At 38.4% G+C, this 67,854-nt stretch overlaps 3 protein-coding genes across 7 annotated transcripts; 2 read left to right on the top strand and 1 right to left on the bottom strand.

Annotated features, from left to right (window-relative positions):
• Positions 1–7,475: 7,475 nt before the first annotated feature.
• On the top strand, positions 7,476–12,443 carry LOC135475595 (phosphatidylinositol N-acetylglucosaminyltransferase subunit P-like). Its single transcript, XM_064755520.1, has 5 exons — positions 7,476–8,062; positions 8,320–8,454; positions 9,201–9,273; positions 9,553–9,751; positions 10,440–12,443. The coding sequence occupies exons 2-5, from the start codon at positions 8,373–8,375 to the stop codon at positions 10,560–10,562; spliced, it is 477 nt and encodes a 158-aa protein (XP_064611590.1). The 5' UTR covers positions 7,476–8,062; positions 8,320–8,372; the 3' UTR covers positions 10,563–12,443.
• A 5,434-nt stretch (positions 12,444–17,877) lies between these two features.
• On the top strand, positions 17,878–27,976 carry LOC135474891 (protein DDI1 homolog 2-like). 2 transcript variants are annotated; one of them, XM_064754556.1, is made up of 8 exons: positions 17,878–18,225; positions 20,193–20,408; positions 20,817–20,943; positions 21,449–21,576; positions 22,299–22,427; positions 23,252–23,355; positions 24,148–24,340; positions 24,485–27,976. In XM_064754556.1, exons 1-8 carry the CDS (start codon positions 17,952–17,954, stop codon positions 24,700–24,702), a joined length of 1,389 nt encoding a protein of 462 aa, XP_064610626.1. In that variant the 5' UTR covers positions 17,878–17,951; the 3' UTR covers positions 24,703–27,976. The 2 variants fall into 2 exon arrangements, with proteins under 2 accessions (XP_064610626.1, XP_064610625.1); XM_064754555.1 differs by having other exon boundaries at positions 20,190–20,408.
• A 4,314-nt stretch (positions 27,977–32,290) lies between these two features.
• Positions 32,291–61,642, bottom strand: LOC135474850 (centrosomal protein of 104 kDa-like). Of its 4 annotated transcripts, none has more exons than XM_064754471.1 (29): positions 61,568–61,642; positions 57,980–58,126; positions 57,556–57,647; positions 57,248–57,329; positions 56,731–56,869; positions 56,331–56,396; positions 55,500–55,561; positions 55,036–55,145; positions 54,659–54,714; positions 54,223–54,369; positions 53,433–53,578; positions 52,468–52,548; positions 51,704–51,783; positions 50,906–50,997; positions 50,328–50,495; positions 47,993–48,054; positions 47,609–47,681; positions 47,112–47,177; positions 46,191–46,312; positions 45,574–45,805; positions 44,348–44,443; positions 41,424–41,471; positions 40,766–40,825; positions 40,052–40,155; positions 39,404–39,421; positions 37,915–38,023; positions 36,738–36,876; positions 35,730–35,873; positions 32,291–35,188 (listed from the first exon to the last, which is right to left on the bottom strand). In XM_064754471.1, the coding sequence occupies exons 2-29, from the start codon at positions 58,090–58,092 to the stop codon at positions 35,094–35,096; spliced, it is 2,802 nt and encodes a 933-aa protein (XP_064610541.1). In that variant the 5' UTR covers positions 58,093–58,126; positions 61,568–61,642; the 3' UTR covers positions 32,291–35,093. The 4 variants fall into 4 exon arrangements, with proteins under 4 accessions (XP_064610541.1, XP_064610540.1, XP_064610543.1 ...); XM_064754470.1 differs by having other exon boundaries at positions 32,292–35,188; positions 45,574–45,808; XM_064754472.1 differs by lacking the exon at positions 40,766–40,825 and having other exon boundaries at positions 32,293–35,188; positions 45,574–45,808.
• Positions 61,643–67,854: the final 6,212 nt, after the last annotated feature.

Here is a 67,854-nt window from a genome sequence, read left to right as displayed (position 1 = left end):
AATCAGGATAACTGTATTGATTCCAACATCAATCAAACATTGAAGTACATGCCAGCATGTGTGAGAGTGAGGCTGAGGTGGGCTGTGCCACAAAACTGACAAGTGGTAAAACGACAAACCCTGTGTGGTCTTGCTGCTAGAGAAGAAACTACACGATCAGGTTGACAGCACTCGATCTGCATGTGCATGGGCTCATGGGACATCAGTCTAAGCTGCAGGCAAGTGATACTGGATATGTAATCAATACGAATATACTTGGGGGTAACAGGCAAATAGAAGCATTCCCAACTATCCCAAGGTCTATATAGATTGACAGCCAAGTGTTCCTTATCACAGAATCATGTATCTGCACATGTACATACACCTCTATGGTGTAAAATGAGTCTTTCAGGTGGTTAATGTACAGGTGGTTAAAAGAAGAGTAAAAGAAAACTTACAATATATCTGGTGTAAACGTACAGGTATGTACACTATATGTACAACATTAGGCAAAGCTGATCATTTATTAATCACATTCAACACACTTATAATAATAATAACAATAATCCTTGTCAGGTTTCCATGACAACACAATCATCACCTGAATTAGGCTTGAAAGACTACCATTCTGTGTAGCAGGAGGAGATGACAGTAGCCAGCCGTAACCATGGGCAACTGCATATTGAAACACATACAAGCACATATGTATAGACATACACATTAAAATAAATTCACAAAATAATCTGTAAACTCCTTTGATATGACAGAGAACGATAATGAAAATCAGGCTGAGTGTGGATAGCCATTGTTGTTATTTTATACCCTCTTGGTCGTTTTGTTTCTTCTTTTTTTTTTTTGGCTTCTCTTCTTGTTTCTTTTCTTTCTTTTTTTTTGCTTCATGAAGAAGAATAAACACATTTACATGCAAAGAAAACAAAAAAGGGCTCCATACAAAAAGTGAAGAGTACCTGTTTCTTTGAGGTTTATACCTGTCATGCATGTGCATGTTAGTATACACCCTATCACTTTGCTGATAGAAAGTGCTGGTACAGAAAATCACTGCCATAGAAGTAGAAAACAATATTGATTTGATACTTCTCAAAACACTTGAGTTGTCATCTGTTAAAACACACATAGATGTAACTCTGAAGTACACCCTATCAATGTATTGATTCTGCATTATAAATGGTAATGAGAACCATTTATGCACTGGCAATACTTAACTATTTGCTTAAACGCTCAATTGCTATGACAACCAACAGTATTACATTTCATATTATGACGATGACAAAAACGTAAGATGAATAAACCACGAGTAGCTGAAGCCAACCAATATGGTGTGCATATCTGTATGTCATGTAAGGGAAAGTTTGTGTGTCACTTGCCAAAGGTTGCTGGTATAGTTTAGGCACTGCCCTAATTCCTCTACCTTTATATGACAGAGCAACTTTCAGTTCAAATTTCGCACATCTTTAATTTTGGAGACAAAACTACATTGGTTGGATTGTCCATTTTCAGGGCTTCACAACAAGTATCATTTTATCAGTCTACACAGAATAATGCCTTCAGAATATGGTTGAATAAACAACTTGCAAACACATGAAAAGGTTGAAGACATACAGTAGATGTCCTCCAACCATAAAACTGGTTATAACTGGTTATATATTATTCGGCCCATTACCAGCCCCTTAATACCCCTCCTCCCCCTCCCATCCCACACACACACACTCTCTCTCAAATCCCATGTTAGGTTTGAACAATGTTCACGTGTGCAAGAGTGTTACATGGGCCTTGCTGTCTGAAAAGGTTTACTACAATAATACACATAAGTATCAACAGAAAAAAAATGTATATATATATTTTTTAGGTTTTAACATATCACATTTAGGTTTTGAACAAGTGAAGTTAAAGAGAGATGAGTTATTACCTAGATGGTTGACACAGTGAAAGCATACATGCATAAAAAGTACAGGTCCCAATATGGAGCCTTACAGGACACCGGCTTTAATATTCATAGCATCACACAGTTCTCCTCCAACAACAACCCTCTGTTGTCTGTTATATAAGTAGGACTGGAAGAAAGTAAGAGCAGTTGAGTGAAATTTGTATACTTTAAGTTTTTTAAGTTAAGGCATATGTTTATGCTTCAAAGTTAATCTTTGACAGCTGAGCTTGACACAGACTGGGAAATGATCACTTATGGCTAGGACAGGGACTTGAACAGATACAACTTTCTCAGTTGAGGTAACATTTGTATGATCAATGACAGTTGACGTGGATGAAGTGATTTGGCTGGGAGACATAGCTGATCAGATTTAAAGAATCTGTCATACTTGTTCACCTATTAGGAGTGATGTTACTCAAGTCCACACAAAAATCACCCAAGAGAAGTAGCTCTTTTGGTTTATGAGGTACATTTTCTAAGTTTGTTTCAAATTCTTGCTCCTTTATTGTTCCTGTCATCATGTTCCCAGTTCTATCCATCGATGCCTATTTCAGCATTCAACATATCTTGTTTAAGAAAAGTTTCAGTGAATTCTATTATTTTATTTCTCTTTTTGATTTAGATAGCAAAACTTTAATTTGATCGAGTTTGAGCATAATGTGGCAAACACTTAGGGGAGCTAGATGAATTCTTTAAGTTGGTAGATTTAAGGATAGGCCAGGAATTGGAGAACAAACAGGAGACACGTTGTTGGGCTAATGGGGAACATTGTGCTGACATAGGCTTTGTGGGATGAGAAATTGCCGATCAGAGGTAAAGCTGTCCTCAATAAATGATAAAAGGTTAATATAATCGAAAAAAATTACATTCATATATCTTGATAAGTATAAATATGACAGACAGGTAGGGGGTAATACACCAGTAAGACTTGAGGAAAGCACTACTGCATTATTAAAGCCTTGGGCAGAACATGAGAATAACATATCAACATTTGAAGACACACTGATACAGTTTTTATGATTATAACAATTGTCCCTCTCCACAGGACTTAAACAGTTTGATTTGGACGTTTCACATTTACTTGTCTTACTGTTGTCCTGCATTTCATCAGTCATCACAAGATACAACATTTACAATAGAGTTAGTTACCGCTGTTTTAGATTCCTTAGCACATATACATATAAGTAAAAGCGAGTCACAGTCCTTGCAACAGTTTGATGTGCACAGTGGGGAGAAAAAAATTGTTGTCCACACTCGTGATAAGCACTTGGCCAGCAACTTATTGTAGGCAATGCTTTCATTCATCAGCGAGTCCATTACATTTCTCACATTGGATTTGATGCTTGTGCCAGTATGAGGCTTCAAGATGTCCAGTCTCACTGCACCTTTAGTATCTTCCCTGGGAGTAGATGTTTGCTTTCTATCGGATTTCATGTGAAAGATTACAAGCACATAACAGGATCCTATATCCATTACTTGTTTGGGCTCGCTTTCACATGTACATGTAGTTATTAACACTTATACATTCCTATAAATTAAATCTTATTTCTCTGATAACGATAGTTTTTTTTTATGAGCTTTATTTCACACATGAAGTGCTCTTACTTTCATTATGTGTAATAACTTTTACAACAACTTCCTGGGGTTCAGTATATTGGTGGAAGAGTTTAAAACATCATCATATGGTAAAGCTGTCTACATACACATATTTCATGTTTTTTTAAACATTTTTTAACCAAAGAAACTTTCCAAAAATTTTGTACCTTTTAAATTTTGGCTTATGTGAATTTATTAACAAAAATTGAAACATGATGTGATTCAACAAAGATGCAGCCTTGGCAACCAGAGTGTTAAATTCTAATCTCTAGAATCAGGGGTTGATTTCTGCAGATCATCAGAATATCTAATACATGTAATATATACAATACCATGGGTGAACAATTAAAACATGAAATGATTAAAATACATGTAATATTGCATAGTGTATGAGATTTTATTCTGTAACTATTCAATTATTCAACTGGCATTTAATGAAAGGATTTCGTTTTGTTTTGATTATTATTACATATTTCATATAATCAGATAATACATGTATTTCTGCTAAAACTTTCATAATATATTCTTTACTCCAAACAGAAAGCATAGCTGCCTGTCTTCCACATAGGCTGTGTTTTTTTAATGAAAGGGGATATTACTGCCGACTTGGTGTATCACTAAGTTTTAGCATTGTGACAGTCAAAAATAGTACAAGGAAAGAACAGTAAGCTTAAGATTAAGCTTGAGCCTCCCCTAACTTCGAAGGGACTAATTCTTCAATACCTACCTCTGCTTACATGTAGCTACATGTATATATATATGATTCCACTATCCCATCAATCTATCCCTGCAAATACAGCCCCATCCCATACACGTGTTAAAAATGGGACATCTTTCAGTCACTGTCCATTAACACAAGATTAGTTGTGAAAGACTTAACCACACGACTTTCCTAAGCGAGTACAAAATAACTAACAACACTTTTATACCTCAACATGTACCTACCCTATACAACCTACATGTAGTACATTTACCTTAGCAACATATATGTACATTAATGACGTAAGTGGGAAGGTCTGTCAGCAACCTGCGGATGGTCGTGGGTTTCCCCAGGGCTCTGCCCGGTTTCCTCCCACCATAATGTTGGCCGTTGTCCTATAAGTGAAATATTCTTGAGTACGGCGTAAAACACCAATCAAACAAATAAATAAATGTACATTAATGAACAGCCCAAGGATGATCAGGAAGGCCTTCACTTCTACCACCAAGGGTTATATCCCCTGTTGTTAACATGAGTGATGGTATGCATTAAAACAGAACTTCTCCTGAAACCCTTGATTACATTTGCATAAACATGAAGGAAATTCACGACAGGGGTGGGATCCAAGTTTTTCACCTTACTGGCCATCATCTAAAGTTATCCATTTGGCACAGAGCTCTTATATTTAGGCAATGGGTTAGACAACAACTCACAAATTTATATATTTCTGGGAAAAGCCATTACTGTTGCTAGTGACAGGTATGAGAATTCAGTGGTCAGGTAATGTTTCAAGTCCAAGAGCCAGAAAGAGTTTGGCTGCACAACTCACCACAAATTAGATACCTACCCGAAGATGTTTATGAGTGAAATGCCATTTGAGTTTCCTGTTTACATGTATTTCTATGTACCTCTATCAAACGAAAGATTCTGAGAGCATGACAATAGTTTGCCAGTTGTCTGTTGTGATGTACTTTATCAGGCATGCCAGGTCAGGATCTGTTTATGGCACTACAGTAAATCACTGCATGAACTTGAAAATACAATATGTACAGATTAATACTCAAGACTATAAACTTACTCTCACATCAGTACAGAAAAAGACATTGCAGTCATGCAATTTACAAACAGCTAATTGATTTTTGTTTTTTTTTTTGTTAATGTGAAATTCAATAATTTAGATTGTACCAGTAGATAAATAACTGCATGTACATGTACATAAAATAGCTATCATAAAGATACTTGAATATAGATCAATATACTAAAATTCCTGAAAATTTAGGGTTTTGCAATCCCTGAGAAATTGTGCTTTCTCTTTAACATCATGGAAACTTTATATTCATGACTGAACAATGAATAAAACATAACTCTTGGCTGTTTAACAAATTCTGTACCTCAGCGATCATATGGTACAATAGTCTTACAAGTATGTATGGTAAGTTTCTGACTAAATCCTGATCACCTAGCAGTACATAAGTTTTATTCATTTTAGGTTGAAGTATTCAAGCTGTCTGATATGGGAGTTCTGAGATTACACATCATGATCGTTGCTGTCGCTGTAAGATACTTAACATTGTCTAACCAGTGCATTTTAACATGAGTTTATGAAAAGTGATACTTTTATTTCCTGTCAAAATTATTTTAGAGGATTTGTATATCACGCTTTGTACATGTATATCAGGAAATTAAGTTTATCTTATGTGGATAATTTTCATTATTATGTTCAATCTGCCCCTCCCGTGTCATAAAGTGACAATGGAGCAAAAAGGGACATAGCCGCTGATATCCTACTGTCGGAAACTTTAAACTTTAGTCAAGTCTCGTCTTTCCAAGACAACACACAATGAGGACCAGAGATGGGACCTCTTCAAGTTTATCGATTCCGAATGCCTAGTGACTAGTACTTTTCAGTACTCTACTGTATTTAACTGTGCTGTGATTTCAGTTTTATACTTGATTAAGTTAAAAATTCAAAATGTTAATAAAAAACAATGTGAATACGTGGCAATACATATAACTATGAAATAGTAGATATAATCACAGCCCTACAGATCTAAATTTGAACAGAATTTGCGGTAGTTTTAGGCCACCTCCGTCAAATAATTATTATGCTAAAATTTAGGATTTTGGAAGATATTTTCGTATTGTGTCTACATTTATTAGTATTCAGTCTTTTCATTAAATGTTAAGTATCGCGAATACATTAAATCTTATTGAGAGAGTTAAGGTTGGGTTTGGTAAATCAGTTGTCGCGCAACAAGTATAGACACGGTCTGTATTTTTGCACCTTTCGCAGACGCGCGAAAAACAACGATTTTTAACTGTAACCTTCTCAAACTGGCTCTTACCTTGTTTTCAATGCCGTCAACTGCCCTTAGGCTCACGGCAAATGGAGAACTGACTTCAAACGCCTTATTCTGACGATCAAAAGCAGGAGGACAGTGAACATTTTTAGCTAGGAATTTTCTCCAAAGGCACTGCTCTCTGCCAACGGCAGCCATGATGTAAACTAACTGTACATTTCCGCTTGACACCCAGATGCCCGTTCATATTTCTTCCAGGTAGGATAAAATACATGAAAATTTGTTAGAAACTGAATCATGGCTGATGTATCCCGGATCAAATTATAAAGGTATACATTAATTTATTCATAGATCTGTTTATACCTCCATGGTCGATGATAAATAAATAGATAAATTTTAAATATGAAATCTCCTGGGGTCATTCCAGATAAAAAAAACATTATAATGTGACCACCAAACGATATTGGCATACATTACACATGAACAAGTGTACATGAAGACTTAAAAATGATATTCATTCTTTTCTTAACTTTCAACACGAGATAATCTTACTTTAAAACACTTTAATTAATATTCTGCTGTAAAACTATGACAGAGATGTGCATGCAATCAATTAACAACCAGTGCATCACTCAACCACTAAACGTGACGTACATGTAAATGTAAGCCTATCAAAATTATTCTTAATCAACACAAAACTGATCTTTCAGCAGGCCTAGCTATGTACATATGGCCTGTATACATCAATGCATGTTAAGTGATTCACAACGTAGCCCATCTGCATATCATTTCTTTTTCTCATTTTGTTTTATTCACCATATAGATATAACAAGAGTATACAGTATATACTTGATATATCATTCAAAACATTATTTATATGATCAAATATAGTTATTAGCCTCATGAATTCACCAGGAAGAAAAGGCCTGACTGATACAAATGATCAAATATTTCAATGATGGTCATAGGCCGGTCCTTTTTATTCAATAACACAGCGATCAGAATTTCATGAATTCGGTATTACTGGTAGTGCTGCATATCGGAGACCTATTCAGATAGGAATAATAACCAAAAGTTAGACAAAAGCCAGTGTAAAACATAAAATTGTTTGAAACCGTCTACTATCACAACGAGTTGTATGGTGGGGAAATACCCCCATCAATTAATTTACATAGCCTATAGTCCCGCAAGTTTGCCGTTGCTCTTCATTAACGCCCGAACAACAAAAATACAAGAACCTAGGGTAATATTTACATAGGCTCTTTTCAGGATCTTGGTGTGACATGACAGCCGAGTTTCATTATCTCTCAGTCTCAGCATAAAGCCTATGCCATGTGTTGACGACTCTCTTTAGGATTACGGTTGAAGGCGTTTTCCTTACGAGGTGCAAAGGGTTTGTGAATATTAGTTTTAACAGAAACGTGTGCCAGGTTTCGAGCTCGTGTACCAGACTTCACCGTTCATTGACAACAACAACAACAGCAGTAGCGGTAGACAGTATACGATGATGAACCTGCATGGATCCTATACATAGGGTTTATCGTAAGAAAAATTTTGATTCTCTAAATGCACTGAAATGTGAAGTGGTAAAGTGTGAGAGGTAGAAGAAATGAGTAAATGGAGTGAAAACAACTAAGGCTCAATACTGGGTTGTGACATCGATATGATCATGGTTGAATCAGTTCTGAAAAGCATATGGGATTTTACTTGAAATTATTGCTGTATGAGAAGTATATCATGAACTATTTCATCATATATCTGTAGAAAATCGGGCCAGACTTAATTCCTTTTTCTTGCAGGTGTCTGAATACAGTTTAGAATTTCTCTGATACTAATTTGAGGGTCAAAAACAATGCCGGAACATTCTCCATCCCCTACTCCAGAGCGAGCAATATATGGATTTGTCCTCTATCTAGGGGCTTACCTAGGGCTGGGTAAGCCTTTTTTTTCTGTGATTCTTCTGGATATCTTTTCTACACAGCTTTGTATATCTTTGATTTGGATAGTAAATGTATCTTATACACTTGAGTTATATAGGAAACACAGTTATTATGGGAAGCTCCCAGATGGAGCGATCTTGAGTCCATGCATTCCTTTGGAGATTCAGACCTTTCATTGAAAGCTCAAACTAACAGCTTATCTACTGAAAGACAACTAACCCTTGACCAGTGAGGCTGCAGGTTTGAATCCTGTGTCTGCTGATTTGGCTGTGGCTTTATTTGCTGATTGAGTGACATGTAGGTAACATCAGTCTTAGGGGTATGGGTGCCTGGCAAATTTTCAATGGGTTGTACACACAAAATGGGATTTCATAACTGGCAGTGGACAGGGACTTTGTGAGCTCTTGCTCTCTTTCACTGCAGCAGTCAACAACACTCAAACCCAATAGCAATGTCAAACATTCATTCAAAACACCTTTCTCTTGCTTCTAGTATGTAACACATGCAAGTGTTCCTTATTAACTTGCCATAAATGAAAATTCATAAATGCTGTATTGCCATAAATTATGGTGTTTTAGAAAATAATCAAATATTAACCATGTGTACTGGTTTATGCGATGAATCAACCATTTTGATAATTATTTATGAGACCAGGAAATACTAACAGCCTTTGATTGAGACTGGGTCAATTAAGCCTTACCTTTTCAGACCCAGGTTTATGATTTTGTGTCATATTTCAGTGGTATATCTTGTCTGGGCCTATTTACCTGATAGCTGGCTTCACGCTGTTGGGCTGACATACTGGCCTCAAAAGTGAGTACACTACATGTACTTTAGCTCTGATTTCAAATGGTTTTAGTGCAATCTTCTCTTGCTTGTTTAGGAATACAGGTGTCCTGAATTAAACTGTAGGTTAAGAATAGTCAGATAGTCATGAGATGTAAACTGTTTATGTTTATGGACATTTCTTCCCCACGACCAGTCCAGTTTTCTTCGATTCCACTGAGAGTGTGGTATACTTTTGTCTGCCTACTTGCTTGTTCATAGACTGATGTACATTGTCTGTGTTGTATGTTTTTTATTACCTGTCAGGTACTGGGGCTGTGGCTGTGCAATCTACTGTTGTGTGCTGATTCTGCTGGTCTACATCCCTCTACCTGGGGGTAACCTTCTATCAACTCCAGATCTGACCTCTTCCAACTCCTTCACAGGTGAGCGAGCAATGCTGTCAGACCTTAAGTACTGTCTGTGGTTTTGTATCAAAGAGTACATTACTCCTGTACTGTGCAAAGTCAGTACGATGGAAAGCATGTTTGTATGGTGCATGTCCATCTTTGGCAGGTCTAAATGCCACATGTCAGTGAGGAGAATACCTGTGTCTGTCTCTATACTGTGTGTCTGTCTTTGTGCTATGTGTCTGTCGGTGTGCTGCATGTCTGTCTGTGTGCTGCCTGTTTGTCTTGTGTGTAGCGTATATATATCTGTGTGTAGCGTGTTGGAGAAAACCAGGCTGAGCCCAAGGGAAAGCCACAACCATCCACAAGTCTTTCCCAAATACGACTGGTGAGGAAGTCAGTATGAGCTGTACTTGAACTCATAGCAATCACATTGATGAGAGTCTCCTGGGCAGCACGTCAGTATGCAGCATGTCTGCCTGTGTACACTCCTTTACACATGTATTTAAATCTTTAGCTCAAGCTTTGCCTGCTTTCAAGTATTTATCCTATGGAAAAACAAAAATTTAAGTTTTAATTCATTAGCAACAAAAATTAATCTTTGAAACACAAAAATTTTCTTGCTCTTAATATGATTATAAATTATGATTTATGTGTACGTGTATTTGTTGACTTAAATGTTAACATCAAAGTGCAGCTTTGTGAGGCTGCCTCTGAACTTCATAGTACTGCAGATTAATTCTATAGCAAATATCAGTCACATGTTTTGCTCACTGGTGTGTCCCATTTTTACTTGATTGACAGATAAATATGCAAAGTATCAAAGTGATCAAGCAGTTCCTACACAGCAGTGTTCCACCACTGCGGGATATGTGCCTGTCTGATGTCAGCGAACAGCTGTATGGGAGCACCATAAATCCCAGCTGAACAATGTGTTCACCTGAGGGCACTAACATTGTGACAGGGAGCTGAAAAGCTGTATGGTACCGTCAACGATCACAGATGAATACTGTGTTCACCTGAGGGCACCAACAGTGTTACAGGGGAGCTGAACAGCTGTATGGGAGCACCATAGATCCCAGCTGAACGCTGTGTTCACCTGAGGGCACCAACAGTGTGACAGGGAGCTGAACAGCTATGTGGGAGCACCACAGGAGCACAGTTGAACACTGTATTCACCTGAGGGCACCAACAGTGTGACAGGGAGCTGAACAGCTGTATGGGAGCACCATAGATCCTAGCTGAACGTTGTGTTCACCTGAAGGCACCAACAGTGTGACAGGGAGCTGAAAAGCTGTATGGGACCATCACAGATCACAGCTGAACACTGTGTTCACCTGAGGGCACCAACAGTGTGACAGGGAGCTGAACAGCTGTATGGGAGTACCGTAGATCCCAGCTGAACGCTGTGTTCACCTGAGGGCACCAACAGTGTGACAGGGAGATGAGCAGCTGTATGGGAGCACCACAGGTCCCAGCTAAACGCTGTGTTCAGCCAAGGGCACCAACAGTGTGACAGGGAGATGAACAACTGTATGAGAGTACCATAGATCCCAGCTGAACAATGTGTTCACCTGAGCACACCAACAGTGTGACAGTGAGCTGAACAGCCATATGGGAGCACCATAGATGCCAACTGAATGATGTGTTCACCTGAGGGCACTAACAGTGTGACAGGTAGCTGAACAGCTGTATGGAAGCACCACAGGTCCCAGCTGAAAGCTATGTTCACCCGAGGGCGCTAACAGTGTGACAGGGAGCTGAACAGCTGTGTGGGAGCACCATTGATGCCAGCTGAATGCTGTGTTCACCTGAGGGCACTAACAGTGTGACAGGGAGCTGAACAGCTGTGTGGGAGCACCATTGATGCCAGCTGAATGCTATGTTCACCTGAGGGCACTAACAGTGTGACAGGGAGCCATATGGGAGCACCATAGATGCCAGCTGAATGATGTGTTCACCTGAGGGCACTGACAGTGTGACAGGTAGCTGAACAGCTGTACGGGAGCACTAGAAATCACAGCTGAACACTGTGTTGAGATGAAGGCACCAACAGTGTGACAGGGAACTGAAAAGCTGTATGGGAGCACCACAGGTCCCAGCTGAAAGCTGTGTTCACCCGAGGGCACTAACAGTGTGACAGGGAGCTGAACAGCTGTGTGGGAGCACCATTGATGCCAGCTGAATGCTGTGTTCACCTGAGGGCACTAACAGTGTGACAGGGAGCTGAACAGCTTTAAGGGAGCACCACAGATCACAGCTGAATACTGTGTTCAGATGACGGCACAAACAGTGTGACAGGGAGTTGGACAGCTTTATTATTTTCAAAAGTTGCAAAAGTGTTTCAAGTACAGTTGACAGTTGCCTAATTTGTCCGTGTTGTAAATGTTTACTGATTTGGATGGGAATGTAAATGTGCTCACAAAGTGTCATCTAAATTTTCATACGTTGCTATGACGTATATCTTTACTTACATTCAAAGGCCTCTGACAGTGAACAAAACCTTCAGATTTTTTTACCTTCTTCACACTCAGAGGCTTGATTATCACGTTATTAGTCAAAGGTATAATGTTATCCAGTTAAAATCCAGTGCTTATTACATTGTATCTGCTCCTATAGGTACTAGTATGTCACAGACTATCAGTGGTTAACTTCATACAGCACACTCCACTAATGACCATGGCAGGCAGGTTTCTCCCTTAACAACAGCATTATAGTCAGGGGAGGTGTAATTCTGAAACTGATGAAATGACCATTTGACAAGTTTTGTGTGGTATAATTTGTCCAACGTAAATGAGGTTTTATAAGCGTGACGTTCTGTTCTACAAGAATGATTTCTGTTTTATATTAATTGTATATATTATGATAAATAAATATAAATACTTCCATGTAACTATTAATCTCCATTTGACTAGAATACCCTCCACATAACCTTGAATACCCTCCACATAACCTTGAATACCCTCCACATAACCAAGAATACCCTCCACATAACCTTGAATACCCTCCACATAACCTTGAATACCCTCTATGTAACCAAGAATACCCTCCACGTAACCTTGAATAGCTGCCACATAACCATGAATACCCTCTATGTAACCAAGAATACCCTCCACGTAACCTTGAATAGCTGCCACATAACCATGAATACCCTCTATGTAACCAAGAATACCCTCCACGTAACCTTGAATAGCTGCCACATAACCATGAATACCCTCTATGTAACCAAGAATACCCTCCACGTAACCTTGAATAGCCGCCACATAACCATGAATAGCCACCACATAACCATGAATACCTTTGGTGGTTAGAGTGTCAAACTCCTACACATGTATTGGTCCGGTGGTTAATGCGTCAGAAACTGCTTCACATTAGCCAGGTGGATAGATTGTCTGAATTAGCTTCAAATTGGCCAGTTGGCTAGATTGTCTGCTTCACATTAGTAAAGTGGCTAATGTGTCTGAAACTGCTTCACATTGGCCAGGTGGCTAGATTGTCTGCTTCACATTAGTCAAGTGTCTAGAGTGTCTGAAACTGCTTCACATTGGCCAGCTGGCTAGATTGTCTGAAACTGCTTCACGCTGGCTTGTGTGAAACTGCTTCATAATGGGGAAGTGGCTAGAGTGTCAGAAACTACTTCACATTGGCCAGCTGGCTAAAGTGTCCGAAACTGTTCCACACTGGTCAAATGGATGGATTGTCTGAAACTGCTTCACACTGGCCAAGTGGCTAGAGTGTCTAAAACTGTTCCACAGTGGCCAAGTGGTTAGAGTGTCTGAAAACTGTTCCACAATGACCAAGTGGTAAGAGTGTCTGAAAATGTTCCACAATGGCCAAGCGGTTAGAGTGTCTGAAAGTGTTCCACATTGATCAAGTGGTTAGAGTGTCTGAAATTGCTCCACATTAGCCAAGCAGTTAGTGTCTGAAACTGTTCCACAATGGCCAAGTGGTTAGAGTGTCTGAAACTGTTCCACATTGGCCAAGTGGTTAGAGTGCCTGAAACTGCTCCACATGGCCAAGTGGTTAGAGTGTCTGAAACTGTTCCATATCGACCAAGTGGTAAGAGTGTCTGAAACTGCTCCACATTAACCAAGCAGGTAGAGTGTCTGAAACTGCTCCAAATGGCCAAGTGGTTAGATTGTCTCAACAGCTCCACATGACCAAGTGTCTGAAACTGTTCCACATTGGCCAAGTGGTTAGAGTGTCTGAAACTGTTCCACATCAACCAAGTTGTAAGAGTGTCTGAAACTCTTCCACATTAGCCAAGCAGTTAGTGCCTGAAATTGTTCCACACTGGCCAAGTGGTTAGAGTGTCTGAAACTGTTCCACATTGGCCAAGTGGTTAGAGTGTCTGAAACTGTTCCACACTGGCCAAATGGTTAGAGTGTCTGAAACTGTTCCACATCGACCAAGTGGTAAGAGTGTCTGAAACTGTTCCACATTAGCCAAGCGTGTAGAGTGTCTGAAACTGTTCCACACTGGCCAATTGCTTACAGTGCCTGAAACTGTTCCACATTGACCAAGCGGTTAGAGTGCCTGAAACTGCCCCACATGGCCAAGTGGTTAGAGTGTCTGAAAGTGTTCCACAATGGCCACGTGGTTAGAGTGTCTGAAACTGTTCCACATCGACCAAGTGGTAAGAGTGTCTGAAACTGTTTCACATTAGCCAAGCGGGTAGAGTGTCTGAAACTGTTCCACATTGACCAAGCGGGTAGAGTGTCTGAAACTGTTCCATATTAGCCAAGTGGTTAGAGTGTCTAAAATTGCTCCACATAAACCAAGTGGGTAGAGTGTCTGAAAGTGTTCCACATTGGTCAAGTGGTTAGATTGTCTGAAAGTGTTCCACTTTGGCCAAGTGGTTAGAGTGTCTAAAACTTACACATTGACCAAGTGGTTTGTGTCTGAAACTGAAACATTGACCAAGCTGTTAGAGTGTCTGAAACTGTTCCTCATTGATCAAGTGGTTAGAGTGTCTGAAGCTGCTCCACATTAGCCAAGCAGTTAGTGTCTGAAACTGTTCCACACTGGCCAAGTGGTTAGAGTGTCTGAAACTGTTCCACATTGGCCAAGTGGTTAGAGTGTCTGAAACTATTCCACAATGGCACAGTGGTTAGAGTGTCTGAAACTGTTCCACATCGACCAAGTGGTTAGAGTGTCTGAAACTGCTCCACATTAGCCAAACAGTTAGTGTCTGAAACTGTTCCACAATGGCCAAGTGGTTAGAGTGTCTGAAACTGCTCCACATGGCCAAGTTGTTACAGTGCCTGAAACTATTCCACAATGGCCAAGTGGTTGGAGTGTCTGAAACTGTTCCACATCAACCAAGTGGTAAGAGTGTCTGAAACTGTTCCACATTAGCCAAGCAGGTAGAGTGTCTGAAACTGCTCCACATGGTCAAGTGGTTAGAGTGTCTGAAACTGTTCCATAATGGCCGAGTGGTTAGAATGTCTGAAACTGTTCCATATCAACCAAGTGGTAAGAGTGTATGAAACTGTTCCACACTGGCCAAGCGGGTAGAGTGTCTGAAACCGTTCCACATTGACCAAGCAGGTAGAGAGTCTGAAACTATTCCATATTAGCCAAGTGGTTAGAGTGTTTAAAATTGCTCCATATAAACCAAGTGGGTAGAATGTCTGAAACTGTTCCACATTGGCCAAGTGGCTAGATTGTCTGAAACTGTTCCACACTGGCCAAGTGGTTAGAGTGTCTAAAACTTACACATTGACCAAGTGGTTTGTGTCTGAAACTGAAACGTTGACCAAGCTGTTAGAGTGTCTGAAACTGTTCCTCATTGATCAAGTGGTTAGAGTGTCTTAAGCTGCTCCACATTAGCCAAGCAATTAGTGTCTGAAACTGTTCCACAATGGCCAAGTGGTTGTCTGAAACTGTTCCACACTGGCCAAGTGGTTAGAGTGTCTGGAACTGTTCCACACTGGCCAAGTGGTTAGAGGATCTAAAACTGTTCCACATCGACCAAGTGGTAAGAATGTCTGAAACTGTTCCACATTAGCTAAGCGGGTAGAGTGTCTGAAACTGTTCCACGTTGGCCAATTGCTTACAGTGCCTGAAACTGCTCCACATGGCCAAGTGGTCAGAGTGTCTACAACTGCTCCACAATGACCAAGTGGTTAGTGTCTGAAACTGTTTCACATTGACCAAGTGGTTAGAGTGCCTGAAACTGCTCCAAAATGGCCAAGTGGTTAGAGTGTCTGAAACTGTTCCACATCGACCAAGTGGTAAAAGTGTCTGAAACTGTTCCACATTGGCCAAGCGGGTAGAGTGTCTGAAAGTGTTCCACATTGGCCAAGTGGTTAGAGTGTCTAAAACTTACACATTGACCAAGTGGTTAGTGTCTGAAACTGAAACATTGACCAAGAGGGTAGAGTGCCTGAAACTGTTCCACACTGACCAAGTGGTTAGTGTCTGAAACTGACACATTGACCAAGTGGTCAGAGTGCCTGAAACACCCATTATGATGTTAGACTGAAGGTAAAACTATAAACTACAAACTTTAGATTTTAACTGACTATGCACAGTTTTACCTTAATTTCTCCTTTTCTGTTCTTGGCTGAATTAAAGATAGCTGAGAATTTCATCAAACACAGTTCCTCCCATTCAAGACAAATTTTAAAACATAGTAAGAAATTTGAGAATAACAGCAAAAGTCACTAAGATATGATTTTTAACAACAAGCATACACAAAACCAAGACATTCTCAGTAGTCAAAATTTATTACGAAAGAAAATGTCCTAGAAAATTGATGAAAACTGATTTCTTTCAGAATGAATTTGTTCTCAACTACTGCAGATTCTGCAGATAAAAGTTGCCCTCTGATAATCATATCTTCAGATATTTGTGTAAATGTTGTATTAAATCACACTGGGAGCAGGTCATGGCTGAGTGATTCTTGTATTTCAGTTGCTAGGATACGTGAGGTGTCAAGTTAATCAAGGCCTTCAATGGGATCAACACAGTCAAACGATTGTTGAAGACCGCAATGTGTTGTGCATAGCTCTATATCCCATATGGGAATAAAAGTTTGTCAGTAACTGGTCAAATGTCAGTGGTTTACCTGGGGCACTTTGGTTACCTCCATCAATAAAACTGACACATGGAACAGTCATCTTTAAGGGTCTCCTGATGTGATATATCCTCAAATTTGTTCTCACCTATATGTTGTTTATGCTGAATATTACAAGATCTAAAATAATCTTTATCACATAAAGAATATACATAATATATACACATATTAATTAATATGTACCTAATTAAGTGCTAGACAATTGGTTATAATGGACTAAAATATTGTGTAGATCTGTCCATTTTCATATACAGGTGTAAATGAGAAGGTACAGTGGTCCTGGCATATATTCATCTCTACTGATGCCGAAGTTCACATTGAGGGATACATAAGACTTTGGGATGTAGTCTGGGTCAGTATGTAGAAAACGGAAAACGTTCTGTATGTATGTTAAGGCCTACAACACTCTTACAAGATAACTACTGGAAAGCATTGGAAAGGGTTTAACTTGAGTGTTTGGAAGAAAAATACAGTCGAGCACAAATTGGAAGATTACAGTCATAGGCCTACACGAATGCTCTTTATATGAGTGGCTGACGTTCTGATCTGGTTTAAGAGTGAAATAATCCATTATCCTTATTAAACTTACCTCAAATCTACTTTTCACCCTGAAGGACTGCACATTCAACAGCTCTTGTATGTATCTGGGAGTAACATAACACTTATATTAGTCCCAGTATATATGCAGTGGGTCTTTGGGAAAAACCACGGGCCATCTTATCAGGCAAGAAAGAGGGTATCAGTAAATTGTTCAAGATCTTAAAATTATACATGTACATACACAGGTAATCAACGTGATCTATATGTTCACACCTATAAGCTGCCGACCAAGCTATTTCATCTGTCGCTACACATGCGTGTCTTTCTTTTACCGAGTTTAAAAGTTGACAAAATGAACTGAACTGTGTTTATTTTTACCGAAAACTGCGCGCTTCGTTGTAGAATTGTTATGCTTAACCTGGCATAGGTACTTGAGTGCCCAAAACGGAAGCTCCTGTCTGAGCCTAGCCAGCTATCGCTGAAACCACATCAGCTTATCAGCAAGCGGTTGCCAGCTGATGTAAACAAAACCACGTGTAGGGGATTTCCAGTTTCCTCTCCCAGAATCCCACGCACAAGCTTTAGCGCATGCGTACAGGCTCTGTTCAACAGGATATACAACGCATCATTTTGACAACGGAGTTAACCGTGTGCTTTTGTCTATTTGAAAGATATCTTAATTTCTTTCAGGCAGAATGCAGCTTACAGTCACAACTCTGTCTGACCAGATGTTTTCTCTGGACGTTAGTGATGACTTGGAATTAGAAAATTTCAAAGCTCTGTGTGAATTTGAAACGGAGATTCCGTCCTCGGAAATTGCTATTTTGTGGAATGGCCGTCCACTGCATGACAACAAACGAACTTTAAAAGACTATGGAATTAAAAATGGAGATGTTTTGCTACTTCAGCAAATTACTGGGAATCAAGGACAAGCCTTAGGATTTGGTCAACAGCGACAACAGCAGCAAGGTGTGATGTGGGCCGTGACTGTACAGTAGAGCTATCAAACACGACAGCAGATGTACATGTAGCTATTGTCGCTCACTGACTGAGTGTCGCTCACCAGTCACTGCTATCAAATAACTGGTAGTGCTGTTGCTAGGCCAAGTGACAGTTTATTTTTACTTTTGGGTTGATATCATTGTATTGTTGGAAGAAAGGCTCAAATTTGTGTCACTGCCATATAGTATAGGGCCTGTGAGAGATATGAGTTCTTGGGAGTTCTGCATTCGGGCGCTAGCGCACATACTGGAAGTTGGAGTTAGAAAACACTCCATTTTCCCAACGCGGATGTGTGAAAGCCATGTACGTCCAGGGTTCTAACCCCAGCTTTCGGTATATCTGCGAGTGCCCCAATGCGGAAATCCTGAGAACTTGTATCTCTCATTGGCCCTATAGAACCCTTTAATTAAGAATAAGCCGTCGGCATTTCAGGAGTTCTGCAAGTCACAGAAATATGATGTAGCTAAAAGTGAGATTTTACAGTATATGCTAGACTGAACATACATTTTGTACAGCCAGGTCTGTTGGCCCAATGGCGCAATACTAGCAGCTACCGTAAAATCACCTTTTATCTGCATTAGTTTGCGAGAGGACCCACCCTGTCTCATACAAACCTACGTGAATACGTTAGATTCCTGAAATGCTGACTTGGTTTATTAGCACAGTGCGACGTGAGGCTTAAATCATATGGCCTAGATACTACAGCTCTGTCATGTCTTTAGCACTGTGATTAGCACTGCAAAAACAGGGCTATCATGGCCTCGTCTTATTCCATAAGCCTAACTTGAACATTTCTGTAATCCCTGTCTTGTCCTAAATACACTAAAGCTGCCGTCATATAAGTGAAATATTCTTGAGTACGGCATAAAACTCCCTAATTCAGGTCCATTTGTGCATGCCATCGATTACTTTTTATGGCTGTATGCTATCAGTAAAGGACAACAACTCCTTGCTGAGCCCATTCACTGCTGGGTGTTGCCGTCACACAAGCAAGTGCCATTCCAGTGAAATAGTATCTTCCATAACAAGGAAGAAGGAGACTCAAAAAGGATGCACCCAGAATTGACGCTGCTCAATAAGGAATTTCCTGATGACGGATAACTTTCAGTGATAAAAAGTAATGGATTATATGCAGAAATGACACGGGTTAGGGACACATTATTTTGTGGACTGCATTAATACATTGAGAACAACAGGTACAGAGGTGTTCAAGGCAAGCTTATAAAAGTGGACAAGGCTGTTGATAGTATTCGTAATCACAGCCCTGCAGAGATACCTAGCTACCAGGTTGAAGTTATTATGCTGGCATGACTGAAAACACAGCTCTTTCCTTTTAAAGAACACTGAATTTTTGGAGAATTTTGGTTCTGTCTTGCAGTTTATGTGTGGAATCCAAGTAATATTATAGCTACTCTTCCTTTATCTCTTCACTAGACCCACAGGTCTTTTTGTCACTTAGAACTGCCTAACAAGCTCTTCTGCAGACTAGACACCATGTTGCCTAGATAAGCTATAACCCTTATTTTATCACATAGCCATTCACACTTGCATTGCATGATTGCATCGGAAGCTGGTTTTGTCTCCACCAGTGTCATAGGAGTTAGATTCATAAAATTTGCTTGAAGAATAATTGCGATGAAATGAATCAATGTCTCAAGAAAAAGTGAAGGAATAGGTTGAGAAGTTTCCATATCTGCACATGAGGAGAGATTGTCCTACAATCAAGCAGTTTTATTATATAAAATTTGAGGTACTGCGCCATCAATCACAAGAGCAAAATACCATAAAGTGTTCAAGGCGCACTGTTTCTAGTACTTGCTGTATATGTATATATTATGTAAGTTGCATCTTTCGTAATGTTACTGTGTCATTTGCAACATCAACTATGCACATGAAATATTCCAAAACTTGGTTACTTGGTTATCCCACAGCAGGTGGCCCACTCAGCATTGACTTTGGCAGCATAGCAATCCCGGGGGGCTCGGGAGCTCATCCAGCAGTGGGCAGGAATCAACCTCCACGCTCCCCGCAAGAGGCCATGGAAGACCCCAAATCTGTACGTGACATTCTCTTAGCCAGTCCCCATGAGCTGTCCATCTTAAAGGAAAGAAACCCAGAATTGGCTGATGCTCTCCTCAGTGGCAGTTTAGGTATGAATCTAGCCATTTGTATTAGGCGTTAAATAGATGTGAAGTTAAGAACCACACCTCCTAAAACTCATATGAACAAAGATTGTCACAAGACTTGAATCTGTGGAATGACTTTTAGATGTATGTAAACATTGCCACACTAAATGATACAATGAATGGCCACCCTCTTATGGTTGGAAATTCATTAGATTGTAATTGTAAAAATCTTTTTAGGGTATTAAAAATGTTTTTTGCTGGCGAGGTAATGTTCACTGTTATTTATAACTATGGTTTAGAAATTACTGAAAAAAGCTCATTTTGTGTCTTATAATGTGCATATCTGTATGTTGCTTATTGTAAAATTTGTCAGTAACTTTCCACGTCATAACCTGTATGATTGACACATATTAATATGCCTAATGCTTTCAGAACGTTTTACACAAGTTTTTCGCCGACAGCAGAAAGAAAGACATGACAAAGAACGAGAGAGAATGAAACTTTTGTCAGCTAATCCATTTGACCCTGAAGTACAAAAACTGATTGCAGAGGAAATCAGGTGTGGTTTAAATACTTCAGCTAACATAAAGAGTACCATGTATTGGTACAGTGTACTTCTTGTAAGAGTTGTACTCCTTTTTGTCCTGTTCAAGCCTATACTTACATCGATTTGCATATTAATCAGCTTGATTTGCATAGCTGTTGTAGCTGCAAGAACTCTGAAATTCATTGAGTCTTGCTGAGAAGGTTATTCAAATCTGCATGGAATGTACAAGGCTGAGGAGTGTGTTCATATTAGGGCACCTCTCCTCATAACATGTAAAGATTACATTTACCCATATTACTTTACCTTGGCCGTACGTGGAAAGGTCTGTCAGCAACCTGCAGATGGTTGTAGGTTTCCAGGGCATCTGACCGGTTTTCTCCCACCATAATGCTGACCACTGTCTTCTAAGTGAAACATTCTTGAGTATGGCGCCAAACACCAAGCAAATAAATACTTTACTTTGGTAATTTGTGACTGATCCTGTTTGATGTTGAGAGGTTGTCCTGTTCTATTGCAGGTTAAAAAATGTGGAGTCTAACATGGAAACAGCAATGGAGTTTGCTCCAGAGAGTTTTGGCCAAGTCGTCATGCTGTACATTGACTGTTATGTGAATGGGCATAATGTCAAAGCTTTTGTCGATTCTGGTAGGCTGGAATTTTCCCTTTTTAATCATTCACTCTTGCCTTAGCTAATGGGCTCTTGACCAGTGAGGATGTCCATGTATTCTCAAAGTTGAAGTCCTCCTAGTGGGTCAGCTTGAACCTTGAAGGTAGTCCTGAGGTTTTTCAGGTACCTGGCAAGGGGGGTGGTTACCCCTTAGATCTGCTTAGCTTCTGCCAACCATAAGCCTTAAAGTGTTGTCAGTAAAGTGAAATGACCTTTCAACTGCCTCTGCAACCAGTATTTTAAAACACTATGACAGAACCATGGAGTGTTCAGAAATACTTTGCACAGTTTTATGGAGCTTGCATTTCTATCATTATTGTAGGCATAATTTCAACTGAAAAGATTCCTTTTGCATGTTGGCAAGGTGTTTATTCAAGCATATTCTGAGGGCATTTTTTGTGTACTAGACTGAAAAAGTTATACTTTTTATTAAGCCCTGAAATTTGCCAATCCAACCAATGTAGTTTTTTCTGCAAAATCAAATTATAATTGAGCATAAATTGCACTGTAAGCTGCTCTTTCATATGTGAAGAGGATGAGAAATTAGGGTAGATGCCATCATCAACATTAAAAGGACATTTAGCATCTTTCCTAGATTTATAAAATGTTAACAGTAATGTCAGATGTGCTGTCAAATTTTGATGTTGATGTTTAAGTGGTAATGGAATCCTTGATTTTTTTTCTTTTATTCCTTTTCCAGGTGCTCAGATGACGATCATGAGCCAGTCATGTGCTGAACGATGTAACATCATGAGATTAGTGGACACTAGGTGGGCAGGCATCGCCAAGGGGGTTGGCACCCAGAAAATTATAGGCAGGGTTCATTTAGGTAGGTGGTAATGGAACCATTTGGTAAGCCTAGATTGTACCGTGGGATTTGAAAGAGGTAAGAATCAAAGTGTGAACATGACACTAGTTGCCCTCGTTTGTCACCATATAGGAGATGCATTTTGGCCATGTTTTGATGCAGTTCCTGTACAGCCTGGGCATAGATTTACACGTATATCAGTCAACCCCTCGAAAGATCAAAACTAGATTTATCTTTTCCGTAAGTCTTCATTCTATTTCTTTAGAAAGTACCATGAGCTTTAAAAGTACATGTACATAGAGGAAGTTGTCAAAGAGGGTTTTCTGTTTTTGTTTCAGTTGGCTACATCTTGCTTGGTCCAACTTAGTTTTCTGGTGTCTGTCTCCATCTTTGTCAACAAGGCCTTGTTTGACTTATTTGGGATATTTCTCCCTTCAGATGTGAAACTTAGAGTGGCAGCCTCTGTGGCCGAGGTGGTACAAGTCCAGCTCATGCCTGCGGATGGTTGTGGGTTTTCCCCAGGCTCTGCACAGTTTCCTCCCACCATGATGGCCGCCATCATTTAAGTGGAATATTCTTGACTAGGACAAAAACAACAGTCAAATAAAGAAATAAAATTAATGTGTAGATGTAATGTTTGCTCTAGTTGTAAACTCTCAAGTATTGATTTCCATTTTATGCTGACGTTATGCCATAACCATGCTTTCCATCATGTTTATTCATAGTACCCATGGCAACACTCTTCACTGAATGGGTGTCATCATAATAGGTTACAGTTTGTGTCTTTAACCTGTTTTACATGCTGATTAATGGTTATATCTGTTCCTCACTTCTATTTCCTGTAGGCCAAATCAAGATAGGAAAAGATTTTTTACAGTCCTCCTTTTCCATATTAGAAGACCAGCCCATGGATATGTTATTAGGGCTAGATATGCTCAAACGTCATCAGGTAATGTGGAAATTTGAGTTTGTTCACTTTTAATCCATACACTGACAGTTTTGAGAAATAACTGGAAAAGTGGAAGTTTTTTTACCCTGGATGAGTATTAAAACTTAGTTGCCCTCTGCTTAGGTCCTGGAGAGGAGTGAACTGCTGAATTTCACATCTGATTTTATTTTCAAAACGAATTTACTCTAATTTTGTTTCTTTTTTCTTTATATCCCAATGAATTTGTAAATTGACATAAAATTTTACTTATTTTTGGAGATTTATGATGCTTCTCACGGATGGTTGAAACTTTGAAGAGGTTATAATGACTTCCATGGGGGAGTATGCACATGTACATTGTGTCGCTCAAGTTGGTAGGGATGACATATCCAAAGTAAAACATTGACAGTGTTTAGGTGCCTGATATGAGTTCCTTTAGCCCTATGTTTTCACACACATGACACAGGGAGTTCTCAGTATTCCTTTAATAACACATCTTTGATGAAATTTTGTGTAAAATGGTGGTTGGAAAATCTTTTAATTCAGCTTGGGGCCTACTGTTTTTCGTGTAAGATTCGGAATGAGAAGATACATTTTCATTTTCATGGCCTTCAGATGATGCTAGCACTTCAGTTTTTCTGATAAAGTGTAATCACACTTTACAAAAAAGTGTTTAAGTAATGACACAGTAAGGAGAATGAATAAATCAGAATCAAGCAAAATGTGTCACTTGAAAAATGCAAACTGTAGGTAAAATACAGTAATCTATTATGAGATTAGATGGTGTTGATAATGAATTGTGTTGTTGATCAGTGTTCCATAGACCTCAAACGTAACAAGCTGGTTATCGGCACAACGGGTACAGAGACCCCGTTTCTGAGTGAAGGTGACCTCCCGGAGCATGCTCGCCTCAACGGGGCTTCAGGGACAACCCCGAGTCGCAGTGAAACGGAAAAAGAGGACCAACAGTTAGCCCAGGCATTGGCCAAATCAGCACAGGAAGCAGGTAAGTCAGGCAGCAGAGTCTGTGGAAAAACTCCACCCTGTTTATAAAATTCACTTTGTCGGAAGAACTATTCACTCAGATGTGGAAATGCGCCTTGAAATGTTACATTGTATAAATCACGTCTTCGTTGCTTTTCTGTTTCAGCCCAGTTTGGTGCTGGTCCCTCAGGGGCTGTATTGGGGAGTTCATCCACTCCCTCTGGAGCCTCCTCTTCAGCTAGCCCATTCCCTGAAGCAGTGATCAGCCGACTCATGGCCAGTGGCTTCTCCCGAGAACAGGTGATTGAGGAGTTGAGGGCACAGAACGGCAACCCGGAGGCTGCGCTGGGGGTTTTGCTGGCCAAGTCGTTGAAGTTCCCCTGACCACAGCTCCTATATCTACACATTAAATATTGTTACATGTAATTTTACCTAACAACTGTATTATATTGTGAAAAAACAAACTTGCCAAGCTCGGCATTTACTTTACTACAAGAATCATATGTAGCTCCTTAGAAAAGATTTTATGGACAGTCACCTAAAGCAATGATACAGTATATTTTGCTGGCTTGTGTTCTTATGTGTACATACTAAGTTCATTTTATGGTCATCAACCTTACTTTGGAGGGCCCTCAAGCTTAGCACCTACTTCTTGGACATGTCTGGAATACAGTTTTCGAGTCAAAATGTTGCAAAATTTTGTGTATAAATAACTAACATCCTTTTATGATGTGACTTATTTATGGCAAAATGGGGTTAATTTTATATTTATCCTGCAATATGACACACTGGTAGGTTATCAGCAAGACAAACTTGCAGAGTTTCTCTTCATTTATACCTTAATAACTTTTTTACCTACTGAAATAATAATTCTTCTGATTATTGTTATGAGGGTGGCTTAATTAGGATTTACATGTAAGTATCCACCCCCCCAAATAAAATCCTGACAGACCTTCCCCACCTAGTTATAAAGTTGTCTCACAAAGAGGTTACTTCATAGTTGTAGTATAATAACTCAGAAATCATGCTGTGTTTTTTTCCTGGTGCAGTCATTAGCTTACGAGGCCATGGCTTATGCAGAGATGAGCAAAGTGAACAAAGCTGTTCTCATTTACATCAGTACGGTGGACACACGTCAGTGGTAGTTATGGGGGTGGTGGGCCGAGGAAACATTGGAAATACAGACTCTAACATTGTAAACGTTGGTTAAGGGGAAGATGTCAAGCACGTTACACAGACACCTCATCACATGGATTGTAGTCATTCTATTTCACTTTTCCTTTTGTAAATGTGGATTTTGATGAAGAGTTATCTGAAATAATATTTTCATATTGCGCGTGTTATTAGGGCCATGGTAAAAATCCAATATTCATTGTTATTATTTATTAAAAAACCATATTGATGATACCACCTGTCTGTCTTGCGTTACCCTGGGAAGGATGCGGTTAATTTTTCATTTTTTTATGTATTTAATAAAGTGTAAAATGTCATGGGATGTACATGTGAAGCCCAGTGACATTTGGGCGTATGTGGCCATTATCAACTCCCATGGAAACTTGCATTTATTTTCTATCGTAGATAGTGTGCACTTATACCTACAAGACCTACGTGGAAACCTACGTGTACCATATGTAACATACACACACTGTTTGAGATGTCCAATAATTGTAATCTAATCCCGGTACAGAAATTCTAAATGCGTCTTATAAAATTGTACGTATACTTGTTATAGATCTGACCTGATAGCGTGTGAAGTGTATTTTTTTTTTTTCGCCTGTACAGTTTATGTGTTCCTATTGGAAAGGATTTAAAAGCTGATTTGTTTGTGTCCTTTCACTAGCTAATATGTGCCAAGATAAAATGATTACTCTTGGAGGATATTAGCGTGTTTCTCATGTGAACAAATCTGTAAAGTCTGTACTCGGCACTGTGTTTCACAGGTCCAAGGTTTTCGAATGTCCAACAGGCTGTATATGGTATTTATGTGAACCTTATAGTTTATATGTTTGTTTTAACCTCTTTTATGATGTAAATGTGTCCAGTTCATGTCTGATTCATATCTTATTGGTTGACCCTGGTTACAGTTTTGTTTTGCGCTAGGCCACTGATTAACGTCTTCCATACTTTTCAATTATTTTAAAAGGCTATAAATGTTAATAATGATGCCTGTAGCATTTACCAAGTGGGTACTGAACCCTATCCCAGATAGGACCTATATGTCAGTTGAGTATTTTGTGTATAATTGCCTCAAAAGATCAGATAGTCTGTTATTGTGGATGTACACAGGTGAAAACATAGCACATTTCAAGCCTGTTTTTGCTTCTGGATATACGTTCTATTCATGTTCCGTAGGTCTACCAGATGAAATAATCTTGCTACATTTGTTTATCATGTTCACTCACATACACATGTACATGTAATAAGCTCATGTTAATCATGTACATGTAGATCATCAGCAGGTGCCTTGGATACTGCAGAAAATGGGCATGGACTCAAACTAAATTGCGTATGGTGTACTATACATGTATCATACATGCTTTGACTCCATGTTCTAGGATTATGATCTCAATCTGTAGACTTAGGATGGTACCGGACTGTATACAGATGTGTCAGATGTTCTGTCAGCCTAGATTTCCCTGTTCTCGTCTGTCATTCAAATGATGCAAAGCAACCATTGTCGGATTATATTTAACTGCCCGGCCACACGTCTTCAGCAGGGGATGCCAGGTAATTAGTCAAGCTATGTAACAGTGACTTTGAAGAAAAGGGTCCAGGATTAATTGGCAGAGAGACGGTTGTAAGAAGTCTTTCCTCATGTACTGTACGTTCGGAAGTTCATGATGTACATATACACAATTGATTTCACATGTTACTCTACATTTATCATTGAGTGCAAAGTTTCTTTGAGGTTAGGAGATGTAAATAAGTGTACATGCATCTGCAGGTATCTTAGTTAAGTAAACATCATTCAGTGCAATCTATTTTTTTTTTTTTTTCACTTGTGAAATGCACATGAAAAACGACTCATTTGAAATAATTTCTTCTGTTGATCATCTTACGGTTCACATTAATTACAATAGTAATTTTAAGTGGGAGACATTGCATCCCCTGTGAACACTTGGTGTATGATTGTTGATACATGTAGCTTGTAGTCAGTAGAACTTTAATTGGTTGTTCCATGTACGTCGCAAAAGCTGTTAGCTTTGATTCCACAAGGCTGGACTATACCTTTATTACCACTAGGTTCAAGTTCCAAAAATGAAATGGAATTCTTTAAGGCCTACTTTAAAATCTTTAAGGTTATAAAATTGGGAACAAATGTATCACAAATTGAATTTTGCCAAAAAATGAGCATTTAAAGTTTAACTTGTCATTTGCATGTAACTGCATATGTTCATCATTTACAGCCCTTTCAGCTATTGAAGTTCTTTGAGTGATTAGATTATTCACATTGTAACCCAAATCCATGTATGAATGGTGTATAATATAATTTCCATATGCAACATAAGTGGTTCTTAATGTCAAGGCTTAATAGGCTTTCAATACTATTGAAATGTTCAGTTTCATGTATCCAGCTTTTCTGCATTCAACTTAAAATGCACATCAATTAAGACACGGAATAAATGATTGTCAAAAGAACTATTTTGAATAATAAAATGATTCAAATCAGAGTTGCCTGGCAATAGATTTCATTATCTTAAGGTGTTGGATCATTATCATTGGAGCTGTTGAACAGGGTTTGTAAGTACATTTACTTCATATTTTCACATGTATAGCCTTCACTTTTTACAAAAAAACTCTTTGAAATTACCTCCTGGTTAGTGTCAGAGTCTTTCAGTGGGGAACTCGTAAAACTCCTTCCCGCGTGTATCAAGACGGTCCAAAGCTGTGAACTCATTTGTTCTTTACCATTTACATCACAATTATCGGTGTACGTGTGCTCATAAAACATATAATTATGAAGTACACACGCACTGCAACGTCACAGAAGAAAATGTCATGACAAGAATGTGTTCTTGTCATTTGGCCCATCTGTGTAGTTCGTCAAGTTTCCCATTGCTAAAACGCATGCGGTGTTGAATGTAGTTCAGTCTCGGACAGCAATTCCTCCAAACTTGTTCTTCTCTGCCTTGATGGCAATAAGCACTTTTATGGACAGTTCAGTGGTACATAAAGTTCATGGTAGGTCATTTGCTTTCCAATGATATACACATACTCTGCAGTAGTCACATGCGTGAGTATGGTTATGTTTCTTGCCATAGGCCAGTGGTTTACTCCAGGCACTGCAGTTTTCTACACCCATAAACTGAGAGCTGTCATATAAGTGACACATCCTTGAGATTTAACATTTGATGTACCACATTAGTAAGGTCATTCCTGGCAGAAATACACTACCTGAAAAACTTCCCATAAGTATTTAACAATAAAGTCAGTTCTTTACATTGGGTTTAACATTGTTTTCCATATTGTTTGTTGTATCACAGTCGTAGCATCTCCTTTCAACACGCCAGTCTTGATGCCAATCCATTTGTTCTCTTGGTTCAATGGAAATCCAGGGTCGAGGTGGTGAGCTTACCAGCACGACATAATGAATCTTGAGCCTCTCACTAATGCGGTCGCTCATAACACACATCCACAGTATACCAACACCTGACATGACCATCCGTCCAGTGTCGGTCTACCAACACCTGACATGACCATCCGTCCAGTGTCGGTCTACCAACACCTGACATGACCATCCGTCCATTGTCGGTCTACCAACACCTGACATGACCATCCGTCCAGTGTCGGTCTACCAACACCTGACATGAAAACACAAAAAAGGTCACAGTACACCAACACCTGACATGACCTTCCGTCCAGTGTCGGTCCACCAACACCTGACATGACAACCCAAAAAAAGGTCTGCCTACCAACACCTGACATGACAACACAAAAAAGGTCACAGTACACCAACACCTGACATGACCATCCGCCCGGTCACAGTATACCAACACCTGACATGACAACACAAAAAAGGTCACAGTACACCAACACTGGACATGACCATCCGCCCGGTCACAGTATACCAACACCTGACATGACCATCCGTCCAGTCTCGGTCTACCAGCACCTGACATGACCATCCGCCTGGTCACAGTATACTTACACCTGACATGACCATCCGCCTGGTCACAGTATACCAACAATTGACATGACCATCCACCCAGTCTCAGTCTACCAGCACCTGACATGACCATCCACCCAGTCTCGGTGTATGTTCAGCTAATATAAACGTAATTCTTGCAAATGTTATTCAAACACAATGTGTAATTATTAAGAAAGCTTAATTGTGATGTAGGCAAGATATTACAGTATCAATACATTCTATAAGTTCAGAGTCACAACATTACTATGTATCTACCTCTTAAAAAATATGAAAGTGAAAAGGAAATTGTATTACATGTACATGATTCATTTCATGTTTTCTTTTTGATCTTTTTAACAGTGCACTATAATCTTGAGGAGCAACAGCATTACCTTGGGCTGATACGACACTACAAGAAAAACTGCTATTAAACATTAACTGATCAAATAAGAATTATTTCAAGAAGGTATTTTTGACAAAAATCCATCAGAGCATGCAAGTTCAGTCAAATTTTTGGTGTTATTTTAGAATATAGCCTGTCTAATTACCTTTCCCCAAATCTCAGCTTCATCTGTGCACGTGATATCATTCAAAATGGGTATAAATGTTTCTAAGATTTATTGAGCAAATTGCATAATAACGTCTTCAATCTTTATAACCATTCAAAGCGTATAAATAGTACAAGTCTGAGATATACTGAAAGGCATTACATTGAGCTATTCATTAGTAAATATGGGCAATTAGATTTCATTGGAGAATCTGGATTTTTTGCCAAAGATCAACTGGTATGTCCATTTCTGTAGCTCAAAGGTGAAGCCATGCCACAAGTACCATGCCACAAGTACATATTAGGGTGTGTATACACTCAGAGGAAGTAACCTCAATTAACATATCTCTTTTGTAACAGATACTTATATAAAAAAAGAAAAAAAAGATATATGTGTGTAATATTAAAGTTGTGCATGTAGAGCAAATGTATATGCTTCTACATGTATATGCTTGCAATACTGAGGGATCGAGTTACAATTTCATTAATTATTGCCTACAGTGATACATTTGTCAACTGATCTCTTTAAAAAGCAAGTCCTAAACTGTGTCTTCATTGTCCAGTCGTGATATAAACTCCTTGGCTTCATCCAGAACTCGGCCAGCATTTTTGCACTCCAAACTCTGCAGGTGAGTGATTTCTGCCGAGGACTGTAATTGAGACAGCTGATTCTGGGTGTCCTTCAGGCGTAAAATACTATATGATTTAGATGTTTTCATTTCCTGCAAGATTTCCTCCTGCCTCTTTATTTGAACAGCCTCTTTCTCAGCTTCTTTCATTTTTGTGAGCCTTTCTTCAGTGTGGGCGACGTTTTTACTGTGTTTGCTGACCTCGATCATACTGCGTCGCAATCGTTCTGTGCACTGTTGCAGCTGCTTCAGGGAAGGGTCTGCCAGGATTCACACAGGAAAACTTGTTATAATTAATTAATCCATATAATTAATCTAAGTAGCGTGTAAGTTTCTGCTGATTATTTATTTACAGAATTTCGAATCTGTAAATTTCCAAAATATAAACAACAGATAATTTATTGTGTAAATCTGCGTAAATTAATTACATCATTTGGTAGCAAAAATTTTTGTTGAGAATGCAGTTCGATCAATTATTTTCAAGTACAATAGCAAGATGAATTTACCTTCAGTTGAATTTCAACAACGGTGAAAGTAACATGCCTAAATACTGTACCTGACCAATTAATAGGGGCTAGATTGCTGCACATACAATGATGGGTTAGGAAGCTTTTTTCTATAGGCCTTCTATATTAACGTAGCTTGCCATAACTACAATAAGTATTGACCATAAACTACCCTAAGTATTGACCATAAACTACAATAAGTATTGACCATAAACTACACTAAGTATTGACCATAAACTGTGATAAGTTGCTAGCATGTACAGGTAAACATACATTATCAATGTCAAGGTTCTCTCTTTTCTCTAGGACTAATACAACTGTTATATTAGTTCCATCTTTTCTTGACTGCCCGAGTCACAGTCCAACAAACACTTCTACCCATTTGTTAAATTTAGTTTTCATGAATCTTGAAGTCGATGATAAAATCATGTTTTAAGCATGTTAAATCAAGATCTATGGCCATATATTTATCCAGCCATACACCTAAAGTTCCTAAAGTGTATAAAGCAATTTGCCTTATAACTTCTTCAAACTTCAGAATCATTTAAACAGTATAATTAATACAGATACGAGTCTGACATTTACTGAAAGGTGGTATGAGCATTTCTGTAGCTCAAAGGTTATGGCCTTAAGGAGAAGTAGCCTCAACTAACATGTCTTTTGTATGAGTTATTCAGGTATAGTATTATAGTCATGCATGTAGTGCCAGTGAAATTCAACACACTCAGACTGTCCCATACATTTGCTGAAAAGTATGGTGTGTGTGTCAAACTTAACTACTTCACCCAGCCTAAATCATTAGTTCCACATTTCAATCCAGAATATGAATGTCAGCTTGTCACCTCACTGATAATATTGACAACTGATTCAAAATAAAATGATTTAAAAAAAAGGACACACACAGCTTCAAAATAAAAGTGAGTGAGTGAGTAAGTGCTTGGGGTTTAACGTCGTACTAAATAATTTTTAATTTTTCCGTCATATGACTACAGTTCTTAGAGTGTTTGTAATGTGCCTTCTTGTTGCAGGACGGATTTTCACCACTCTTTTATCCAGTGCAGCTTCACTAAAACCACTAACCGAAGGCCAGTAAGTCGCCACACCCGAGCCATTACACTGGCACGAGTCAACCAGTCGTTGCACTATCTCCTTAATGCTGAACGCCAAGTGAGGAAGTCACACCTTCCTCTTTAGTAAGGTCTTAGGTGTGATCCGACTCAGGATCTACCGCCCCCGAAGCTGACGCTCTACCAACTGTGCTATGGCGGCCCGTTTCAAAATAAGACACCATCACTATAAACAGTTGCACTGAATGAAAGCCAATTTTATTCACTTTTAGAGTGAAACAAACAAGGGTATGCATTTGTAGTGCACAAAATATGGTTTTTCTTCCTTTATAAGGAGACTAAAATGAGGTAAAACTTACCGTGGAATTCACGACAACAGAAATGGGAAATGGACATCACGTGAGACAAAAGGTTACATGTACTTGCTCGTCTTGTAACAAAGCAGGTATTAAACAGTTTAGGAAATATATAAGTACTGTTTCGTGTAAGAAATCATACACTGATGCATTTTTTAACATGTAAAATAGATTGGAGCATGGAATCCTGAGACCAATGCCTTTAAACTGAAGTAGCTTCCATCATTTTGCCATAATCATTCCTGACGATCACTTGGATAGTGTCTGAGAGATTTTGGCAAGCAAAGAAGGATCGCTCGACCCATGTACAAGTATTAGTCATGAAATATAAAAGTCTAGGATAGTAACCATAAATACACTCTAGGTGAGATTCTACAATGTACAAAGCCCAATACTCTAATGATACAAATATATTACAATTTTATACACAGAGATGTGTACTGTTGCTTACATGTACATGTATGTACACAAATAATATGTTCTATTAAACAGTAACGGCTTAGCAGTAGCAATTATATGAAGATGAAATTATAGGACATTTATATAAAGGAAGAAAAGGATACAGCAGGTTGTGTATACATTTTCAGTATTCAATATCATTGGATCGGCATACATATATATGTAAAAAATGCACCTGAAAAATTCGGAACATGACTGGCCTCAAACAAGTCAGCCCTCTTTGTTTTGTATCAGTAATATGTCTATGTAGTTGTTTCACTGGTTCTGTTGTAGTTGTGTTCATATAGCTAAGCGGTATTTATTAACACTGCAGTGTTAAAGCAGGAAATGAACCCTTTTCACACAGCTTACGGGGGACAGAAATGTTCCCTACAAATTTGACAGGCAAGAGAAGTAACGAGACATACATGTATGCAATGTGTCATGATAAATTGCTACAAGTTAGTTTTGACGTATGCTAGCTGTGATGGTCTTAGCAGGACATAAAAAGTTTACCAGTGCAACACTGATGTACATGTACATACCGGTATACAAATAACAAACATGACTTTCACTCATTTCTCCTCTTGCTAAATGACACCAAAATATACCACAGATACCTCAGTACCATGGCTAAGTCACTCAGAATCAACATGTAATTTAGTTGCAGAATCAAAAAGTTATATCAAGAATGTAGTCTCAATTTCCATGCATGCAAACTACATGTAATTTTAAATGTCTGCAGGGGGCCTCCGTGGCTCACTTGTTTAGCGTGCTAGCGCAATGTAATGACCCAGGGGCCTCTCACTAATGCGCCCACTGTGAATTCGAGTCCAGCTCATGTTGGCTTCCTCTCCAGCCGTTACTTGGGAAGGTCTTCCAGCAAGCTGCGGATGGTCATGGGTTTTCCCTGGCTAATGCCCAGTTTCCTCCCATCATAATGATGGCCGCTATCGTACAAGTGACATATTCTTTGAGTACAGCATAAAACACCAATCAAATAAATAAATAAATAAATGTCCGCAAGGAAATGGTCACTTTATGGGACGGATCAAGGTTGAAAACCAGCACTGATGAACTTATTATTGCCTCTAAATTATTACTGTTGACTAGTTCAGTTACTGGCATTAAAGAGCAAAAGCCATACAAACCAAAAAGATTTCAAGTCTTCAACAGTGAAAAGAAATCACTTTTATTTGTCTGCGAAAGCCAAAATGTTGTTCTTTCAGAGAGATTGTTGTTTTTCACTGTGATAAACTCTGGCCCCTGGATCACAAAGCTATTGTAGCCTTTAAATCTGCGATGCAAAATGCTAGTAAGCCGCTGAACTTATTTGCACAAGCATATACATCTACACCTAAATAAATAAACTGAACTACACATATACAATCCTACAGCTAGGGAATTAAAAAAAGCCCCCAACATGGTAGCTTCAATACATGCAGTTGTGTAAATCATGCCAGCTCTGTGACACGGTCTCTATAAACTGCATGTGTTACTGATTACCAGTTACAAAATTTGATCCAGAGTAGGGAAAAAAGTGTTAACTTAGTCAGTAGGTTGAATCTAACATTGGCTTTGCCTGATGGCCTGACCGACATCAATTTACCATGTTGACCATAAGAAAGACTTTGTATTAATCCTCCATCAAGCATGATAAGAAACCTTTTTCACTCTTCAAATATTTCTGCAAAGTTCCTTCTGCATAATTACCAATCATTCTGCTCACACTCACACAAGAAGGATCCATTGGATACTTGCAACATGACTGAAGTTGAGGTGAAGTAATCTGAATTCTTTCAAATTCCTTTGTGACATGGAAATACTGCATGTAGTAATAACAAAGGTTCAGCCAAACTGACACCAAAATTAGAGCAGTGTCAATAGGAATCACCCTCCAACAAGTTCATATTACATATGCTGGTCACTAAGTACACGTACAAGACCATCTTGATCCACCAGTCAAACAGCAAAGAAACAACTTTGAGGTGTACATCTAGTAGCTCTACTGATGCGACAGTCATGGTTGTTAAGAGGAGTTAAGGCCCTTTACTGTAGCTCCGGTTAAGCAGTTATCTCATGGGTTGAGAACTACAGTAGAGTATTATCTGCCCCCTGACTTGCCCTTACCCAGGGCCGAGGGTTTGGGAATTCCTGATCGCCCCTTTGGTTTGGTCGCTCCTGCTGCGCCTGATTTACCTGTAAACAGCCAACAATACCCATCATTAATCTGACAGCTTAATTCATTCGTTCATTTATTTTACACGAATACTCCACAGTTAAACACCACAACAGCACCATTTCAGGCCTATTAAAACAACTTTCATATTACACATTATCAGATCAGGAAACACGGCAACAATTTCTTCACATATGTATCTCCGATTTCTAATATCCCAAAATGAGCTGTAATGTACTATTCACAAGAAACTTACCAATTTAATACATACATGTATATGTATTTAGCATGCTATGTTATAGTGTAAGGTGTGTGCCCTGAGTAAGTGATTTATTCTAGCCCTATTAATGTATTAAAAATATCCCATAAAGGACATTAATCCATGTATAGTATGTCCATAAACATGATTTACATTTGATTTACACGTACTTCCACAGCCATTCAAGTTTTAATACTTCATTGCTTCATCCAACGGCGATTCCATGCAGAACAAAAAAAAAACAAAAAAAAAGGTGTAGGATTAAGCTCAACATTTCCAGGAAACACGGTTGCTGGCCTCACCTTGAACTGGTTTGTTCAGTGCGAGCAGTCTGCGAGGGTTTTGTTTACAGCCATCCTTCTCCATCAGGTGAACCTTCCAGCCCTCCTCACCAGCAGGAATGTTCTCATGACACAAGGGACAGTGGTTCGTGTTGGGTTTGGTAGCTGGAAATGCAAGCCAGACTGGATAGAGCAACACTGACTAGACAGAACATCACTGACTAGACAGAACACCACTGCCTACACAGAACACCACTGACTAGACAGAACATCACTGACTAGACAGAACATCGCTGACTAGACAAAACACCACTGACTAGACACAACATCGCTGACTAGACAGAACATCACTGACTAGTCAGAACATCGCTGACTAGACACAACATCACTGACTAGACACAACATCGCTGACTAAACACAACATCACTGACTAGACAGAACATCGCTGACTAGACACAACATCGCTGACTAGACACAACAAAGCTGACTAGACAGAACATCACTGACTAGACACGTCACTGACTAGACAGAACATCGCTGAATAGACAGAACATCACTGACTAGACACAACATCGCTGACTAGACACAACATTGCTGACTAGACACAACATCACTGACTAAACACAACAAAGCTGACTAGACAGAACATCACTGACTAGACAGAACATCGCTGAATAGACAGAATATCGCTGACTAGGTATCACACCTATGGCTCATTATAACATCACAAGTGGATAATATATCACTGTGTCAACACATAAACAATGCTGCGATCTACCTAATATAACTGACGAAATGTGTATAATGAAGTAACTCATTGAAACCCCAAACTATAACATATACAGTACTTCTCTTTTTCCAGTTGTGACTTTAGTGTATTAGGGCAAACTATTCTGACTGTGGGAATGGCTTTCCATTCCACATAGTAATACTTAGTCAAGTAGTTTTGAAGATTATCTCAATTAGACTAAAAAATAGAATTGATCAATGTAATTATTTTGAAATGTAAAATCAGAATGTTAGACTAACCATTGCAGCTCTTGTCTGCCACATGTTGGTCATACTCTGACTTGGGGACAGCCTCCGAGCACCTGGGGTCTCGCACAAAGTTTTTCTTAGCATCACACTCCTGGAGAAGGTGGTCTGTGTAGCCAGCAATCTCTACAACCTGCATAATCACACACCATTCACTAGTTTACCACCAACAGCTCAACAAGCACTCATGGCCCTTGCAAATATGTATGTAAGTATGTATGTGCATGTATGTATGCTTGGGGTTTTACATCGTACTCAACAATATTTCATATGATGACGAGGAGTCATTAGGTGTGTGTACATATACTGTGTCTTCTTGTTGGAGGTTGAGCTCGTCACAAATCAAAAACGCTGCTGCCTTGAAAGCATTATGCTGAAGACACCAGACAGACACCCCACTCAGTCCCATTATAGTGACACTGAGCCAACCAGTTCGGTTTCCTTGCTTTAACATCTCAGTGCTGAGAGCCAAGCAAGGCATTAACAAGTCCCATTTTTAAAGTCTTAGGCATGACCACTTTGGTATGACTGCCCATGTTAACAGGTATGAGGACTATCTTATTTTCTGATGTCAAAAAATTCCTCCACCGGACAAAAACACCCATTTATAGAGCTGCTTAGTCGCAGCTAAAATTCTTAAAGGACTACAAATATTATTCAGTTCAGTTCAGTTACAGCGAGAAAGTGCTTGGGGTTTAATGTCGTACTTAACAATTTTTCATAAGACGAAAAAGGAATCCTTAGAGTATATGTAATGTGGCTCTTTGTTGCAGGATGGTGCTACTTCAATGAGACACCTTAACGAAGGCAAGTAAGCCGCCCCGCTTGAGCCATAATACTGATACAGGTCAACCAGTCATTGCACTATCCCCTCAAATGCCGAACGCCAAGCGAGGAAGTCACAACTTCCTCTTTTCAGGTCATAGGTGAGACCCTACCCAGGACTGACCCGGATCTACCGCCTACTGAAGCAGACCAGTTCAGTTGGAAGACAATTCACTGTAATCTAACCATTTGTTCAAGGTAAAGTTGAATTTTTCTGTGTTCATTTGTCAAAAACACAAAAGAATACTATATTTACTTTCATCAAGCTGCTTTTGGAAGATGAATATGTTTCCATTTATACATGAGAAATCTCAGACATAAATGAGCACTTTCATTACACACACACCTGTTTGCAGTTGGCACATCTCTTCAGCATAGGACAGCTTTTCCAGTAGTGGACGTCCAGTCCTTCCTCCGTGAAACCATCATTTCTCTCTCCACAGAAAATACATGTACTGAAAAAAGAGATCAGCTGTGTGTTGCAATGCCATTCATATCATGTGCAGCTCACACCATGTACATGTACTTAAACTACAACACAGTCCACATCTTGTTACTGACCCACAATACAGTTGCATATTGAACATGGTAAAGAGTAAAACTCACTTTCAAATACAGGGGACACCATGTGTACATAGGAGGGAACCACAGGGGGTACTGTGGTTAATATACCTGACGTAATAACAAAATCTAATGCTTGGCTGATGTTACAACAACGAAATAAAGACATGATAGGTAATCCAGACAGGTTAATAATATAAGTACTGGGATGGAATTAGGTAAAACTTAACCCACTTCCATTCATCCACCTGCTGTCAATAAATATAGTGAAATAATGTTTTAACCTGTCTAAAATTAAGGGTTTCCATCATTATTTCAACATGCGTCCATTTAAAACAACCATAAATATGCATTGCACTGGAAAAGTTCCATGAATCAGAATTTTTATAAATCTTGATAAGAACTCTTGAAAAAATATATAAAAAAATTTATTCAGACGTTATATATACACTTGATCCCCATGATCCCCACTAACAGTTTATTGTTTAATTTGTTTGGCATTTATTTCAATTATTTACACATCTATGAACAGAAATAATGAAAAGGTGCAGTTTTTTGAATGCTGAACAACACAACAGTGAGGAACAAAATGGTGTGACAAACAATATAGAAACTGAAATGTAACACTGAAACAAACAACATTTATTTACGATATTATTACATGTACCGTGCCCCGCTTGAAGAGCTACATGTGTACATACTACTCCTGACTTAGTTGCAATTATTATTTGTCTTATTTTCAGCATGTTGATAGCTCAACATGCCTCATTTCCTTCTTCTTCCTACTTCATGGCATTGAATTATGTTATATTCTTATACTTTTCATTTGGTTAAATCCATTATCTTTTTATCAGCCTAACTCCATTCTGTCAAAGAAACAATACTTAAGTCAATCAACTTCTGCAAACTGTACGTGGTGCGTTTCCACCATATCAGATTCCTGTGCATTTGCAGTACATGAATGAAAGAATGATTATGGCTTAACGCCACATCAGCAATTTTGCAGCCATATCATGGCAAGTTGCAGTATATGAGCTCTTTCACATAAGGCTCTATGTGATATTGTTTGTACATGTATACACATGTATGTAGCAGCATACACTTAACCAGAATTTGAAATCTGGGCATCTCATCTTCAAATTTGCCCCCAATTTTTATATCTCTCCCATATCTCACGAAGGCACTCTGGTGTTGCAGTAATTTGTGCAGTGATTTATTTGTGTGTAAGACATACAGTCCAAAACAAAAAAGATTACTTATTATCATCTACTTACTTTTCTGATGACTCACTGCTGCATGAAATAAAGTGAATGCACAAATAAAATACTATGTGGATACATGTATACATATATGTATCGGTAAAGAAAGGATTGACTCTACACAACATCTGAATTTACCTAAATATGCATCCATCTGATATCAGTTCATTACAAGAGCAGAAAAAAATGAAGAGAATGAAAATATATATACACGTCCATATTCACTCAACAGTAAGCTTTGAAACACTTGCTGAAATGATAGGATGTCAATTTTTATTGGATTGGATTTATTTTTATTTTATTTTATAGGATGTCAGTTTTATCACTTACTGTTTGTGAGGTAAAGCAGCTCTCATATCATCTACACGAACAGTAATTACCAGGGTAAACACTGTGATGTGCTTATACATTTCAGTCAGTACCTTAGCAAATTCCACTATGTGTGCCCATATAGTACCTTAGAAAATATCACTACGTGTACCTATACATGCAGTCAGTTCCTTAGCAAATATTTATGAAGTATATGTGCAGTGAATTTTACCTCAACAACTCATGCAAAACATTTGCATCGTGGAATGTCGCCACCTGTGTGAAATAATAAATTTTATCCTGTGAATTTCAAAATTAGTGGCACAGGACCTATCAAGAAGGAATTGAACTTACTTGTCAATATTAAATATAGTGGATGTATCATCATCAACAACAGCAGATGGTTTGCTGGCTTTCTGTTTAACTTGGCTTGTTGGTGGCACCCTCTTGTTGGTCTCCTTTAAAACAAGATCAGAAGGCACATTAACAGCAACAAAATTCATCAGTTCAAAGAACAAAGTTTTGCTGGCATATTTCTTAAAATAAATAATGTCAAATTGTATATTTCAACTATCATTTGCTTAAGAAATAATCAGTGAATGTATTTAAACTTGAAATGCCTACAGTCAATGATTAGCATGAAAATACACACAGAATCACCTTTACTGCTCTAATACCAGTAACAGCCATCCCACCAATGAAAATCTAGAAAAAAGTTATTCTGATCTGCTTCTTGCAATTCTCTACAGCTATCGGTTCATATATCTAAACTTAAGGAGTCAATTTCAGTTGTTTTCAGTCATGTAGAGATCATTAAAACCTAAGAAAAGGAAACAATTCCAATTCCATAAACTTCTCACATTTTCCTAGATCCACAAAAGACATCCACAAATCAAACGAAAAACAATAATTACAAAAATATAAAAAGTGAAAGAGTCAACAAAGGAAATAAAATGTAACTTCCAAACAAATAATAAATTGTAACCCTAACAGAGAACAACAAATTGCAAGTTTCAGGTGCAACAAAACAATTTCTTGCAACACCAAAGCCAACACCAAACCTTTTACCTTCAACACACGTTTGACTTTAAACAAAGTTACACGACTGAGTTTGCCACCGAGAACAGTCTATGGACGGGGAGACATAGCACACATTATACAAGTGATCAAACTGCAAGCATTGCTTTACTTAGGTTGTTGCCAAATATAGTAACAGATTCTTAAATGCAGCTGGTAGCAGGCTCCATTTCATGCAATTTGAATTTCAAGATTCAATTCCTACCATGTGCCTGTTCCCACGTTTTTTGTTCTTTAACTGACGTGTAATGATCACTAAATGCAAAAGTTGCTACTGAACACATACATTTATACATGCATGTACATATCTAGGCACATGAAATTGAAACAGGCCTAATATGCTGAGAAAGTTGCACTTGACAAGTAACTGTAAATATAATAGAAAGAAAGGAAAAAAAAAACAAAGAGAAAAATGACTACATACATATTACTCACCTGACCTGCCTTGTTCTTTTTTTTTACTAAGTGAATATGTTTCAAATCTTGAAAATGTCTAGTTTACATCACTACACCTTTTCTCATATGCTTGTCAGCACACATCAAAAACAGAGTCATACATTCCACTGGTGATTCCTTCACGTAACGGTGTACATTTACAGTCTATGCTTGTGATAATCATAACTACTGGTGGAACTACTAATACACAAACCTTTTCCTTCTTTTTCTTGTCTTCTTTCAACATATCTTCATTGATAGGCTGAAACGCAGGAAAACAGGATGAAAAACAAATACCACTTGATTTAAGGTTTGACGAAATGAAATTGCATCCATTTACCAAATTCCTACACCATTATTCATATATTTTGTGACACATAATCTTTTCACAGCATTATGATCGGGGAACCACAACAGGCACAGGCTATTAATACACAATGATGTTTTCTAGGTACTTGGCCATATGCAATAGCTCCACCAGGCTCCAGACACACAATCTCTCTCCAGGGCTTTACTTCTCATGGGAATCCGATTCTTGCCATGACTTCCGTAAAGCAAATTTACTTGGATTCCCGTAAGAAAGTCACAAAAATAAGGTTCAATGTGACCAATTGTTCTCAAATTTCTAATTCGTAACTATGCCGCCTCTCAATAAGTGGACGTACGACCATAAACACAGTTATAATGCACGTTTTGTTAGACTTTTTTTATACATTATTTCGAATGGGTGTTGATGTTGTTCGCCCTGATAAAAGTAACTTTCAAAACATACAAACACTAGAACATCTATTCTGTAAGACCAGTCGGAAATTGGAGGTCAATTGACCACCATTTCGTGTTGAAAACAAAATGGATGCCCAATGTTAAATCATTGGAGAAAAGGTCAGTTTTTGCCACTTCTTTAGCGACCTGTAAGGCCAAGTTGTACAATATAACATTGCGAAAGCTCTGCAGAAATACTCAGACTAACTGGTAATAAACTATACATGTCAGATCGACCTACAATGTTAAAACTTTATTGGCGTGGTGCTTTTTTCTATCATGAAGGGCCTTAAAAAATTGAGGAAGGGCCAATTGTCAAGTCAACTGGCCCTGCTGGCCTTTGGATTTGTGTGGCTTATTTCTACCCCTGTATAGTGTGACGCAAACTTATGGATAATCTCTTATTCATATCTGACTGAGTGGTGTTACTTGAAATTAATCTGGTTGCCTGATGTTACATTGGAAGTGTAACCGTGATTGCTTGACTGTGATTTTCACAGGAAATACATGATCGGTATAAGAGCAACAACGACAACATGAAAATGGCGCAAAATATTCACAAATAACTGTCGTCTGCAGCTTACCTGCACCTCTGCTGGTTCTAAAACACTACATACTACACAATACTGCGTGACTATTCTGGGCAACTCTCGTATGGGCTGATTGAATCTGAGACAAGCAATCACAACTATCGAACATTAGACCTTGAAATTTTTTTGGACATTGAACTGTGAGACTTACTACCTGTCTTATGCATGTCTAACATTCTACTGTTAATGAAAATGAAATATAAGAAGAGTTTCGTGGTTTTTTTTTTTGTTAATAAAGGTAAGTGATGTTGACGATTGATTACAACAACAACAGTCAACAGACGTCATTTTAGAAAGTGGATTAAGTAACTATTTTTCGTTAATATAGATTACTCTTTCTGAATATAGCATGATAATGCCGTTACTTAATCCACTTTCTAAATGACATCTATACCTGTCTGATATCAAATCAGCTAAGGGAGCAGTGTCATTCGTGATAATCAGAAGGGTAATGCATGTTCGCTGTAAAGTCTACCTGTCAACTACCTTCTATATTTTGTGGAAGGCCTGTTAGTCAAGTGGTATTGCTGGCAATTTGGTGCCTGACTGAGGCCGCTGCTTCGAAACCTGCAGTGGTCTCAGCCAATTTTAAGCACTAGAATCTGTGCTATATTCAGAAAGTGAAATCCCTATTAACGATAATACCTGTTACTTAAGCCACTTTCTACATGACATATATATATATATATATCCGATATATTCAACAACAGTAAAATTTCAGTGACTGATTGTCACAGAATCCTGGTGTAAAAATGTACTCAATGTTGGCTTAGAACTCACAGTTTATGAAATGGGTATATATTGCTGGAGTTTCTATGGTCTTACCTCAGCTATTTAGATATTTATTTCCGACCGAAATGATTCACGTCAATTTGTTGTGGTTTGTACAGTCTGCCATGATGTTCAGCATTTCGGATTGGAGGCTTTGGAATCTAGGATTTTGATAATTATGAAAACGGCTTGTGTTATGTTGGTATCGTTAGAAAGAGCAGATTTTACAGTATCTGTGTTCTTCAAATTAATATTTAATATAGCACTATTTGATAGAAATTACAGGGCTTTTCTTTATGTCGGCATGGGGAAAATTACGCTATTTCAGCCATATTTGCTTCACCATCATAGTAAATTATAGGTGGGGCATAGCAAGAGGCGAATGTTGGTCAATGCATGTCAGCCAATCAAAATGTAGGATTTTTGGTCATTAGCACCGCCTACTTTGTCTACATGGTACAAAAGGGCATTGATCATGGTGTCTGACAGATGGTCCTGGATGTCTACGACAGTCAAGAACGAAGACAAAGACAAGAGCAAAGGGAAAGGCAAGATCAAGACAAGGTACAGAGGATTAGGCAGAAGATACCACAGATCTCTAAAGGTCATAGGACTGGGTTTTTGAAGAAAAATCCACTAGAACAGTAATATTTATGTCACCTGGAATCCTCAAAACTGTTTGGTTTTATTTACCACGTATTAAAACTTGGAGTAACTGCATACTTTGTGGTACTAGATTTGCCCTAGATTCTGGTGGATTACGGGAATCCATTTAGACTTTGGTAATGAATTACAAAAAATATATAACAGAAATAGTATTCAAAATAATGTAGAATACCCAGAAAAATAAACAGTCCATCAGTGTCAGATCAACAGACTGATTATGAACTTATACCACATGGGCAGTATAACTGTGAGGCACAGAGCCAGATACCTAACTAAATCAATTACTATGCAGATGTACATGGAAGCTATTGGAGGGGTTTAGAAGGGTCATTATGCAGTAGAGACTCACAGCTTTGCCTGAAGCCATGTCTTTCAGCTTTTGTAACTGTATCTGCAGTTCCTCAATCTCTGCTTGCTTCTTAGCCTCTATCTCAGCCTTTGATTTCTGAAAAAATACAACACATCATGAATGTACATTAAAAAATTCCCTCATTACTTTCGAAAATGCAGTCCACAGCCTGACACTTTCTTAACATTTACTATAACTGTTTATAGTAATTTCAGCTTCCCTGTCTGCTTAGGGTCTTTTCAATTCACAAAGACAGATTTTGGACAAGTTTGTTCAAATATAGGTAGGTAAGATATTCCTGTAGTTAAGAAATCAAATGTCAAAGATCAAAAAAAATACATATATATATATATATATATATATATATATATATAAAGAAAAAAAGATTACATGTAGACATGATAGAGTGTCCAGTGCATGAGCTTCATGATAAGAGCATCTGCTGTGCTAGATATGAGGTCTGTCTTATTATTCCCAGCTTAGCTTTCAGAAATAAAGATCTGTGCTCTTCCATTTACCAACCTGAAACTCTGCCCTTTTGCATGTGCTGTCCTTAACATGTCAAAGCTGCATGTAACAAAAAACATGTTTCCTATTATCTTTCAGTAATTCTTACTTCATATCACCTGGTTATTCCTGAATAATAAAGACCATACCATCACAATTAACACAAATGAACCTGTTACATAAGCACAAAGCCAAACTTTACTAACCGCCATTTTCCATTGGAGTCATCCACACTCGGCATTGTTGGAAAAAGATAAACTCGTGGAATTATCTGACTGAAGCCAATGAGATGTACACCATCTAAAGAGTGAAGAGTGTTTGGGGATGTTAACTTTAATTTGTGTGTTAATAATGTACAGAAAGGAAGTATAATCAACTATTGTGAAAAAAGGTGATGATCTTAATTTTGGGAAGAGTCCACCATAGCAAGCGAGTCACATGATTTGATAATGGCGGTTGGAGAAGTTCTGATGCTGTCTGAGTGCTGTCAGTTACATTTGTGTTATTTACAATGTTATGGTCTTATTTCCGCATAATGAGGTGATATGAATTCAGAATTACCTTAACATCACAGGGCACCTCTTTTTGTGGTGAATAACGTTGGGGCTTTGAGGACAGCGCAGGTCACAGGACCCAGTTCTAGGTTAGTGAATGTAACAATTTGGAGGGGTTAAAGTGGAAGATAAGCTGGGATCTCAGAGCTAATGCAGTGCCCATACCTTAAAATCACTTTTTGAGGGTTTCCCATCCACTTTGTCAAAGTACTCAAATAGCATTCTATACAGGGTATTTTTGCGTGTCTTCTCGTCATCAGGGGGCAGATAATCCTTGATGGGTGCTCCGACTTCCTTATACAGCTTCTTGATGATCCTCTCCGAGGCCTCTCGGACCTCACCACTGTTGTGTTGTAAAGCCTGCACGGAGAATCTCATGATGCTGTCCACTGTCAGACTACTGTCAATTCAAATAGATTTATGATCAAATGTAACTCATTGGCAAAATAAACATACACAATGAGGAAATAAGGGCAAAGTAGACCATAAAAATCAGACACAACTTAATGAGAAATAAATGTTATTATGAGGCAAAACCCAAAAAAACAACTATGACAGAAAAGCGTTTACAGCAATGGTTGTCAGTAGTTAGTCATAAAACATGCTGACTTACTTTACACATTTGCTTATAAAGGCAGCTAAAGTGGGTTCAAAAACATCTTAAATCAATTCTGTTGTTCGACCTTTGTAACCCAGCCAGAACATGCACAGCATTAGTTACCAGATATGCCAGCAGATGTGCCAATGACTGACCATTAGAAAATAGCACACTAAGGACTCACCTGTCCTGTAATCCATGTTCCTCATACAGGTGTTCAACAATTTCTGTTCGACTCAAAGCAAGACGGGGTCCTGTGTTCAGCTTGAAGGGTTTGACACACTCAACAGGCACCACATGGGTCGGCTGATCAATCAGAATAACAACAATGATAAAATACAGCAAATTTAGGAATTTGTGCCAAGAAGAGAAACAAACTAAAAGGTGAGCATGTGCTGACTGTGTACGTGTTTGACCTCGTTAGATATTTAAATATTTATTTGATTGGGGTTTCGTACTTAAGAGTTCTTAACTTAAGCAAGGCAGTCAGTTTTATGGGTGGTAGAAAAGGTAGTGTTTGGGACTTTGGTATGTAACAGACACACTTTTCAACAAATATTTATTTATTTATTTATTTGATCGGTGTTTTACGCCGTAGTCAATAATATTTCACTTATACGCCGGCCGCCAGCATTATGGTGGGAGGAAACCGGGCAGAGCCCGGGGAAACCCACCATCATCCGCAGCTGGCAGACCTTCAAACATCAGCCCGAGATGAAGCCAGCATGAGCTGGACTTGAAATCACAGAGATCGCATTGGTGAGAGGCTTCTGGGTCATTGGCTGCGCTAGCGTGCTAACCAATTGAGCCACAGAGTCCCACTTCAAAAAATATCTTGTACAAATATACATTATACTGAGGGAGGGAAAGGGATCTCAAACTTCATATAAGACCATCCATGAGCACTGTCATCCATTTATTGATACCAAGGAGTAAAGAACAGTGGATGTGGGGTAATATTGATGTACATGTCCTAGCCACCATAAGACAAGCACCAGAAACATTCGGCCACCATCCACTCCCCTGCCTCGCAGAAAGTAGTACAGCCTTTGATAACATGACACTCCATACTGACAAGTAAATGGTCACTCTGTGAACTTCGTACCTTCACCTCCTTATACTTTGATATCTCAAGGATGAAGTCTTTAGCAGCTTCTCTGTTTCTCAATGCCTAAAAAATCAAACGGATACAACGCCTAATCATATTTTTATATAGGTGCATGATTACCCACAATGCATAATCTATTCTATGAATTCAATACATACAGCAAAAAATCTTTGTAAAGAGAAACAATGTTGTTTGCATACCTTTCCTTGGCAAAAATAAAATTCACACCATTTAAAGAAAGCTTTATCTACTTGGGAACATCAAATCAGTGTAATAGCTGTTTTAAACCAAGGATAAGAGTTAGGTTTCTCAGATGTGAACAATAGCTTGGCCCTTTTGAAGCCACTGCATCTTGACACCTTCCTAACATAAGGCACACACCATCTTTAGTTAAGCCAAGAAACTTGTACTGAACAATGAAAAATATGACAGAGGTGATATTTTCTTAATAAATTCAATCAGCAGAAAATTCCAACATGAAATAGTTTTCCTACCATGTCACTGGATTTGTGCAATAAATTAACAAGTGTTTTCTCCACAGCGTACATCACATCATGTCGAGGAATTCTGAAAATACCCAAGATAATGAAATAAACAGACAGTCAGTGAAGGATGACTCCCATTTCCTTCTTCAATATAATAATTTAAAGAGGGAGTACATGTACATCAGCTCCAAGAAATGTACAATTAAATATTTGCTAGTGTATTGCAAAATCAATGGATGCTTAAATGTGCTAAACAAGTACATGCCTGAGATAATTTAACCCTTGTTCCTGTTGTTCTGCATTAAAATACAGAAGTACTAATGTGACTCCCAATGAAATACTACACAAAGTACGACATGTCACATATTCATAAGCTCCAAGACATAGACTTACTTATGAACTCCAACATACTCCGTCAACAGCATTCGCTCCAGTTTTAAAGCTGCCTTGTACACCTAATGACAGGAATAGGGTAGAATTTGTGATTCTCAATTCTATTAGTGATCCATGACTACGGCACACCACATCAGTTGAATAATTTAGTCTGGTCCGCTGTGGACATTCTGACATTCCTGATACAGTGTACTCTCTCAACGCCGACACCTTAATTAACTTACATCTTGTCAAAACCCACAACATTTTGTGGTCCGTTTTCTGCTCCATTTGACAGTAATGTTAACTGCCTTCAGTAAACCGACTCTTGTCTATTCTGAACACCGACAGTGGTTTGTAGTACAAACATTTCCAGTGAGTGTTAATATGTCTTGTCTAATCCGACGCAGCGTGTCGCACGACATCCGAGCGAGTCCGAATTTGGCTTCAACTGGCCTGCTGGCCAGGTGACTGAAGATCACTGAGAAGGGAGATAATCTATGTGACTTCTGCCTACTTCAGCAGGTGGTGATCTCCTGTCTTGATACTGTACAAGAGTACCAGAGTTTAGCCACACTGTGAGTGAAAGATGAGTCTGACACTAAGTAGCTCAGTGACTGAATAAAAATGTCTCAAACAACAGTTGCCGTCACAATTTCCCCTGCTAACGCCCTGACAACATCCGACCATGGCCAGCAGACCAGCAAAGCGTCACCATGTGGAAATGAACTTGAGTGGTTAAGTTCAACTTATCCAAGCTTACGAAACATTCAAACATAAATTTACGAATGCTGAGGAATTTTTCTACAGCAAAAGAAGAGCGATTGTTGAATCACATCCAAATCATTATCTCCTTCACTGAAGAGATGACAGTCCGCCAGTGAATGAAGAAGAAACAATCCACCCTGGAATGATTTTTTGTAAAGTAATAATGCGTATGTACTAAAGTAAAGTACAGATCAGCTTCTCTCCATAGTTTGTTGCTATGCATCACTGTGCTCTTAACAAGTTTAATTAAACATATATGTACGTACAATACACATGCTGTTGTTTTTGTATGCTGCTTGCCCATGTTCAATACACCAACATCTTGTCTAAACCGACATTTCTGTTCGGTCCTGATTTACAGAGAGTCTACTGTATTATACATGTAGTTCTAAAGTCACCATGAAAGAGTATGATAAAAGGAAACTTGCCATCTGTGACTGCTGAACAGATATTCTGTTCCTAAGAATGTGCAACGGACTTAAACAAGAGTTCAGGTGAACACAACATACAACCCAACAAATGCATTTGTTTGAAATGTATAACTGAGTACCAGCAGCATTATGATGAGTATAACCCCTGAGGAGAATCCTCGTGGGATTTGATGATACATGTAGGTATGCGGTTACCATAACAACTGCACAAGTGGACAAATGTGTCCATCACAAATGAAAACTTTATGTGGAAAACTGTTGGAGTTATAGCCCTGACACGAAATCATATCTATTTATATAGCATACACAGGGAAATGGCAATCTGGTAACCATGACAACTGTGGAAATGGACAAACGTGAGACGTGACACATTATCTGTGTATGTATGTATCCTCCCAAAATTAAAACTAGCTGGAGTTATAGGCCAGACACGAAAGCATATCTATCTAAATAGTGTATATATAAGGAAGATGGCTATATCTGGTTACTGTATCAACCATGAAAATAGACATGTGAGTCGCGACAAATCATCATTTGTGTAAAAAACCAAAAAGTAAATATCCATGTGAAAAACTGTTGGGGTCATTGTCCGGAGACGATTACGGGCGGACAGACAAAATCATATCACATGACACACTCCGCCTAATGGCTTGGGCATATAAAAATGGAATGGCTGTTCAAAAGATGTCATTTTGTTAATGTGCCCGGTTGGTACCATACTACAAAGCAGACAAACCCCAGTGAATAGGATAGACAATAAATTAACCCAAGGCCACTTGTTCAAAAGTGTATTAAAGTTAAGCCAAGTTTAAATCTTAAAACCAGTCTCATCTTCATACAAAGTAAATGTCACTTCAGCCTGGACTGACGTTAATACTGAGCTTAAGTCACGTTTGCAGAACAGGGCCCAGTGCATCAATTGAGAGATTTGTAACCACAGGTTGTTATGCTACATTAAAAAATTTATACATATTCTTAAGGTTAAATGTGGCCATATTTGAAATTCAGAAAATCCTATTAGACAATCATGTACTCGTGTTCTTTGTCCCTGGATCAAGAATAAGTTGAGTGAATAGCACACATTTAAATTAATGTTATATTCTGCACATTTGAAAATGTCAGACAACACAATATTTGTACACAAAAAATAAACTTACCGCAAACACTTTGTCATCTATTGCTCTTTTTATAAGAAAAATGGCTGCTCGAAATGCAGCCTTAGCATCTTCTTTAGGGGTAGAAGCAGGATACTCCTTCAATTCCTTATAGAGAGCCAGCAAGGCATCCTCACGGAAAGACCATACTTTGGAGTATGCTTTTGAAACCTTTATAACAAATTTATTATCAAAATAATCCACTGAAATACTTATACAGCCGCAGGGTTTTAATCTGATCACTATTTTGGGGCAAATGGCTTAAGAAAAAAGTTAAAAAGTGTTGAAATTTGCACATTAATATTTGCTTTAATATGAACCATACTTGAAGTCATACATAATTAATATTAAAGAGAAGACTTTCAAAACCAAGTAGATCAAAATAAATAAAGTTTAAAAATATCAGCCTCCTGTTATGTTGGGCATCTGGCTGAATTTGGGCACCTACTGTAAATGGGTAGGGATATTAATTGCTAGCATTTGATTTTGAATACATCATGACCATTTGCGACAGACCTATTTGTACATTCCGCTATGCATGATGAAAGATGAAAAAATGAACATTTTTCAGGTGAACTCACAAGCGGTTTTCCGAAGACATCAATAGCAGATGAAGCATCCCTCAAATCCTTCTCAGACATAGGTTCAGGCTCAGTGGGGCCTCCACCAGGATCTAACACAAAACATATAGATGAGTCAGCCATAAACTTACCTTCAGCTATAAGGAATGAAGTCAAAACTGACTGATGTTAATACTCAGTGTAAATCTGCTTTGGCCAATGCAGGTGTCTGCCCACACGGCAGCTTGACTGAGCCACATCAACATATACATTGTGTGGTTTACTTATTGAAGTTAGAATAAAACTACATCCTGTATTTCAAACTTGACAAGGCAAAAACAAGCAGGGGTAAAACATGCTGTGCTCTTGTTTGAAAGTGAGGAAAATTTAGCTTCTTGTTTGGTACTAGGATTTATATGTTGTGCCGTCATTTTAATTTCAGGAGCATTTTACCTTCTGTGCTCTTGTCTTAATGTAAGGAGAATTTAGATTCTTGTTTGATACTAGAATTTACATGTTGTGCTCCCATTTTAATCTAATGAGCATTCTGCCTTCTGTGATTTGTCTTAATGTTAGGAGAATTTAGCTTCATTTCTGGTACAAGGATTTATATGTTGTGCACCCATTTTTTCTTCTGTGCTCTTGTCTTAACGTAAAAAGAATTCAGCTTCTTGTTTGGTGCTAGAATTTACTTACTGTGGTCTCATCTTAATGTAAAGAGAATTTAGCTTCTTGTTTGGGAATGAATGCTCAGGGTTTTACATCATACTCAACAATTTTCAGTAATATGACGGGTCTTGCTTAGGTGGTAGGGTTTACCTGCTGTGCTCTCGTCGTCAGTGTCAGGCTCAGGATGAGCAACCACCTCTGGTTCTGGCTCAGATTCCACCACAGGCGCTCTGCAAAAGACAGCTGTGTGGTGAGTTGAGCAGAAGAGAGCAGCCTGGTCACATTGGGCATGTTCACTATGGCACAAAGACAATCTAAACCCAAACACACAGCAAACTTCAGGAATTCTGAGAATATGCAAACTTGTCTGACCAAGTTAAATGACAAACAGTTTACTGAGATGCAATATGCCACATGGGTGCTGTAACCCATTATGGCTAAGGACATGTAACCTAATCCACAAACTAAAACACTGCTCTAACACAAATATACAGGCAGCAAGGGATGCCAAGGTGCAAACTTAAGTGATACTTTACACGTACTGTGCTCTAGCTGTAAAGCAAGTTCTGTGACTCATCCATGTCATAACGACATATAATCTCAGATTATTCTTCCTGTTACATTTTGTGAGAGATGTTGGAATCCTAGTATGGATGTGCTACCCTATTTCTTCAATGCTTTGCCATAAGAAAGAGCAGTCAATGTCCATTCACCTTAGTAACCAAGAGTACACAACTGGGGCCTCTTATAAAAAAGCAAAGCTAAGATAAAGAATACCAAACCACAACCAGCTGGTGCATACCAAAAGATAACAGAGTGCTTACTGCTGAAAAGGACTGAAATGAAAGGCAACAAAGTTGAAACTAATACGAAAACAGAAGAAATCCTGACAGGCTGTAGATATCTCTACTTACGCTGGTACAGGGGCCGAAATTTTCCTCTCCTCTGGTGGGGGTTTTGGTGGCGGGGGAGAAATGTCCTTCAGAGAATCTTTACTGGAGGCGGAAAAAAGACCCATGCCAGTGGTTAATATAAAGAAGTGCATGCCAAGGCAGAAAGAGAGATGGCAGCTAGACAAAAACCCAGACACCGCCAAATATTACGATAGTTGGAAACTAATGTGAGAATAAAATATACAGTACTACAGAAGTTGTTAATAGAATTCTTAATAACATGGCTTAACTTAGTTTGGATACTTAAAATCATAAGAGATTTTCAGATGTTTTAATACAATACTACTACATCTGTATTGTACTACAGCAATTATTACATAATCAAATTCATTCATTATTTAATATGATGCTTATATCATTCACTGTAACTGTTTTCTGACGGAAAAGATACTCTTTGTAAACTTATTCTGAATACAGAAATTATGGTTCACATCATGCTATCACTGACTTTATTCTGAATCAGTGGGAGCCAGACTAAAAAACGTACCAAACTTACTGGTGTTCACATTGTTACCTACTACATGTATATTGCAGTATATTTACATCATTACAAAGCTCATATTTTACTACTTTGAATACGATAGTTTGTCGTCTTGGCTTGCAAACTATATTATATCTGGTAACGTTTTATTACTGTACTATATACAGTACGTGTATTTTTTACAACCAGCACAAAGCAGTGATCACAGATGCATTCACAAAATTGATATTTTTCTTTTGATGTGTATGATATCTAGTATTTCAGTTTTGGGGAAAAATAAACACACTTTTCAGCTTTAATATTCACTACATGAAATAAGCAGTTTACCCACTTTGTTGTTGGCCTAATCCATGCCTTCAGTTATAAATAATGATTAAACTGATGCATGATGGGATCATGCAAGGGTTAAGGTATTTGGTTAGTACAGAATTAGGCGATAACATACTTCTTTAGTGCTGGGAGTGGTCTGTCGTCATAGGGAGTCCTCGGGGTATTGTGTTGTGAGGGAGGGGACTGTCCAGGTAGCTCCATCAGGCGGGGTGGGGTTGGTTGGCGGGGAGAGTCAAAGTCCACTGGCTTTGGGTGACGAGACTATAAGCAGACAAAGCAGGAAGAATATGCTGTAGACTATAATAAAATACATTAAGGACTGCTAGAGTATAAAGAATTTTCTATGAGACAAGTTGAAGAACATATAGATGTACATGTGACAAATTTTCTAGCCACCAAGTTATGTTGCCTAACAAGTATGTTGTCACAACTTATAAAAATGAAGTCTACTGTGAATCTTCAACCTTTGCAACCACAAAAGCACTTTTTTCAGTGGAATTTATGCATACAATTATGGAAATGACGTCAAATTAAAATTCATTTCTTTGTGTCGATAAAAAGGCAAGTTTCTTTAAACTGTGCAAATTATTTCTCTACACCCCATAGTTCTCTAAGAACGTTCCAAAATATTGGTGGCAGATGATGTTAAAGAATTAGGGTAAATGCCAAACTGTACTTCGACATATCAAACTTACGCAGGTCACAACCATCAAAGATAACATTTTATCATTTAGTATAGAAGCAAGTGTAACACATACACAATAAATGCGTATAGGTATTTAAGATACATGCTAATACTGTTTCCATAGGCGAGATCAACATCCTATTCAAGCATGTAACAGCTCTGAGTACACACAGTCAAGTTGGTATTACCATTTAATGCCTAAGTCATAGTCCCAGCTTACCTCGAGCAGAGCATTGATCTGAAGCTCCTGGTAGGCCTGTAGTCTGTACTCATCCATCTGAACCTTCTTCAGCTTGGCCTTGTCATAATCTTCATTCTCCACAGCCTGGCGTTTCTCTATCTCCATCTTTCCCAGCTTTTCACCCACCTGATAACAACAACAACAATCCATAACAACATAATGTGTTCAAAAATGCATTTTTTATTTCTATTATGCACTTCAAATCTGAAAACTACTTCAGCTTTTCATTACCAGCATGGAACGAAAAGCTGTTACACATTTAACACAGCTTTACATTCTGACAGATGAAATTGCACTCCAGAATTCACTTTTCAACACACAGTAAAAAACACAGCATTTTATAAGGCCTATTCATGGCAATGTATTTAAAAAAATAAAAGATAAGAACCCGAGCATGACAAGAACACAATCTCACCTTTTGAAGGCCAGCAATTGCCTCTTTCAGCCGCTTTGCATAGTCATATCTTTCTTCTGAAACAATATTAAATAGGCCATACACAAGAAGTTTTAACTTAGGTAACAGGTATCACGTTTATGTGAAGCCAAGGAAAATAAAAATTCCAAATACAACTAGCCGGAAGACACTAGTTATACAAAGAATTATTCCACACAATGTTCAGGCAAAAATTCTGTTAATTTCTTAGTTTGTAGTTAAATTCAGTTTGTACCTTCCTTCAACCCAAACTTTGTGCCATCTCCACAGTTACAGACTGTAATTTCTAGTTGTCCTAGTCAGCATTTCTCCTGGATTCAATTGATTTTTGTCATCTGATATGTTCTCAACAAACTTACGTAACACAGCTTCTTGCTTCTTACGGTCCAGTTTTTTAATAATTTGTCCCACCTCTGGATCCTGGTACATGTCAAATGCCAAGTCATCCAAAGGGTTGATGTAATCAGGCCTAAAATAGTCACACATCAAATTACACACAGATATTTATCAATTATTAAGTAGAAAGTTATAACTGCTCCCTTTTCACATAAAATAGTTACATTTAATCCTTTCTATGATGGCAATGGTAGATGTCACTTTCTTGCCATTACTGGGTGCCTCACTCGGAACAATTTTATTTCATAAACAGTAAATGCATTAGCAGGCACCCTTCTAAAAAAAGGAGATCCCTAACATAATTTTGTGATGTTTATAATATTGCTTTGTGCGATTTTTTGGAATCAGAAAGCATATTAGTCTTCTTTTGTAAACAAAATGCACAAACACAGTACTACATGTCCAAGACTTTCAGAACTTTGGTTACCTGGAATAGGAGCCTTCCAATAACCTGTCTGATAAGAGTTCTTCCCCTTCATTGTATAAATCCTGACAAAGACAAAATATTTACATGTACAGGACTTTCATGACTTCCGCTCGACCTTAACTGACTATTGGTTTGTGGCATATTTAAGAATGATTTCTGATAAAATACATATGATACTTGTAAAGCTTGAGGCTTTAAACCCACATGGCCTTAAGTTATAATATTTTATAACATGGAACTACATTTATTTATAATGGAACACTAGATCTTATTTGTCCCAGGTGTCTGCAAACAGTGCATCGGCCCTTTCGTAACTATGGCTCAACAGAATTACAACTTCCTTGACTGAACTGATAACATATAAGCATTTACATATACACGCTGGCATAGTCATAAATGATGCTGTACATGTATGTGTATATTCAAATGCTCTTGGCATAATTCCTTACATAAATGTCTTACACAACACGATACCTGCCAGACTGATAGTCACATAAGGAACATTACCATATCACACCACGCAAATTTTACCGGAGAAGCCAAAGATTTCATTTTTGAGGACTCTTCAGTTTAACTATATTTAGTACAATCCTTGGTTTTCTCTCATATGATTTTGATATTTCTGTCCTGTTTTCCCTGGAACTGGAGTACAGTGTATCACTTTAATAACTCAGTTAACACAGAAAGCCCTGGATTCAAGGCTACAACTTCACCATGTTCATTAGATGCTGACAAATCTTCTGGGTGTTAACAAGGCTCTAGCTGAATATGCCAGAAATGATGACAATTCTATGAATCCGGAAGATAAAAGGAAGGCAAAGTGAGACTCACAGTATCTGAGAAGGTCCTTGGTTTGTCTAAAGGATCCCCTATGACATTGACAGCCACAATCCCAACCTGCAGACAAATTAGTTGTCATGAATAAACATACATTTCTGAGTATAAAGACCTTCTCATCACATGTAGACCTAACAAACACGTGTACTTGCTGGAAAACAATGCTTGTGTTAATGTAAAGAATAATTTGTTATTTATAGACATTCAAACACATACATTCTGTGAATGGAACAAATTAAACAGGACCTCAAGTGAATGCACATTCATGGATCTTAATCAGCAAATGTAATACAGAATAGGTAAACCAGATTACCTGGAGTAAAAGCCACTAGGTCTTTACAACAATAACAATAAAAATGCAATATCAAATATGTCAGAGATGATAGAAACTGACCTGGTTGTAAAGGTTGTACTTGTTAATGTGGTTTTTATGGATGACAAGTTTGAGGAAGACTCCCACGGCATCCACATGGACAGACTTGAGCTCCCGCGCCTTGAATCCAGTTTTCTCATTGTCAGACAGCGACACATACCTACAGCACAAACAACAATTTTTTTTCTCAATTACTGCATTTTAATGCTTGGTACTCAATATTACATTACTTGAGAAAGATTACCGTGGGAAGAAATAACCCCATATGCAATGACATGTATGAAAGCAGGAATACTATCATGAGTAATGCATTCAATATTCTCTGTTACAATCTCCACTTCCGACAACATGCTGCTTCATCCGACTGTCACTGCGTAAAATCTTATGCACAGGAATGACTGTATCTTGCAAAGTACCTTATAAAATCCTTCACACAATAAATAACAAACATGTGGGCGCTGTATCCAAACAGATAGTGTTACACTGCATTACCTCAAGTTTTAAGATAAATTCGCCAGTCAAAACGCTCCATACTTACCCTAATCTTGTATATCTGGCATTTTGAAGAGAGACTGCGGTATCATCAGGCACGTCCCCAACATAAAACTCTATCTTCGTAGCTGAAAATATTATGAACAATAATGATTTTAGCCATATTAAAACTAAATAGTAATGAAACAGAAATCCCACAATAAATACAATTGAAAACAGAAATTGTGTCAGCAGAATTTAACATGATTTTCCATTCTTTATGAAGGATTGGCCATTGTGAGGCTCATTAAAACACATGCACATAAAAAATGCTTGGAAACAACTTGTTACAAAGGTTTATCCTAAATGACTCACCCACTAAAAACTGATGAGATAAAATCTGAATTTTCCTCAAGCGACATCGCTTTTCTAACTGTACCACTATATCCTGGGGGTAAAGGCAAAACCTGACAAGAAGAAAAAATGTTTTTATAATATACAAGTAATCTATACTCCTGTCAAAATTCCTTTTATTAAGTCCCAGGGCATATCATTATGTTTCAATCTTGAAACTGCACTCTAAGTGACTAGTACATATACTTCATGAACAAGATACTTGTATATGAATCAGCAACAGAAAAACAGGAAAATATATAATGACCATTTGTCTATGAATCCATTTCATTTTTTCTGACATGTACCTTGGGTACCCCATATCTTTCTCAGTTTAAACTCATAACAAAATTACAAGAACAATGACGCCAGGAATGTATGCCTCATTGTTGAAGTGTGATTTTACCTGGTTGACTGCCAGCCTTTTGTCAGAGGGCTGTGATGATTTAACTCTGAAGCCTTGTAGCTTTCATCTTGCCCTGACACATGAACCACTTTCAATGCCACTTTTTGGGGCATGCTGATAGCATCCTACAGTGAAACCACACTCAGCCTAAAATGAGGAACAAAAAGAAAAAATACATGCATGGATTCACTGATATGACTGAATGGTTCAACTGCAGTCAATTATTGCCAACAATTACAAATAAGATTATACTCCGACAAACAGTGAAAATGCCAGAATGCAGGAATCCACAAATTCCCCCATCCCAGGCCTGAACTTACACCTTGTGTTTTTCGCATATCAAGGATAAGTTTTTGTAGTGTAGATACAAACTGTCTGTTGCCCTATGCTGCTTTCAAAATTCATATTAGACACAGTATACAAGCCTCATTTTCTGACAATACTCTGGCATTATAAAATGTGCAACTACTTTTACCTAAAACATCATGATTTTCCCAAGAACTTCTAATCTGTCTTGTAGTCACATGAAATCCAAACAAAATCAACACAATTCCTTCATCTCTTGGCTAAACTCAGTTATTTTGCTACTCAAGATTATATTGGAATCTTTCTTTAAAACTAAATGTGATGGTTATCCCTATTTTCATCCCTTAATTCTCCGGTTGCTTCTCCATTCTCATGTGCATTACATAATGAGAAGATAGTGTGTTCTGAGACAAAATGAAGTTGGAAAACACAAAGAATAATCAACACATTTCTGTTACTTGTTTGCTTTCAGGATAGTCTTGAATGGTCAAAAAGTCCTCTAGGGCTAGAGAAGAGTAGTCCATCCAGATGGACTTAGTGTGCTATTGTACAATTCTGACATTCATAGTAAGACTGAGTCCTCTCAAAAAACTTGCTGCAGATTTCTCAAAGCCAGCTTGATGAAACTGATATCAATGAGGTCCGTGCTGGTGGCACCCAAAGTTACTGACACTAAATATAATTTTTTTTTTTTTTTTTTTTTGAGTTTTTGAGAAGTTGAGTTTCATATCAATTAGTAAAAAGAAGATGACAGTTAAAAAGAGGTGTAGATGGAGATGAATGGCAAAATTTTAAAACAGCACGCTGTTATCCAACTAGGCTGAGCGAAGAGCAAAAAGTATTATATAACCACACTTATAATTTAATTGCAGGTAAAAAGACAGGATAAAAATTCTCATAAAACCCTGCAGTTTTAAATTGTAGGCATGTTAGGAGCTCAGTCAATTTTAGTTGCAATATATGTAACTCATCTATCTGTCGAGTGGTGCAGCCATGAGAGACAATGCGAAAGTCTTCCTAACTCTGATTGAGGACATTTACTGGTAAATATCTTAAAAATTAAGCCACGCTGCAGAGCAAAAGCAGTACTGAGAGTCCAGAGTGTATATCCAGACTCACGGAGGTCAAAGTCCCATTGACAAGCTCTTTCTTTTTGTGTTTTTTTTAACCACAGTTCAAACCGAAGACAACAACATGTTTGAAATACAATACAGATGTCAAAAAGATAAAAACAGGAGGTTGTTGGTAAGATAATTTGACATCACTAAGCCCGTATATACTCTTAGGACTCTCAGTACCACTTTTGCTTTGCAACGTGGATTATTATTGAAGATATTTACCTACAAATGTCCTCATTCAGAAAGTTGACATTTTTGGAAGGCTTTTGCACTGTAACTTCCGTGGGTGTGCCACTCTATAGATAGATGAGTTATGTATAGGCCTATATTGCAACTAGGTCAATCTCACCTGTATAATGTCAAAATTGTAATCTTAATTAGGCTATGTCTAATTAAAATAGTTAGGTAGTCAAATAAAGTTTACAAGTGTACATAAATTTAAATATATGGATTGCTTTGGTTTTAGACACTTTGACTCTCATTACAGTATCAGATAAAATTTAATTTTAAGTAGCATTCCAAACCCTCGTCAGGGAGGCGCCACCAGTTTGTTTTGTTAAATGGCTGAAATCTGGCCCCAGATCCCTGTTGTAGGACCCCTTTGGCACCATGTTATTCTGTATTATTATATCCCAATAGCACCCAATATATAGGGGCACCGAGGAATAAGGGCTTTGAGGTTGTGTACTAGTCATTTTTACAGCGGGAAACAGAGACGACAAACCGCGGGTCTGTGCTAACAACTTCAGATAAATACAAAGGTTAATTTTATGCATATTACACAGCTGAAAATAGTTTAAAACAAAAGACAAACTTACTGACTAACCATGACCCGTTTCTTTTGGGGATTTAAGTGAGGCTCAGAGAGATTTTAGGGCCGATTTTGATGGTTGGAATTTGACAGTAGGAAGTAACAAAATGCGCATGCACTGAAAGCCTTTGTTTACACTAAAGCACATAGTGTCCACAGCATTATTTAGTGACCATGTTGTGTTCAGTTGTCTGGTTCTAAATTCACAATGGCATACTAACTGTGCGTGACCGGATCATAAAATCAGCTTATTTTAAAACTGAATTATGTGATATAAGTAAATGCCTGATTAAATGAATAAAATAAATTTGAATGAAAAAGGATGGAATTTACATGCCTCCAGAAGCAAATAAGCTCTAAAGTTAAGAAATACTTGACAGCTGATTACATATGAAGTGATGATGGCGTTTGCTTAGGCAGTGTAATATGACATAATAAAGGAAAAAATTATAAGTAACTGGGTAAAATAATTGATAAATATGACACAAACAGTTCTTTCTTTTAAGGAAAATATTCACCAGGTGAATTTCACAAAAGAATAACTCAATTTTGAGTTAAAAATGAAACCTTCCAAACACTTTATTGGTACTTAATATGTATTTGTTACATATTAACCAAAGCAGAAATAATTCTGTGGAACAGGCTTCTGTAAAATCAAAATGGGGTACCCAAATAGCCGAAATACTGTATTTTTTATATTTAATTTTGCCACTTCTACCTGTAAAATTACCATTAATTCTTAAATACAATAATTCTTCTTTTAATATTATAAAATTATGTTTATATAATTCCAAGAGAAGCATTGTTGAGATATTTTATGCCGTTAACTCCTCAAAAAGTGAGGTCATTTTTTGCTCTTTTCAGAAAATTACGTTTTATGAGGGGCTTGGGTTCCTGGCGATCGTTTGAGAATTCGTATCCTTGCTGAATTAAGAACAGTGAATTTTGAAACACACTTAATGTGCTTTCCAAAAATGTATAGTTTCTTGTGGTTTCTATGAATTTTTAAAAGCATTTGGGTATGGTATTTTAAGGACAAAGTCTGTCTGCATCTTATTTACTTTCTTTACGTTTTCTGTACATCTGCACTCTGGACACCATGACTATGTTCAATGATCTGCATAAACACCTTGAATAAATACAACAGATGACAACCATTTTGACTGATAAATGAAAGAATCTGACGCTGACAGTGACAGGTTTGAACATGGTGACGGACGGTGATGTTGAATGACAGCTGATTAAGAATTAGATGAACCCCTTGTAAATTTAACAATTCGTTGAGATCAAAATGCATTAATTGGAGAACACAGTCGTCACGACAAAGACAAGTACTAAAAGACAAATGCTTACCTCTTAAATCCACGTTTTCACTTGAAATTTGAAAAGCAAGTATTTACATCTTGACAACGGAAGTAAATGGAAACAGGCGCGCGTTGAATTCTCGTACACGAGAGAATAAACGTCAAAATCCTACACACACATTGTTTATACGTGCGCCTATTTTATTGTACCTTATATTACAATACATGAGCAAAGATAGTGGCTTTTAGAAAATACATTATTCATTAAAAAAAAAAAAAAAAAAAAACATTTTGGGTTATAGAGTAAGTAATTCAACAAACGACAGTCACAGTTACCTCCCTTGATTACACTTGCGCAACACCGACACAGCTAACCTGCGCTTCTGTGCTACATTTGTCTCAAGACAAATGCAGTAGGTTAGCGTGGTTGACTGTGTTTGGTAAGACCTAATCTGAGGAAAATAACAAACAGAATAAGAAAATTACATGAACAAAAGTCCACAATTATTTTTCTGTAGTCTATTTCTTTTCGCCAATCGCCAGTATTAATGTGTCTGTAGTTATTTATTTATTTATTTTATTGGTGTTTTATGCCGTACTGAAGAATATTTCACTTACACGACTGCGGCCAGCATTATGGTGGGAGGAAACCGTGCAGAGCCCATGGGAAACCCACGATCACCCGCAGATTGCTGGCAGAGCAATGTGTCTGTAAAATCAGTCACAGGCTAACCTACTCGCTACCAAAATTGCCTTTCGTTAGTGACACGTAACAACACAAGCTCTACACACTGAGAAGTTGTATGTACGTGTATATTACTATTGCAAGGAAAATGCAGTTAGAATATTTTTTTCTAATTCATAATATTAAGCTCTATTAGCGCCAGGTAGTAACTCTGGCTGAGTATTATAGCCACAGCGGCAACTAATGGTACCGTAAACCCTACACCGTTTAACGCCATGCCCGATAAGTGCTAAGCGATGTCTGCAGTCCAAAACATGTGTCAGCTGTGGCTCTTACCGCTCAGCTCGCCCGCACACGTTACATCCGAGGTATAGTTTCAACACCAAACTCATTTCCTCGGATAATTATTGAGAAACAAGTGTTTATTTATTTATTTGATTGGTGTTTTACGCCGTACTCAAGAATATTTCACTTATTTCACGGCGGCCAGCATTATGGTGGGTGGAGCCCGGGGGAAACCCACGACCATCCGCAAGTTGTCGGCAGATCTTCCCACGTACGGCCGGGGAGGAAGCCAGCATGAGCTGGACTTGAACTCACAGCGACCGCATTGGTGAGAGACTCCTGGGTCATTACGCTGCGCTAGCGAGCTAACCAACTTAGCCAAGGAGGCCCCAGAAACAAGAGTTCTATACAACTTCATTATTGTTGGAAGAATATGGACTTTCAGTGTAGACCTATCGATGGGGAGGGCTTAATTGACTGAATTTACAGAGAGCTTAATATAGGCGTCTGCCTAAAATTTTGTTTTATTTATTCGATTCAATGTTTCACGCCGCACCAATACTTAAAAATATTTCTCTTAAGCCTATATATTGGCCTAGGGCCTATACGATGGCGGTCAGCATTATGGTGGGAGGAAATGTTCGGGCGGAGCCCGGGGAAAACCCACGACCACCCGCAGGTTGCTGGAGGTCTTCTCACGTAATGTCGACTTGCTAAAAGAAATAGATCGTAGAAATTTGGAGTGAGTGAGTGCTTAGGGTTTAACGCCGTACTTAAAAAATTTTATGACAATATCATATGACAATGAAGGAGTCCTTAGAGTGCATGTACGTGTAATGTGCCTCCTTGTTGCAGGACGGATTCTCACCGCTCTTTTATCTAGTGCTGCTTCACTGAGACGACCCAGACAGCATTCCGACATGGGCCCTTAAAGTTCCCGTATGACAACCGATATGGCCCAATGGGGCCCATGAATATTTGCACCTGTGCCCCACCTGGGCAGTATATGAGAATACCTTATGGGTCTTATGAGGGAGGTATCTGAGGCCCATGGGCATCCCGATACAGAGCTCAGATGACCACAAATGAAATCTAAATATTTACTCTTCACCAGGTCCCTGTCTGGATTCCTCCCACCATATTGCTGACCGTCATTGTATAATTGAGACGCTTTTAAGTAAGGCGTAAAACACCAGTGAAATAAATAAATAAATAAAATAAATATTTACTTTTTCAATATTTTTCATGATATTCAAAATCCGGCTATGATGAATTTCATTTGGTAAGCTGTTGACATTAAAGCTCAGCATGTTGTAAACCCGAGTAAAGGTTAGGGGATTTTTTAAGCGTAGATACAATCACAAACAATCTTGTTATGAGTGTAAGCTTATTTGTTTATTAAGCTAATCAAATTATTTACCACATACATATATGTATTAGGGATGTATGTGTACATGGATTTTTGAAATTTCTGTTTACCATACAGAAATTACCTCGATATACATGTACTGTGATAGTGTCACTCCATAAGGATGCTCAATTTGAAAGCGTTTCCCTCTTTAAATAAAGGTTTCAAGTCAATTCAATTAGGGTATGAAACCACAGAAGCTTAATTTCCTGTCACACACATTAAGGGATCGGTCGCAGATAGGCTGTAAGTCACTCTGGTCTGGCTAAGGTAGCTATATAATGAGGTCTTCTGTTCTCCCTATGTAAGTCATTGGTAGGGAATTTAACACAAGTCTACATTCCACCGCACAGCCTCTGAAAAAAAAATAAAAGGTGTATTTGATAAATCTGGACTTCATTTTATTAAACACTTATACAAACGTACTAAACCTGATACTGAAATTTACATTTCTGAGATACACCTCTGACAGGTTACTCACGTAACACAGAGGCACCTTATGTTTTGCCATACAGGTCGTACATGTATCCTCTGAAATGAATTCTCCGTGCTCGTGTGATAGGACAGGCATACTTCGTACTCAGCTGATACGACAGGCATACTTCGTGCTCCGCTGATACCACAGGCATACTTCGGGCTCAGCTGATACGAGAGGCATATTTCGTGCCCAGCTGATACGACAGGCATACTTCGTGCTCCGCTGATACCACAGGCATACTTCGGGCTCAGCTGATACGAGAGGCATATTTCGTGCATTTCTGATACGACAGGCATATTTCGTTCCCAGCTGATACGACAGGCATACTTCGTGCTCCGCTGATACGACAGGCATACTTCGTGCATTTCTGATACGAAAGGCATACTTCGTGCTCAGCTGATACGAGAGGCATATTTCGTGCCCAGCTGATACAACAAGCATACTTCGGGCTCAGCTGATACGACGGTCATACTTCGCGCTCGGCTAATACGACAGGCATACTTCTGACAAATCTAGCTGATACATCGTCGCCGATCTTACAGTGTTATGACAATTTCTGTGTATAATCAACCGCAATTATAAAAAATATATCTTTTTTAAATTCATGTGATATGTATACAAAAGATCTGTCATAGATGGAGTATGCCCAGCAAAGAAAAGTATTACATCCATGACTCCATACTTGCACCAGTTTGTTTTGGTACATTCTTTCGAAGTGACGAAATGTTCACTAAAAACTGTGTATAACATTAGTACGATGAAACTTATTCTTTCTTGTGGTTCTTCCTCAAAATAACTTATTGGTAAAGGTCTACAAGTAGTTTCTCCACACATCACAAGTACATATAGATAAGCCTACCATATTTCACTTACTCAATATTTCGTTGGAAATATCAACCTGTCAAGAGCCTCCGCCAGCTCTCTTTGTCCCCGTACAAGTTTTTGAATGGTCATCAACATTAGCATTCTCTTAATGTTTCAGATAACTCAGTTCAAGGCTTTATTCTAAGCACCGCTAGCTTGACACAATCTGTCATGTAAAGAACACTCCAACATTACAGTGAGTGAGTGCTTAGGGTTTAACGCCGTACTTAAAAAATTTTCAGTCATATGACAACGAAGGAGTCCTTAGAGTGCATGTACGTGTAATGTACCTTCTTGCTGCAGGACGGATTTCCACCGCTCTTTTATATAGTGCTGCTTCACTGAGACGACTTACCGAAGGCAAGTAAGCCACTCCGCCCAAGCCACTATACTTATACGGGTCAACCAGTCGCTGCACTATCCCCTTAATGCTGAACGCCAAGCAAGGATGCTACAACTTCATCTTTTAAAGACCTGACCCAGAATTTACCCTGGATTTACCGTTCCCCAAGCGGGCGCTCTACCGATTATATTACCGGGGACGGTGTCCAACAATTTATTAAAAATAATCAACATGTTAATCAACACCAACAGACCGGACGGATTGTTGAGTATTGTGCTACACAGTATATCAATTCAACCCATATTTATTTGATTGGTGTTTTACGCTGTGCTCAAGAATATTTCACTTATACGACGGCGGCCAGCATCATGGTGGGAGGAAACCGGGCACAGCCCGGGGGAAATCCACGACAATCCGCAGATTGCTGACAGACGCTATAGCAATAAAAATGTTTCCAAAGTCCAAGAAGAAACCTTATCTCTCTATAGCTCAGCTATGGAGACCTCTCTTACACTAGTCAAAATCCCGACCCAAAGGCCCCAACGCAGTGACCAAGTATGCATGATCACAATGTTATTTTGTGGAAATTGCACTTGTTCAGGCACCTTAGCATGTCAAACCCATTAACTCCTATGTTAGGGTATGTTATTGGAAGAAGTCGAGGTTGGGGGACGGAATGGTTGGGGGACATGTATCGATCTCTTAACAGGGCACCTCAGAATTTGTTTCCAGGTCAAAATATTATTAAAATTAAGATTCCAAAGTATTTTGTATAAAGTATATCTGTATCTAATTAAAACTGCCGGATATATCTGTAGGTCTTAATGAAAGTATCTTCTGATTTGGTTGATGAATTTTATTTGTGTCCATTTACACCGTGTTACTCATCTACAATGGCAGTCACACCCCGACCGGCTAACAGCACACAACTCAGTCCACTTTTCTGGTCTGACGTTCCATACTTGACCACAACTGAGAAAATATCTCCCACAGAAAACAGACTATACGAGTGACCCACGTAATAAAACTCAGCCATTTATCTGATTTCATTGATCTACCATAAAGATAGATATGGCGTATGAATCTTTCATTTAATTTAAATAGTACTTTTTGCTTTCTTTTTGTTTCTAATAAATCACACAAAAACCTTAATAAACAATTACTATGTATGCATAATGATTTTATGAAATGCATCATATGATGAATTCTCTTTAGCTCTTAATAGGTACGTTTATTTTTTTATCACTTAATTTTATAGCTTGTGTAGGATATAGGTCTATATACTTATTACTTAAATTCAAAATCATTTTTTCCTCCCCTTTGTACTTAATGTTATGCACAAATTGTTATTTAGAATTTAAATATGCTTTCATATAGTTTTAAGTATGCTGGTCCAGTATGGGCCCCATATACACAAAATGTCGTGGTAATTAAATGGGTTTATCCACGTGGGTCCTTTATGGGCTGAACGTGAGAAAATGTTATCTTTTTACCCACATGCTACCCATGAGGGACCTATATGGGATTTTAATGAGAAAGAAACAGAAATTTTCCCATATTCTACCCTTGTGGGCTCCACATGGGATATACCTGGGCAAACACATGGCCAGATGTTCAGATCACGCCCATATTGGACCCTTCTAAGTGTGCTATCCGGGGACTTACCGAAGGAAAGTAAGTCGACACACCCGCACAATTATACTGATACGTGCCAACTAGTGGTTGCATTGTGCCCTTAATGCGAAACGCCAAGCGAGGAAGCTACAACTTCTTTCGGTGTGATCCGACCCAGGATCGACCCTGGATCTACTGCCTTCGAAGAAGATGCTCTACCAACTGAGCCATCGGGGCATATTAAGAAACTTGGATGTAAGAGAATTTTTGTAAACTACAAGCACTTTAGCCTTATATGTACCACTATTTAATGAGCATATATATTGTCCAATTTAGTTTTAGATAATCACAGGATTGTATTCATTGCATTAGGCTAATAGATTTAAGGGCATTTTGTGAACCTCTTGTCAGCCGGTGATTAGCTAAACGACTTTGTATAGCCGAAGAGCATATACAGGCCCAAGGGCTAGGACTATATAAACTTAATTCTAACCGTTATCTGATTATTTAACTTCTATAATCCTTAAATCACACCTAACTGGCATTCGGCGCCTGTCTAGGTGTATAAATTAACTGGAATTAATTTAAAGAACAACCACTATAATTCTGGGCTGAAGTGTTAGATTCAAAGGCCTACATGCATAAACACTGAAATGTAT

Source organism: Liolophura sinensis, chromosome 9 (assembly GCF_032854445.1).
Source record: "Liolophura sinensis isolate JHLJ2023 chromosome 9, CUHK_Ljap_v2, whole genome shotgun sequence".
Classification (NCBI taxonomy): domain Eukaryota; kingdom Metazoa; phylum Mollusca; class Polyplacophora; order Chitonida; family Chitonidae; genus Liolophura; species Liolophura sinensis.
This window is presented reverse-complemented; position numbering and strand designations above follow the sequence as displayed.

What these genes read in the sequence shown, in the direction of transcription:
- LOC135475595 (XM_064755520.1), top strand. Translation starts at nt 8,373, where the DNA reads ATGCCGGAACATTCTCCATCCCCTACTCCAGAGCGAGCAATATATGGA. An exon ending in AGGGGCTTACCTAGGGCTGG is followed by an intron (nt 8,455 to 9,200) that starts GTAAGCCTTTTT and finishes GTCATATTTCAG; the next exon opens with TGGTATATCTTGTCTGGGCC. An exon ending in TTACTCCTGTACTGTGCAAA is followed by an intron (nt 9,752 to 10,439) that starts GTCAGTACGATG and finishes CTTGATTGACAG; the next exon opens with ATAAATATGCAAAGTATCAA.
- LOC135474891 (XM_064754555.1), top strand. Translation starts at nt 17,952, where the DNA reads ATGCAGCTTACAGTCACAACTCTGTCTGACCAGATGTTTTCTCTGGAC. An exon ending in CTGATTGCAGAGGAAATCAG is followed by an intron (nt 20,944 to 21,448) that starts GTGTGGTTTAAA and finishes GTTCTATTGCAG; the next exon opens with GTTAAAAAATGTGGAGTCTA. An exon ending in ATATGCTCAAACGTCATCAG is followed by an intron (nt 23,356 to 24,147) that starts GTAATGTGGAAA and finishes GTTGTTGATCAG; the next exon opens with TGTTCCATAGACCTCAAACG.
- LOC135474850 (XM_064754470.1), bottom strand. Translation starts at nt 58,092, where the DNA reads ATGCCCCAAAAAGTGGCATTGAAAGTGGTTCATGTGTCAGGGCAAGAT. An exon ending in TAGATGACAAAGTGTTTGCG is followed by an intron (nt 48,055 to 50,327) that starts GTAAGTTTATTT and finishes TCCTGTCATTAG; the next exon opens with GTGTACAAGGCAGCTTTAAA. An exon ending in GAACATGGATTACAGGACAG is followed by an intron (nt 45,809 to 46,190) that starts GTGAGTCCTTAG and finishes TTGAATTGACAG; the next exon opens with TAGTCTGACAGTGGACAGCA.